The following is a 72,089-nucleotide window of genomic DNA, read 5'->3' as shown; positions in this document are numbered from 1 at the left end:
TTGAAAAGTTCCAGTAAAACAAATGAAGATTATTTTAACAACACACAAATATAAATTGTATATGTATATTTGAAATAATGTTACGAACCAGAAACTTTTCTCATATTATATAACTTGTATATCTATTTAGTTATCTATTATCTATAAATAAATGCAAATTAGAACACAGATCAATTGTAAAGAAAACTAATTTCTATTCCACGATAATCTAAAATAATTAGTTTAGTCTTGGGATGCCTGGGTGGCTGTCGGTTGAGCGTCCAACTTCAGCTCAGGTCATGATTTCACAGTTTGTGAGTTCGAGCCCTGTGTCCAGCTCTGTGCTGACAGCTCAGCCTGGAGCCTGCTTTGGATTCTGTGTCTCCTCCTCTCTCTGCCCCTCCCATGCTCATGCTCTGTTTCTCTCTCTCAATAATAAATAAAAACTTTTAAAAAAATCTTTAAAATAATTAGGCTTTTCCTTCTAATTATTTGTATTAATTTAAAATCTATAGTGTATAACACAAACAAGCTGCCTGGAAATTTAGTGATAAAAATTCTAGTAATGAAAGTTATGCAATTTTTACTGATGATTTTTTTTTTATTTTGTCAACACTTTTTCCCGGTGAAAATTCATTGATTTCTCTCAAACTCTAGAAATAGAACATGATAGAAATCTCTGACAGATATGAACAGTTTTCTCTCTTTAATAGTCCTATAATTCATTTATCTCATTAGATTTAGCATGTTTTTTTTATTTTCTGTGAATTCTTCCTTTATTATATAGACAGTGTTTGTTGTTTTGCAGAAACTTAGTGATCACAAATGCTGGCCATGTAAAAATATTCAAAGCAAGACTATGTTTGTTAATATCTGAAATGACTTATGTGAGCTAAACAATGCACAACTTCTCTGGGTTCCTATTATGAAGTATGCCCTTATGCCAGCACTTATTCATCCCCCACCAATTTTTACTGCTTTGAAAACTCATTAGTTAGTAGTAAACTTTTACTCATTTTAAAGCACCCATCTGCCATTAACTATGTGCATTATCCAGCCTCTCCACATAAATGATAAAAGCCAGGGTCCAGTTTAATGACAGTGTTGTATGGCTGGTGGTTGAAAAGTCAATCGTCATTATAGATTTTTCTGCTGAGCATCATTATTTCTATAATTTTGAAATTCAGATGAATTAAGAGTAAAGCTTTATACCTCTATAAACTTTCTGGACCAAAAAAAAGGCAATATACATGGATGTTTTTATTTTAAAATGTTTTAATTCATCTTTTTACTCTCAGATGAAGCAAATGACAAAATCTATATGTTTGTCCTTCAGCATCATTGACCCTAGCGCACATATCTACAAGGGAAGTTTTATGCTTATTTTAGTTGTGTATGCAGCTGAGATCAATGAGAAAAAGTTAAGTGACGGAGCAAGTTAAACTTCAAAGCAATTATGCAACTGAAGACCTCAGCTTTTTTGGCCATTAAATTTTTATGCAAACTCTTAATAAGTATATAACATAACACAGAAGTTTAGCTGCTAAGCATATTAAAACCTAAAGACCATAATTTTCAGGATCAGATATGTCTACCACTCATGAGGATAACTTAATTTTCTCTAAATAAAACAAATGAGAAACTTTTTTTAAATGTATTTGTTATATTTTAAATTATTAATATACCTGAAAAATTTTAAAATAAAATCCTTAATATTCTTATAAACAAGTCAACTAGACAATCTTTCTTAGAAGTGAGCAATGTATAGGATGGAAGGAATTCTCATATGGCTGGTTCAAAGAGAGCATAAGCACTAAATCCCAAATCTGGATTCTCTATCAAAACCAACTGGTAAAAAAAAAAAAAATTCTAGGTCTAAAGAAATATTTCTAGTACATAGTACACATCTTCTACTCCTGACATGAACCTAATACATTGTCCTTTGGTCCATAAATGTTGTATTTTATTTATCTTTGTGATCACAATTTTATTTTCATTCTAAAATCCCTTCAAAAATCAATAAATTCGGTGAAAATCTTTAGTGTAATTATTAGAAGCAAAGAATATAAATCAGTCAGGTTAGTATTGAAATGTTCTCTCCTATTTACTAGTTGTCTGAAATGTGGGAAGTAATTTAACATCTTTGTGACTCAGTGTCCTCAAAAGGAAAATGAGGATACTAATTTAGTTAACAGGGTTATCGTGAGGTACATCAGAAAGATTGTAGCTTTCAATTGCTATTATTGAGTCTAGAAATTCAATAAATATTTTATTAACAGTTGCAGTAATGATTATTTTTAAGAAGGAAATGTATTTGAAAATTATATTGATAAACTAGGGAAATATGGGCAAAGTATTCTTTTTTTTTAATTTTTTTTTCAACGTTTATTTATTTTTGGGACAAAGAGAGACAGAGCATGAACAGGGGAGGGGCAGAGAGAGAGGGAGACACAGAATCGGAAACAGGCTCCAGGCTCTGAGCCATCAGCCCAGAGCCTGACGTGGGGCTCGAACTCCCGGGCCGCGAGATCGTGACCTGGCTGAAGTCGGACGCTTAACCGACTGCGCCACCCAGGCGCCCCAAGGCAAAGTATTCTTTATGAGAGTAGGAGATCAATTTACTCTGCTTCTAAAATGTTGGAGGAAAGAAAAGATATCATCAAAGAAAATGATGAGAAAAGAAAAGAAAGTGTATGAGATACAGGACTACACGGAGGAAGAGCCAGTGGAATTTTCTCTTTATTGTATGCTCAAAACACTTAAGAACCAGGGATGAATGGTGCTGAATTATAAGCGATTTCATTACCATAGTGTAAATTTCCCTATTTAGGAGATCATGCCAACCAAATATTTGCTAAAGACTACTATACTCATTAATGCTTTGTATCACTTGGATCACTATTTTGCTTTGTGAAAAATGGAAAAGAGCCAAAATTCTCCTGATGTCCAAAAATGGACTGCTGTTGCAGAGGAAGGATCAAGGAGGCAGTCAGTTCCCAGGTACTGGAAGATCCTAGAAACCACTTTGGATTTCCATGGAATACGATACTGGAAATTATAATTAATCATATTTATATATAAAGTGGTAGAACAATCTCCAGGTGATATTGATTTCAAGCATATAGCCATAATCATTATATCTTAAAGCAGTGTATTGTTTTCAAGGAGTTTTTTGCCCGTGATCTCGCTTGCTCTTCACCAAGCTCCATGAGGCAGACAGGGCAGGCATTCTTTTCTCATCTGGAATGGCAGGAAACAGTCTGAGAAGATTAAATGACATGTTCAATATGAAATTGTGATATAAAAAGAAACGTATATTTGGTCTTTGTCTTTGGTTGCTGACACAGAGTTCCTAAAACCCTAGTAATTTCCTGAGTGATAAGGCTGAGAAAAGCATCTTTTGTTATTTATGAATCCCTTTCCACCATACCTGAGTTTATGTTAATAATGTGACTCTGGAGTGGTCTCTAGATAGCTTCAGGATGGAGGCTGGTAATCAACCATGTGGAAACCATTTTGACAATAAATTATGTTTAATACAAAAAAAAATAAATAAAACAGCGAGGAAAAGGGAAAAGACCAAAAAAAAAAACCACAACAAACCCACAAAAAACAAAATAGTTGGTGTTAGGATATTTTTGTCTCATTGAAAGATAAAACTTGTACTATCTAGAAACTTCATACCTCAATTGTGAGTAAGAGATCTCAATTTATATATGTTATTAACATCTCAATCTTGAGTTCCTATTTCATGGGAATTCAACACTTTTTTTTGTCAATATGATGTTATTTCCCTTGTTCCCATTTATGACAGCATAATTTTTTAAACGTAGAACTGTAATAAAGAAGCTGGATAAAATAAAATAAAATAAATAAAAATAAAGTTATAGTGTGAGACTTTAATGCGTGATTGGAAATACATAATTTTAAAATGTGATGTAGTGGATAGAGTCTGTAGTGGATAGAGTCTATTTATTAATAGAAAATAGAAAAATATATTTTGTCTCATATATTTCTGAAGAGATTTATAAAAATTGATTATGCCACAACTGTAAGGAAACCTTACTAAAGAAGTAAATATCTTATAAAAAATAAAAAATAAAATAATAAAGGGTTGGAACTTTCAGTACTACTGTCTTGTCCTCCTGGGAGAGGAGAGGCACTGGAAATTGAGTTAATCACCTGCTGTCACTGATTTAATCAGCCACATCCACATAATGGGACCTTCATAAAAATCCAAAATGGCAGGGTCTGGAGAGCTTCTGGGTTGGTAAACACATACACATGTCAGGAGGGTGGTGAACCCTAAACTTCACAGGGACAGAAGCTCCCATACTCAGGATCCTTCCAGATCTAGCCCTAAATATCTCTTTCTTTGCATTCTTTATAATAAACTCCTGATAGTTAGTGAATGTTTCCCTCAGTTCTGTGAGCCCTTATAACAAATAATTAAGTCTGAGATGGGAGTCATGGAAACCCTTGATTTGTAGCCAAATCAGAAAGAAGTGTGAATAATTTGAGGACCCAATAAAGGACATCTGTTATGAAACCCAAGGAAAGGAAAGAATACATGTCTCAGGGGGGAAAAATTAGTATATTGTTTAAAAAATCATTTTTTTTTAATTTTTTTTTCAACATTTATTTATTTTTGGGACAGAGAGAGACAAAGCATGAATGGGGGAGGGGCAGAGAGAGAGGGAGACACAGAATCGGAAGCAGGCTCCAGGCTCTGAGCCATCAGCCCAGAGCCCGATGTGGGGCTCGAACTCCCGGACCGCGAGATCGTGACCTGGCTGAAGTCGGACACTTAACCGACTGCACCACCCAGGCGCCCCTAAAAAAATCATTTTTGAAGTTATGCTAAAAATAAATGAATTTCTTATTTATGTTAAATAGGAATGTCTTTAGAAAGAAATTGATCCTTCTTAAGGATCAAACAATCTATGGTTGATTTCAAATTTGTTGAAAGGAATCCAGCCTCAGCCTAGAATGAAAACCCCTCGTTCTCTACATATGTCAATGAGAACACACATATACTCAAAGTTCCTTTTCTCTCTTCCCTGCCATCCAGAGTGGAATCAATAGAGCCACTGATCATTACTCATTTCTGCTCACCGCAGAGAAAAACTGTCTACAGGATAAAATCACTGGGGCACCTGGGTAGCTCACCAGGTTAGTTGAGCATCCAACTCTTAATTTTGGCTCAGGTCATGATCCCAGGGTCTCAGGATCAAGGTCCGCCATGCTCAGCATGGAGCCTGCTTAGGACTCTCTCCCTCTCTCTCTCTCTCTCTCTCTCCCTCCCTCGGCCCCTCTTTCCTGCTCACACACTCTTTCTCTATCAGATAAATAAATAAATAAATTTATAAATTCATTAGTGAATTTTATGCCTCAGTCTTCTGAATAGATAAGACATTGGGGTAGACAAAGGATTTCTATGTTATGATTCTAAGCTTATGGATTGTATTTCTCCAAGAAGAGAAAAATGAAACCCCTTAAAGGGAGCATCTTGAGAGGTGAGTGGAGGAATGGGGGTCATTAGGAATCAAGGGAACCCTCACATTCTGAAGATTTATGCAAGGTGAAAGAAAGCTTTCCTATCTGTGAAATAGAATAGGAGGTAAACACCTTATTTTCCACTTGAGCCATGACAAAATGTCAAATTGTAAAAATAAACTCATATTAATTGTAGATTTTACCCAGGATCAAGTTCACTAATACTTTCTAATTTATAAGCAATCAAAAGACACAGAACTAAACAGGGAGAGGTCCTAGACAATTGAATGTGGCTCCCCATTTTTTTCCCCTTTCCATATTGGACTCACACTCTTTGGCTCAGAATGACAGATGAAGAAATTAAGTGTGTGAATTACATCATACTTCAGGGAGGATTTAGTTATGAAACATTGCCATTTTTATACCCAGGTAGTACTGCAGCTTACATGTTTTTCCAGGAAGCCACGCCTCATAAACCATAAATTCTAGAATTGTTTACCATAAGCAATCCTCAACCAAGGACATTCTGCTATAAACATTCCATAGACGAGTGCTTTATTTCTGACAAATAGCATTAGTCTGCTTAATAAGGTCAATTTTCAGCAAGTTTACAAGTAGATTAGATTGGATTACCTGCTTTCTTTTTTTCTTTTCAGGAGCATCTGTCCAATAATAGGGGTCGTAGATCACAAACCCATTGCTTAACTCTTTCCTCCTTATTACCTTTCCTCTTATCCTTCTCACACAATTTCAATACTTTATAATACAGATCTCTATCTAGTGTTGGGGCAATTACTTAAATAAATAATGTGCCTTCATACTTTTATATAAGATGGTCAAGGATATATTTACAAAATGAAGGGGGAAGTTTATTCCATGGCCATAGAGAAGAGTAATTCAGTTGGTCCTAAAGGCTTAGTTTTCTCCCCGCTATCCTGTAGTTTATTAAAGAGGTGATTCAACTGGCCTTATGTAGGTTAATGGAAGAACAGGCTGAGTAAGGAAGATTTCTTTCTTGCAAGGTCATTTCCTGTCCTGGGAAGCTCTATTATTACATAATTGCTTATATGTTTCTTAATCATCTTTTGCTATAAATATCTAAAGTTAAGGAGGTGAAGTTCCTTTGCTGGAACATTTTCCACAGTACATCCAGTTCAAATATTGTCAGGCTAAGCACATGTTTCTGTTGGATGATTAAAGTTTAGGGAATTACGTGTAGCTTGCTACTTATCTGTTGTAAATTTTTCCTCAATACACGTATATTATATTACATTGCATGATAATGACTTTATGGATTTTTATTTCTTTTTTTTGCACAGCAATCATCAGATGGGCATTGGCATACACCCTAAGGTAAAAAAAAAATGACTTGTGGATGAAAAACTGGTTACAAACATGATAACATCTGTCATTTTAATTTTCCCCCCCTTTGTGGAACAGAGACAGGAGATTGTAATCACCAAGATTTCATTAGTAATGGTATTCCTGTAACCTGAAGTTAACCCAATGATGCTTAGTCAAATAAAACTTTTACTGAAGTCATTCCCTCAAATGTTTTATGTGATGGATAGCCTCCCCCACTCATGCTGTGTCTCTGTCTCTCAAAAATAAATAAGTGTTAAAAAAATTCAAAAAGGGGTGCCTGGGTGGCTCAGTCAGTTAAGCGTCCAACTTCAGCTCAAGTCATGATCTCACGCTTTGCGAGTCCCACGTCAGGTTCTGTGCTGACAGCTCATAGCCTGGAGCCTGCCTCGGATTCTATGTCTCCCTCTCTCTCTGCCCCTCCCCCACTCGTGCTCTGTCCCTATCTTTCAAAAATAAATAAATGTTAAAAAAAAATTATGTGGTGGATACCAATCCAGGTACAAAAACATCCACTGTTCCAAGACTGAAAGGAATAGAAGTTCTCTTATTCCATTTACAAGTCTTATTTTTCCATTCACAAAACACTTCACAATAAATACATCACCGGAAATAAAGTATTTCAGGGGCACCTGGCTGGCTTATTTGGTGGAGCATGGGACTCCTGATCCCGGGGTTGTGGGTTTAAGTTCCATATTGGGTGTGGAGATTGCTTTAAAAAAATATTTCAAAAAAATAAAGCATTTCAGAATCATTTAGTCCATAACTTTTGAGGCTAGATTTCTTTGTTCTGAAATAAAATGTAGGGGCCCTTGGGTAGCTCAGTGTGTTAAGTGTCTGACTCTTGATATGGGGTCAGGACATGATCTCATGGTTGTGAGATCGAGCCCCATGTTGGGCTCCATGCTGAGTATGGAGCTGGTTTAAGATTTTCTCTCTCCTCTCTTTCTGCCTCTCACCCACTCACTCACACACACACTCTCTGTAAACAATATATATAAAATAGGGACACCTGAGTGGCTTAGTTGGTTAAGCATCCAACTTCGGCTCAGGTCATGATCTCACAGTTCATGAGTTCGAGCTCCACGTCAGGCTCTGCGCTGACAGCTCAGAGCCTGGAGCCCGCTTCAGATTCTGTGTCTCCCTCTGTCTGCCCCTCGGCCGCTTGCACCCTGTCTCTTGCATTGTCTCAAAAGTAAACAAACATTAAAAAAAAACTAAAAAACTATGTATATATATAAAATAAAGAGAAAAAAGAAAAGAAAAATATACATCTGCACTTAATTTTTAATTACTACAATGACATAGTTTCTCACATGTGATTCTTCAGTAAAATTTTATGGAATCAAAGTATGACATATCTCTCAAATACATTGGCTTAAAAACAATATAATGAAGGTAATTTAAATTCAAAATTTTAAACATGTGTAATGTTTACTTATGCACACATAAACTACACATTTAATAATATTTGAGGCTTTCTATGTATAGATAATGTAGAATAAACACGAAAGTTTACAAAGTGTCTCTGGGCTCCTCTGGCCTAAATTTAGCTAGTAGTAATTTGTTTAAAAATTGATGACTCCAAAATAATCTATCAGAATAAATATTTTGAAAAGAAAATAGGGAAAGCAGGGTGTTTGCAGTGACATTAAAGCCCTGGAGACCAGAAAGCAAATGCTTCAACAAAGGCCAGGGCTTTCCTCTGGGATAAGAGATTCCGAAGTCGCAAACAGGGACCGTAATTATATGTTGGGTCTTCCATACCCCCACTCTCATATTTACGTTAGGTCTTTTAAAGAGACACAAAAAAGGGGAAGGGTGAAGTTTTAGGTTTTAGCAATAACATTATTAGTAATAATAGTATAAGGCAAAATAAAATGTAATGACAACTTTCTTAAGGTCTACAGTGTCATGGGACTTATGTAATAGGATTCATTATTACTATTAAGTCTCTTTATAATCTGTCTTTTGCCCAACAATGTTGTGTAACAACTCTCAGAAAACCTCAATGGCATAGGATGATAAATGTTAATTTTGTTTATGAGTCAATGAGTTAGCTGGGCGGTGCTACTGATATGGTCCAGACTTAGTTTACCTTGGCTAAGCTTGTTCATTTGTCTGACAGCACCTTGCAGATCAATGGAGGATGTGTTAATCTAGGATGATCTTGGCATGGATTTCCCATCTGTACTCCATGTGGTCCATCCTCCAACACTTTAGCCCAAGGTTTTCATCATGTCACATACAAAGGTTGAATAGAGAGAATGAAAACGTGGAGCCTTTTGGAGGCCCCATCTCAGAAATGTTCAATCTTTTCTGTTCAACACATTGGTCAAAGTAATAGCTATTCCAGATTCCAAGTATGAGGTGTAGTGGAGGAAATAATCATTTTTCCCATTACTCTCCTAGGTCCTCTGTCTGGGGCCCTGTTAACAGGACTGACACACAGATTTGTTTAATATAAGTTTTATGTGACACAGGAGACCTCATAAGGAGATGAATACCTGATGAAATGGTCAAACTTGAGTAGTTTTATACTACGTTTGATGAAAAATAGAAAGTCACAGAAAAATGAGCAAAAGGGTAATAAACTGGAGGAAACTTAGCAAGCCCTGATCATACAGATTCTTCTCAAGGTCCCTCCATATTCAGAGGTAAGTATGTTTCTTTCCTGTTTGTATAGGGAGAGCACCTCTCATAAGAGGGTCTTCTGGCCTGCTTCAGGGGAGAAGGGTGAGATCAGAGAGCCCATTTGGCACCTGTCATTTCTCAAATACCTTTATTTTGAATAATTAACGTACTAAGGTGCCATTTTTTAGGGTAGTGTGTTCTGAACCCAATCAGAGGCAATTAGAAGTTGCAAGGTAAATGTTAGATGAAAGGAGGCCATTAACAAGAACTATCAATATAATCAATTCACCAAAGTAGATGGAAAGTACGAAAGTGCACATAAGCTTCATAGTATATAACCAGAGGATTGGGCCTCTAACTGTGATTATTCTCCATCTTGAGAAGTCCTGCTGTGTATCATATTCTGCTGAAGCCAACATTTAAAACTTTTTAAAGGCAAAATTTCTAGGACTCTTGGCACCTTAAAGGTGTTGTTACCTAAATGCACCGTCTGTAGTAAACGGCAAGAGGAAACCACAATTCTTCATCTTGGAAATACACCAGGCAGCTCTGATAAGCAGCAAGGCAAGGAAAGGCTGAAACAGATGTTAATGGGAGAGAGATGCACATTTCGCAATGAACTGAAGCACAGAAAATTCCTCCCACACCAGGTAAAGAAAGATAAGAGCTGCAGTTTAGAGAAGACAGCATCTTCCCAGGAGGAGTGAGTCATGTGTTTTTTGAACTAAAGCCAAAAATCATAAATAAGAGTGGGGTTCTGTAATAAATGTCAGTTGATTTTTATTTATTAACCACTGTTATTTATCCCAGTTAAAATTCCTGTGAAGGAGCTCATATTTCCTTTCTGCAGTTGATCTGAGAACGCATTAAAATGTGGGAGAGGGGGAGGATGAAAGGTATTTATCCAGTCCATCCCACAAAATCAATCCCCTTTTAAATCCATGTCAGCAAAACCATCGGATAAACCCATCACTTGACAGGTTGTTTTTATTAACATTACCTCAGTGAATAATAACAGTAAACATGTATGGAGCACGGAGAAAAAAATGGCCATGGAGAAAGCCTCCCCCACCAACGCATACGAATAGATAGCACTAGGTTTCAAAAAAATGTCTACCACCAAAATTAGTTGAAAGCTTAATGATTTTTAAAAATATATTGTAGTTTATTTGCTGTCAAAGTCCACATTGAATGCTAACTTCTTAAAGAAGTAGTTAAATTCGGAACAGTCCTGTTAAAATTTGGTTTTAGCAGATGTTTTAGCAGACATTTCTAACCCTCCTGTATCCCTTCCACCCCAGTATTTCCTTAGTGCACTTCATATTCTGATTCCACCTTTGATCCCAGATCACTTTTTGTCTATAGCTAGTGGTAATGATTCCAGATACCCTAATCTCTGCACGTTATGCCTCTCATAAAAAAAAAACAAAAAACTTTACTCCCATATATAAATGTCTCCTTAATATTCACTGAGATGGTAAGAATAGAAGAGATTTTAGCAGCCTGTTAAGTTCTTGGAGACAAAACTTTAAACTGCTATCCCCAACTAAGATAGAAGCCTAACTTCTTTTCTTTTTTCAATATTTTTTAAATTTTTTTTATGTTTATTTATTTTTGAGAGAGAGACAGAGCACAGACAAGGGAGGGGCAGAGAGAGAGGGAGACACAATCTGAAGCAGGCTCCAGGCTCTGAGCTGTCAGCACAGAGCCCGACACGGGGTTCGAACCCACAAACTGTGAGATCATGACGTGAGTCAAAATCAGATGCTTAACTGGCTGAGCCACCCAGTTGCCCCAAAGTCTAACTTGTTTTCTATAGGATTCTTAATTAATTGGTCTATTGTCCTTGGATATATTATATTTGTTTACTCTTGAAAACCTAGGCAGAGTTTCACAAACTCGTAGTCAATATCTCTACATTCAAGAAATCACCAAATTCCAGTTGATTCAACTCTGAAAGATGTCTCCAATTTAATAACTCTTAATCTCCAAGCCCACTGCCTCTGATCAGTCCTACTTAACTTTTCCCTTAGACTATTCATTGTTCTGCTACCTTGACAATCCGCCTTTAACACTGATCCCAGCCCACATTCCAATTTAATATCTAGACTTCTAAGTTATCTAAATTCGTTTTACCATTTTATAAAGAGCCCTTTCAGTGAACTCCTCACAGACCATAGGATAAAATGCAATACCCTTGGGTATGAGACCATACTGTGCCTTATTTGAATCTGTAGTTTCATTGCCTGCCTCTATGCCTGGAATTGAGAATGTACTCAAGACATGTTTGAGAAATGAAACAAATGGCCTGCAAATTAAAAGGGATTCCTTTCTTGAAGATGCTAAGAAGTATTGCCCTATTGTCTTGAATATTCTGTTATTTGCAGAGTCAACTTTATTTGAACTTGCAAACTAGCAGGTCATGAGAGCAGATGAAAGAAATTCATTCTCATTTTGCTACTCAAATGTGAAAAATCAATACAGGTGCCAAAATATATAGAAGAAATTTCTGATTTTTTTTTTAAATAGGAAATTAGGAAGAATTGCAGCTGTTGAACTGTCGAGAAGGCAATGATCACAAAGTCTAAGGGAAAGCAGCAAATGTTTTTATCTAGAGTATACATAAGATAGCAAAACACTTAGAAACTTACCCTAAGACAATCTTACAAGTTACAAAGGGAATAAAAATAGGCCCCATTGACAAAATATTTTTCTGGCATCTCTTCATGTAGCATCCTCCTGTCCCCTGCCTCTTCCCTAACTTCTGAAGATATTGCCATCAACACAATTCATGGAAATTAACATAAATATTAACTCCTATTCAATAACCAAAAACTGGTGAGTTTTTCTATGCTTAGGAGGACAAGACAAATAATATTTCCTGAGTTTTGTACATGAAATGGTTACTACTGTCAATCACAGAATGAGTTCAGTAAAGAAGACATTCTGTCTGATATTTTAGATCCTGGGAAATTTTCAATAAGACTTATGCAATCTTTTCTCTTGTTTGTTTTCAATAGATAGGATAATCAAGACTATAGGGATAAAAGATTATCCCTTGTTCTAACTCTTTCCACTGGATATTTCATGTACAAATGATTCATATTCCCATTAAAGTATCTGGTCTCTACATAGGCAGGGGAAGTGTCTTGTGCAGATTTTGTAGCTTGCAGAAGCTCACAAAGTGTTAAGTGATCAAGAGCTATGTACTAGCTGATTAATTCCTCATTAAAGAATGATTGAGAAAACATATTTAGCGATCTAGTCCAACTTCCACTAATTTGCCTTCATGTTCCTGAATGTAGCTACCAATGAAACATGGTCCAATATTCAGGAGTATGGACTCTTAATAAGTGTGAAGGTTAATTTTATGGGTCAATTTCATTGGGCCATTGGGTGCTCCAATTAAACATTATTCCTGGGTGTTTCCAAATGAGATTAAAATTGGCATTCGTAGATTCAGTAACATAGATTGCCCTCCTCAAGGTGGTTGGTCATCATGCAATCCATTGAGGTTCTAAGAAGAAAAAAAAGTGGAGAGAGGGAGGATTCACTCTTCCTGTCTACAGACTTGAGCTGGGACATCATCTTCTCCTTCTTTTGAATTGGAATCTATATTATCAGCTCCCTTGGTTCTCAAGCCTTTGTATTAGGACTGAAATTATACCACTGCTTCTCTTGAGTCTCTACCTTGCAGATGGCAGATCATGGGGATTCTCAACCTTTATAATGATGGAAACTGATTTCTCATAATAAATTTATGTATATATGTGCATATATAAACACACATATATGTATATATCCTATAATATATATACTATATATATAATATTTTTATATGTATATAGAGATATTGGAAATACTATATATATTATATATAATAGTTCAGTTTCTCTGGAGGTACTTACCTATACAAATTTCAATTATTCTGGAGGAAGAGACGCCCTTAATGCATGTGCTCACCCATTGCCTTGCTTGTTATTACAAGTATAAATATATGAACTACTAACCAAAAACAATTTTGAGCATGAGAGTTCACTTTGATAAATTCTGACGCCATATTTTATTCCCTTTACCTGCGTGAGGCTCTGTGCTAGGTGGTGGTTCCTGAATACAAAACCAGTAGACCACTACCTCTGCCGTCAAGAACTGTACAGTCTCTGAGATGAACAAGAGATGACTTCAAACTTCAGCGAGCTTCACATGAGTGGGGTGGGTCAGGGTAGCAGCTTTTTTATGATTCTTATTAAACTTATGCATAACTTTCTATCTGTCCTGAAATGGAGATGTTATTGGTGAGGACAATGAGATGACATTTATTATGTACCTCATCATATCCTCAGATGGTTTTGTTAAGCAGCTTATAAACTTGTTGTTTTTTAATCCTCTCAACTATGGTTCTGTAGGTTGGGTATTATTATTCCCATTTTCCTGATGAAGATTGCTTAAGGTCGCTTAAGTTGATAAATGGTCCACACTGGAAAATGTAGAGGTTCAAATTATTTTAGTTAATAGCAAATATGAATATTTGGGGAAAGGAAACAAAGCATATCATTTTTTATTGGTTAGAAGGAAATATTTTCAGGAACAGTTTGGGAGGAATTTGAATACTTTGCTATTTTGTTAACCTACCAGTTGGCAAAGTACTTAATACTTCTGCTAGCAAGAAATGCCCTTTTCCTAAACATCCACAATAGAATTTTCTTATCGCTCTTGCGCGTACTTCGAACATTTTGGAAATTAATATTATTTCCATTTAAAGTAGATATATTTGGTTAAAATAAATTTAAAAGCTAATGTCTCTGAAAAGATCCATGATTCCTTTTAAAAAGTGCAGGTTATGTCAAACAGTAGCTATAAAAATTTGTTGAAGCATTGCATTAAATAAACGTCATTTTTGAAAATAAATTAGGGGTAATAGTAAGCCTCGTCTCAAGAGCCAACAAACTAAATTTAAGAGAAGTAGTCAAGAGTTCATTAAAGTCTCTGGTAATGGAAAAAGTCACTCAGGGAAATTCATGTTTCTTGAGAACATGTACCATATAGCTGTGGTCTATTTTACATCTGTTACCAGAAGGAGAACACTAAATCGCTCTCATGCCAGAACTTAAAGGCTATGATTCCAGAACCATGAGTTACCACCAATAAACCTCAAAAAAAAATGTGAATTTGCTTTAATTGCACATGAAAAAAAAAATCAGAGTTAGAATAAGAAAATATGAAGATCACTTCAAAAAATTACCAAGGTATTTTATATCTTAATTTTTGCTCAAATCATGAGGACTATATGAAGTATGTGCTTTGCTCATTTAAAATAGAGTTCTGGGGCGCCTGGGTGGCTCAGTCGGTTGAGCGTCTGACTTCAGCCCAGGTCATGATCTCCCGGTCTGTGAGTTCCAGCCCTGCGTCGGGCTCTGGGCTGATGGTTCAGAGCCTGGAGCCTGCTTCCGATTCTGTGTCTCCCTCTCTCTCTGCCCCTCCCCCATTCATGCTCTGTCTCTCTCTCTTTCTCTGTCAAAAATAAACATTAAAAAAATAATAAATAAAATAAAATAGAGTTCTAATTCTATACAAAAATGAATTGACAGTTGAAAAAGTATTCCATATTCTCTGTTTTAGCTCAAGACTCTAATGGTGACTTGGGATAACTGGATCATTAGGCCACATATAACATTTGAACGTACACTTTGAGACAGTCTATCTTAAGGGAATAGGACAGTTCATGAAGCATGACTATTTCAGCTAATCTATATATAGATGGGGCTGACAGCAATAACTATACCACATCTGGTGCAGAATTTAAGCAGTCTCAGCTACCAAATGAAAAGAACTTTTTTTTTTTCAACGTTTTTTTAATTTATTTTTGGGACAGAGAGAGACAGAGCATGAACGGGGGAGGGGCAGAGAAAGAGGGAGACACAGAATCGGAAACAGGCTCCAGGCTCTGAGCCATCAGCCCAGAGCCCGACGCGGGGCTCGGACTCACAGACCACGAGATCATGACCTGGCTGAAGTCGGACGCTTAACCGACTGCGCCACCCAGGTGCCCCTGAAAAGAACTTTATATAAGAAGGTCAAGGTATGAACTTTACATAGGAGGTTAAGGAGGTCCACGGTTTAAGGATTCATTCTCTTAAAAAAAACAAAAAAACAAAACAAAACTAGGATCAGCGTCAAAAGAATTCAATGCAAATAAACAAAGAGAAGACTTAAATAACAACTAGGCAATCCAAAAAAAAAAATTAGCAGAAACCATTTTGTATGCCTAAAGCTGATGGAGGGCAGACAGGGAAAAATCAAAAAATAACATTGAGAGCATATCTATTGCTCATCTTGGCATCAGAGATAACAACTATTTTAATTTCTATTCTGTTTCTAATCTTTTCTGAGTATTGATGTTTAAAATATGGTTTAGCAATACAAACTCATTTCCTAACTAAAGCAGCACACACATGCATACACACACACATTTTGGTCATATTTACGTTTTAATAAAGCAAAAAGTTATCAGTTGGTGAAGTATATGATAGTCTAAAATTTCTTAGTAAATTATAAAGAATAATTTTAAAACAGGTTTTTGAAATCCATATTGGTATTTTTACAACCACCCAGTAAAAAAACTTTGCAAAGTCTAAGAATCAGGTCACTAAAAAATGAAAATCAACTTTGTTGCCTCCCAGCCTCTTCCACATAGTCTCTTAATCACTGGATTAATACAAGATCCAGAGAAGATTTTCTTTCAAATCTGTACTGACATTGTAAAGAAGGATATACAACGAAGAAGACTCTATAAGCATAGACAGACCCCTCTTCTCTGTTAAATTTTAAGATTTTTGTTTTTCCCAATCGAAAGAGAGTTCGGAGTTTATCCTGGACATCCTTAATAAAAGTACAGAATTTAAACTTTCAAAACTAGACTTCTAAGAATATCAATTTGATTCAATGTTTGCCATATCATGTCTATTTTCATGGGGTCTAAATTGATAAAGATATTTGATTCTCCCCCTCCTCACTCCTTTAGCTCTAGCAACCTTTAAGCATAATAGAAATAATGAATATGAGTTGCTTTGTAAAAATTTTACACATTTTTTTTATCTCATATAAAATAAAGCATCCTGTAGGATTTTTTTCTTTACTTTCTTTTCTTTTGCTCTGTTCTGTTCATTCATCTCTCTCAATGCTCCCAATACATCTCTGTCAATGATTCCCTATTCTGTCTCTTCTCCTGATTCTATCTCTAATCCAATAGAACTTTCTACAATGATGGAAATGTTCTTTATCTACACTATCCAAATAGTACACTAGACACATTGTGGCTATTGAGCCCTTTTGATGTGGCTAGTGCAACTGAGAAACCAAATTTTAAATTTATTTATTTTCCTTTTTAAAGTATACTTAATTATTTTGAGAGAGAGAGAAAACACAAGCAGGGAAGAGGCAGAGAGAAAGGGAGAGAGAGGATCCCAAGCAGGCTTTGTGGTGTCAGCACAGAGCCCGATGTGGGGCTCAAACTCAAGAACCCTGAGATCATGACCTGAGCCAAAATTGGGTCAAATGCTTAACCGACTGAGCTACCCAGGCGCCCCGAAATTTTAAATTTAAATAGCTACTTGTAACTAGTGGATATTGTATTGGACAGAACAGTTCTAGACTTTCATTCTGAAATGTCTGTTAGATATCTTATGAATATTAATCTCAATATTAAAAGACCAAATATAAATGTTTGTTCTCTGGCCAATGCACCAGTTTCCCCTTAACATCAAAATGTATGCACATATTGATTTCTGCTTTTCTATCTGTTTCTCTATTTCTGTTGCTTTCATTTTCATAGACACCACACAGGCACAAAAATGGCAAAACTGTTTTTTTTTTTTTAGATCTTATAACTTAGTCACTCGTCCCTCCTGGATATCACTCAAGTTTGACATCTAGACAACTTCAACAAGTCACTATTCCTGAGATACTAACTATATCAAATTATGATCACCCTCTCCAAATGATGTTTTCCTCTACCTTATACCTGGGGAATGCTTTTTGGTGTCTCCCCATTTCTCTGATCAATTCTTGATTCTTATCAGGACATCATCATCTCTAATTATACCATTAACATATTAAACATTCTTGCATGTTAATAGATATTTGTTGTTTTCCTTAGCCAAAATTCATTCTTCAAAGAATATAAATTTTAATGAATCTCTTGACCACTAGGAATTAGGAAGATGAAACATAATTTTCTTTTTTTTAATCATAGTTAGCAAAGACATTATTACTTAAACTATGCTTGATAAACAATATAAAGATTTTGTTTTGTTTTTTAAGATAATCTTTGGTTACCATACTCCCCTTTTCTAGCTGTCATTTAGTCATACTTGGAGTACCGATTGAACCTTTATGTTCTTCTGGCTTAGGGGTGGCCATGTGACTTACGCTAGGTTCATGTTATTGTTATTTCCTAGGATTTTAATCATAAAGAGATGGCCATTTAATTCCTATCCTTTCTGAGCATGTTCATCAGTTTTGTCTTAAATTCTACAGGGGCGCCTGGGTGGCGCAGTCGGTTAGGCGTCCGACTTCAGCCAGGTCACGATCTCGCGGTCCGTGAGTTCGAGCCCCGCGTCGGGCTCTGGGCTGATGGCTCGGAGCCTGGAGCCTGTTTCCAGTTCTGTGTCTCCCTCTCTCTCTGCCCCTCCCCCGTTCATGCTCTGTCTCTCTCTGTCCCAAAAATAAATAAAAACATTGAAAAAAAAATTTAAAAAAAAATTCTACAATCACAAAATGACTCTTTAAAGGGTTTTGTAAATTTTGGGCCCTAGTGGTCTTACTATTTAAAACACACATACATAGAAGATTAAATCAAAATAAAAATTAAAATTATACAATCAACACAAACCCTATGAGTAGGAGTCAAAACATACAACAGCTGAAAGGGTTACTATCCCGAGAACAGGCAAATGATTGAACATTCTAAAAAACAACTATAAACATATGGATTTGGAAAGGATCTGGAAGTAAAAATATATAGTTATTGAAATAAAAACAATAAATGGATTAGATATCAGAAAAGAAAATATGAGAGAGAATTTATGAATAAAATAACCAAGTAATTTTTGAAAACACAAAATGTAATAAAATGCCCAACAGCTTTGGTAGCTAGAATGAAACATTGTAGCAGGTATGTAACAGTATTTTCAAGGGGATAAAATAGAGAATTGGGATAAGATAATGGCTAAGAATTTTCAATATTTGGAAAAGGACTTAAGAATTATTCTGAGCCCCTACCAGAAAAATAAAACATATTTTACATGGGCACATTTTAATAAAATTGCAAAGCATTAAATACAAAGAACATAAATAAAAAACAGATTCCAAACAACGAAATGTCAATTAGATGAGTGGCAGATTTCCCATTCATTGTGAATGTCAGAAGACAATAAAATTGTATTGGGATAATGGTGAGAGTAAATAATTTTCAACCTAGAACTCTATTACCAGATACATTTCAACCAGCTAAATTCTCTGACCAGCTACAAACGAAGGGGATCAATGGAATGTTTAAACAAACACAATTAAAACTTACTCCTAGAAGATGAGGGATTAGGCTTCATCCGTTAGCCAGGTTTTAATTGATCGTTTTAGAATATCGTTTTGAATCCTATATTTACTTGACACTTTTATGTGACCACAGGTGTTTGACACTTTATTGAATATGGTTACAATTGAATTTTTATTCAGTGTGGTTATACTGTGTGGCTGTGTTCTGATCAGGGCTGCCTATTCTTAATAGAGTTCCTACCCTTTATCTGTGACTATTTTGTAACAAATTCTCACATCCTCTCCATCTCCAATTTGATCACTGTCATTTTAGTCTCCATCTCAGTAAAAGCAGTTCAACTTTTCCAGTTCAGACTGGTGTCATTCTCATGTCTACACCAGATGCCCTAATCTATCAGCACACCCTTCCTTCTCTCCTTTTAAATATATCCAGATCCAGCCTACTTTTCATTCCCTTCACATTGTTGCAACTGACCTGGGCTCCATAATCTTTCATCTAGACCTTTGCAATAGACAACGGTTGCTGTCCCTGATTTCATAATCTATCCCACACATGCCTGGGAGCAGGATCCTTTTAATCTGTGGCTTGAAGGTTATAATCAGTTTGGGAAGTATTCTCCCAGAGCCAATATTTTTTCAAATATTGTTTCTGCCCTATAATCCTTTGCCTCCCAAATGCAGGTGTTAGAAGTGCTCACCATGTCTGAAAGGTCTCTTATACTCTTTCCAATATTTTCTATCCTGTTAGTCCTTCAAACTTCCATCTGTACAGTTACTTTGTCCTACAATCCTAATCATTAGCCGTCTCTCACTGTACCTAATTTTCTGTTGAACCCTTCACTGGAAACTTAATTTTTAATTGTGGTGGTATTTTTCTTTTCTGTTGCAGAATTTTCATTTGAATTTTATTTTGTAAATAATAGAGGTTTCTTTTTTTTTTAATTCTGAAAATCTCTCTTTTATAATCTATTTTCTTGGACATAGCGGTCATGGTTATTTTAAAACCCATGTTCTATAACCCCAATAACTGGGTCATCTATAAGTCTCTGTCATCTGCTTTTTTCTTCACTTTGTTGCTAAATATGTTTCACAATTCTAGATTCATCACTGAGCATTGTGCATGAAGCTTTCCAACAATCTGGATGATGTTACCTTCCTTCAGGGAAATTTCACCTCTTCTCATAGGCACTTAAGAGTTCGGCAGCATCATAATAATGCAGGTAGAAACTGAGCTGACTTAAGGCTAGGCTTCAGTTTGGAAGCTATTTCTACATCTGGCTCATCCAACTCTGGGAGTTCCAACAGAGAGCCTATGTGTTCTTAATAGAACTCTTCTTTGAGGAGAGAGTCCAAAATTCTAAATTTTGTCACTTCAGCACCACAGCATAGTCTAGCACATGTTTTCTTCTGCTTTTCTCTTAGATTCTTGCCTCGTGCAATCTAACAATCTATCAAATAACATTAGTGAAAAATGACAGAAGGTTAATTATTCATATAGGGTTTACTTCTGTCTGAGATCTTGTTTATTTTATTTTATTTTTCAACTGACTTCTTTAGTTGCTCTTGGTGGAAAACTTTGTCCACTACAAGGATTTCCATCTTAACTAGAAGGTGAAGTCTCCCTTGTGTGATTTTTCTTAAGTTTACTTATTTATTTATTTATTTATTTATTTACTTTATTTTTTTTTTTTAATGTTTATTTTTGAGACAGAGAGAGACAGAGCATGAAAGGGGGAGGGTCAGAGAGAGGGAGACATAGAATCCCTCCAGGCTCTGAGCTGTCAGCACGGAGTCCCACGCGGGGCTCGAACTCATGTACTGTGAGATCATGACCTGAGCCGAAGTCGGATGCTTCACCGACTGAGCCACCCAGGCGCCCCACTTTACTTATTTATTTTGAGAGAAAGAGCACAAGCAGGGGAAGGACGGAGAGAAGGAGAGACAGAATCCTAAGCAGGCTGCATGACATCAGCACAGACTGGGATGCAGAGCTCAAACTCGCAAACCACGAGATCTTGACCAGAGGTGAGATCAAGACTCGGACACTTAACCGACTGAGCCACCCAGACAGTTAAAGCCAAGCTACTGAACATGCTCAATAAGTGAATAAGTAAATTTCCCCTGGGTAATTTTGGCTTCATCTATTCCTCCTTGATCACTGTGCTATACCACTTTAGCCTCCATGCAGTTCCTCAAATCATGCACAACTGCATTAAATGATATATTATATTCATTCTTAATTTCCTTACTTTACTCAGATTTCATGGTATCAGAGAAGTCTTCTCTGGTCACCTCAAATAAGATAGCAGTGCATCCCAGTCAGGGTTTATTCACAGGAGAAAATCACTAGGACACATATAAACTCACATATATACACATCTCTATAACAAAATGATTTTTATGGAGGTTTGGCCTTACACGACTGGTTGAAAAATTCACATGGGACTGTTGCTTCTGTATCTGGTGTTACGTTTTGAAGTTCAGCAAGGCAAGTGGTCAGGAAGAGAGGATGGGTGTGTCGTGTAAGAAACAAGGACCAATTAGAACACGTGGAGATGGGCTGGAAAACACAAGACGAACTGGAACCTAAGAAGATAAATTGTGACCTGCCTCCCTCTCTCCAGGTCTCCAGCTTCAAAGATGGCAGTGTTTACCTGGAGAAGCTGGCACCCTCCATCACTAATGAAACACAGACCTCAGCCAGGAGTCACTGAACCTAAAGAAGAAAATCTGCTGTGATCTGAAGTCACTGCAGGCCCGACAGCAGGTAGTGAGCACACCGCACAAGCTTCGGTAACTCCTTGCTGCCCTGACCTCTTGGGGGTAATAGGAAGCTGACTGCTGGCTCCTTCTGCCTTCCTAGTCTATGCCGAATGTTTCTTGTGGCACACACTGACAGCGAACAAAGAAATTCTGGGAACAGAGTTCCAGCTTAGCTAAATTGACATGATATAAACCCACCCTAGCCCCTCCTTGGTCAACCTGAATCTATAAACATCTCCTTTATCAATACTTAGCATTCAAATAAAGATGACAGCAAACTTTGGCAACTCTCCCTTGTATAACTGAAAATATGCCAACTGTCTTCCCCTAAAGAACACAAAGTCCTTTTATCTGTTTGTGGGTGATATTACCACATCTTGTGACAGACAGTAGAGGAATGGAAAAGAGGAGGAGAAAAAAACTGGTTAATATGTACATAAATATATCCAGGTCAGAATAAGTAAAACTCATACCTATTTCAACCCTTCCTTGTACAACTAATCCCATGGTCATAGCTGATATTTATAACTGCTTTACCCAGGTACCTTAGCTTGCCATGGTTGCTTGCCTCAAGAGGAGTGAGCCAAATCTTCCTTCTTCAAGTGTTGAAGTGTATGGACCACCATCAGACCAGCTTGTACTGGGTTATTGTAGTTTTCCTTTGACTTTAACCATGGACATGGGAGTACTGGGAAACACCCCAAGGGATCTTTTGCATTACGGACATATTCCTTCTTATCATTATGTTGGTAAGAAACAAACCCTCCCTTTGGCTCTAAAGGTCAATTGTCATCTCCGGTACAGTAATCCACTTTTTTGCTTTTTATATAAAGTTTATTTATTTTGGAAGAGAGAGAGAAAGAATAAGCAGGGGAGGGGAAGAGGGAGAGAGAGAATCCCAAGATGGCTCTGCGCTGACAGCATGGAGTCCTACGCAGGCTCAAACTCAGGAACTGTGAGATTATGACCTGAGCTGAAATCAAGAGTCTGATGCTCAACTGACTGAGCCAACCAAGCGCACCGCCTCCCCTCCCCCCCGCTTTTTTGCTTCTTTATTCACTAGCATGAAGAGTCCAAAGTGGTCCAGTCTCTAAGTCTTCTAAAAGGTATTCCAACTTCTGCTTCTAGCCAACATGAAGTAATAAGGGCCAGATAAAAACCTTCCTCCTGAAAAGAATTAAAAAAAAAAAGAAAAAAGAAAAAGAGGGAAAAATCATTTTCAACCCATTTTACATCAGTCAATGAAGGATAATGATCTCCAATCTGTTTCTACTATGTCAAATCATCTCAAAAATTTAGGTTTATTCATATTTAAATGGAAATCCAAAACTAATAACCCCAAGCTAAGTAAAAGTGACACTTGGATTATCTACAGCTGTGAAGAATGGGCCGCTTTATCTCAGCCCCTCCCCTCCCCCCCCCCAGTGTCTATTACAGTGAGGGTCATTGTACAATTGCCATTACCATTCACTCTGTCAATAAATATTTTTCATTTGCAAAACCTGTGCTGAGAGTGATGCAAAAAGAGAAAAGAAGCTTTATTTCCTAATGGGGTAAACTCAAAGTGGGTCTTTATTCCTGCAAAAGCTGTGAAATGCCACACCAATCACCTCCGAAACCACACTGTGAAACTACTAGTCCCCAGATTGTTTTATTCTCTTTTAGAAACCTGTGAAGAAAAAGTGGTATGACGGAGTTAAACCTTGAATTGGTCTTTTGCAGCATGCAAAAAAATGAAAGCACTCAAAATTCTCTGTGTTTCATCTTTGGGAACAAACTACTGGAATAAAATCCATCAATGACAGTTATTGATTATTTTCTGTGTTCAAAGCTATTATACTTTTTTCTAGAGCTTTTTATATTATGAATACACAAAGGGATTTGAGTAGATTTTCCATACTCAAAACATTTATGAGCTTGCTGGACATTCTCTTTCCTTTTCTCCTTGTTTTTCCCATAAGTGTAGCAGAGAGGCTGTTTCCATGACTTTCCAAGTACTATAAAGTCATTCAACATTCAGCAATAAATATTTTATTGAAAATCTATTATGAGTCAGATATTGTTCTGGACTTAAGGGACAACAGTGACCTCAAGTGTGAAAAATTTCTGCCTTTATGGAACTTATGTTATCATAGAAAGAAAATTGTTTGCTTAAAAATAGCAAAGAAGACTAGAAACACAAATTTGCCAAACAGATGATTAAAGGGGTGACTTATGGATATCTAATAAGAAAAGGAATATTAACAAAAACTTTGATTTGAAGTTTGACAAGCCAAAGCCATTGGGGTCCACCCCTTTCTTCTCTATTGCACGTTTTCTCTTCTGCACAGAATAGCTGTGAAAGCCTTTGTGTAAGATCATTTGCATGATAGCTTTCTTGTTTTCCTTTCTGACCCTCCAAGTTGACTCAGAATATTATTTGCACTATTTCTCTGTTAGAAATCAGTCTCTCCGATTTGTACAATGCAGGCACACAATTATTTAAATAATTTAATATCAATTTTATAAAACCATAGTGAACACAAGCTTATAATAAGCCTTATGACAAGCTTAGATGATAGTCTTGACTGTGATTCCCATAATGTGATAGATTAAAAAAAAAAAGCTGCAACAAAAGCAGCAACAAAATAAATAAACAATGACAACAAGATCTTTATATTTTTAAACAGTTTATGTCTTATCTTATAAGCCATCCAAATATGCTACCCTGTCTGGCCTATCAACATGCTTATTTAAATGACTTAAGAATTTTGCTCTCATAAAAGGATTTACACTCGATTTGTTTAAAAAGTTCTTATCTTCAAGTTCCTGGGTGGCTCAGTCAGTTAAGTGACCGATTCTTGATTTCAGCTCAGGTCAGGATCTCACTGGTGGAGAGATCAAGTCCCGTGTCAGGCTCTGTGCTGACAGTATGGAGACTGCTTGGGATTCTGTCTCTCCCTCTCTCTCTGCCCCTCCCCAGCTGGTGCTCTCTCTCTTTCTCTCTCTCTCAAAATAAGTAAATAAACATAAAAAAAGAAAATAAGTTCATTTCTTGTATTTGAAACTGGATTCCATGATTCCATGATTCCATGTAAATTTCCATGTTACATAATACATCACATTTTTCATCTACATAACATAACAGTACATAAGAGCAAAAATTTATCAGTGTTTATTAGACAAGAGGTTAACTTTTGGGGAACAGTAATATCTCTCTTTCACCTGGATCTGTACAAGAAAAAAACACTTAAAACTTTGTTTGGAAAATGAGCTACTTGGGTGACAAAATGCATAAATTGCTTACAGGAAGCAAATCATAGCCTTGATAAAATGAGAAAGTGGTTTATTATAAACGACAATGAGACTAAATCTTGTTCTGAGAAAGCAGTAACCCATCCACCAAGAGGACTGTCTGTCAAGAGCCTCATAACTTTTACCCAAACATTTCTTTCTTTGTCTACCTATTCTGATAATTCTATTTCTGAACACTCCCATAAATAATTCTACAAAAGCAGAAATATTTGAATTGATCTGTTAGAGTCTTCTTTTTGCCTTACAGAAATATTATAACAATACTCTGAAGGGTACTTATAATTAAATTGTCCAAAGAAGCTTTTTAAAAAAATTATATAGCATCTAATACAATCAACACTGAGAGGACTAATATTAACATCCTTTGGCTCTCATTGAATTCATTTTTTTAGACATTAACTGAAGACAGCTCATTTCTCTTTGAAAAGAGCAATCAACAAAACTTTTTAAACAAATAATGGAAGAAAATGTTATTTTTCATAATTAAAAAGAATTATAGTTAACTTCTGCCACTTGTTAATTATTACTCATGAAATTATTTCATTCATCTCTCTGAAAATTAGACAACTAGTTAGAAATGGAGCATTACTGCAATGGCACTTACTGATTCAAAGTGAGATTTACTGAATAACAAAAAGGAGGGAGACATTTTTTAAATAGAAAGCACAGTTTACCACCCTTGGGGACTTTTCTTCCACATTATTCCTAATTCACCTGTGAAACCTTGTTCTTTTACCACCCTTAAATCATACGTCTTTGAGTGGGTGGTTCAGTCGTTTGAGCATCCGACTTCGGATCAGGTCATGATCTCACAGTCTGTGGGTTCGAGCCCCGCATCGGGCTCTGTGCTGACAGCTGAGAGCCTGGAGCCTGCTTCAGATTCTGTGTCCTACACCCACCCCCTCCACCCCACCCCTGCTTATTCTCTTTCAAAAATGAATAAACATAAAAAAAATAAGAAAAATCATACTTCTTTGAGATCTCAATATCTTAAGGAAACCAAAACCTCTGAAGGTATTCAAGCCCCCTAAAAGCAAACTCAGATGTGTGATCCTAATGTGGGTTCTTTGATCCTTAACGAAAATTTGTCCCTGTAGTAAACACCTCTGTAACCCATATATATATATTTGTTAAAGTTCTCCTCCTACCTAGTCAGTAATGTATATTTTTCCAATAGTGAATTTCTTGTCATTAGTACATAGAAACTCAGAAACTCTGGTTAGGAGTGTTTAGTCCGGATCACTCGGAGAAGGAGAGAAAGTTAGTTTACACAGGGAAAGATCAGAATGAAGAAGAAACTGAGAAAAACATAGATGAGGTACATCCACTGTTGGAGAGAAAAAAAAAACAATAACCTAGGTTACTGATGCATTTCTGTTTTCTCTCTCCAGTTCCTTCAAGAACTTTATTGTACATTCTCCTTGTAGTAATAATAATAAAAAAAGCTCCTTACTGCTACAACTAATAAGAGAATAACTAGCCTTATTGAGGGTTTGTCATGAAACAGGCAGTGTTCTCTGCACTTCATATATACTAACTGATTTAGTCCTCATATGAAATTGGTGAAGTGGTTACTTTTATCTTAGTTTACACATGAGGTGAATGAATCATAGAGATTCAAGAAAATTGCCTAATGTTACATTGGTAGAGCTAGGATTTAAAACCAACAAGTCTAGTTTCAAGGGCTTGTGCTGTGTTCTTCTGCATTCAGTTTTTAATTGTTTCCTTCTGTGGGTTTCTATTACTTAAAACCAAGAGACTTCTACTTCTGGATAAAATACAGATTTATCATACCCAGATTTTACCAATCTACCTGAAAACACACACACACACACACACACACACACACACATACACAAATAACCAGTCGAGATGGATAGAACAACTATATTCAGGATCCTGGACATTAAACTATAAAGACATCTTATTCTCATAGGAAACAAATGAAGTAAGTTCAACAATTACTTGATATATTTCTCCGTGAAAGTTTCCAGGCTATGGTGCTGGAAAAGGGAAAACCAAGGAGAGACTAGTTGATGCCTTTAGTGGAAGACACAGAATTGATAGTTCAAGGACACAGGGGCAACTACAGTCAGCAGGGAAGAATATTTATAAGTTGAGAGCTGAACAGAAAAAGAACTCTGAACACCTGAAGTGTTTTTGCAGTATTACACAGAGCACTGTTCAGCACGTGTGGGAGGCCATGTAAAGAACCACCCAAATGGATAAAAAGGGCAGTACCTAGAGCTCCGATGGTACAAGAATAGTGCCTGCTATCCAGTTACACTCGAAAGCTCCATACTTCATGTAAAACTGGGTAGTACATCCAGAAGGACCTTTTGTCAGTCAAAGGGGTGAATGACTCCTAGACTAATTGCTGCTCTTATTCAACATAAAACAAAACAAAACAAAACAAAACAAAACAAAACAAAACAAACACATTGAAAGAAGACCCAAAAGACTTGAATTATTTACAAATAACTTAAACAAGTCCAAGAAGAAAAAGCTCAAGAAAATGTATATGATTACAAAAATACTCAGCATTCAGGCAAAATTGCACTCAACAAGGCAAAACTAGCAATGTCTTGCATCTAATAAGAAATTACCAAGCATGGAAAGAAGCAGGAAAATATGACTCATAATGAGAATATATAATACTGATATGAAAAATGCACTGGCTAAGATAAAAGAAAGATAAGATATTGTAAAACTTAAGTTAGTTAAGTTGACAGCATAGCAATAGAAACTACCAAAAATGAAATACAGGAAAAAAAGAATACTTAATGAATAGAGCATCAGTAAGCTGTGGGACAACTTCAAGTAGCCTAATCTACAGGAAAATTGAGTCTCCAAAGGAGAGAAGGAAAATTATAAAAATATTTATTGAAATAATACCTCCAAATTTTATAAATTTGATAAAATGATAAATGCATAGATTCAAGAGAGTCAACAGGCTCCAAATACAAGAAACATGAAATGAACACCAATGGAAATATAGCAAGGCACATTGTAACCAAATTATTCAAAGCTAATAAGAAAGAAAAAAATCTTAAGGACAGCCAGGAAAAAAAGAAGTTACATAAGGGAAACAAAGATGACAAAGATTTCTTATGATAAACAATGCAGGCCAGAAGAGAGGAAAATATCCTTAAAGTATTAAATGCAAACAAAAGGAGCCAAACTATAATTCTACATCCGGAAAAAAATATTTGTAAAAATAAAGGTGAAATAAAGACTTTTTCAGACCTACAAGAATTGAAAGAATTCATCTTCAGGAAAGTACACTACAAGAAATCTGAAAATAAATACTGCAGAAGAAATATGGTACCAGATAGAAATCTGGAACTACACAGACAATGAAGAGCACTTGAAATGTTAAGTATGTGAGTAAACATATATATAATTTTTTTCATTCTAAAAAGCTCTTTAGAAGATTAGTGATTAAGGAATGGATAATTGCAATGGAATCCAAGAATCTATAGAATCTATACACAAAAGTAATATCATAATAACTGGAAGGAGAAAAATGAAAGTATACTATTAGAAATTAGTATAATTAGAAATTTGTAGATGTTGGGGCACCTGGGTGGCTCAGGCTGAATGAGCGTCTGACTTCCACTCAGGTCATGATCTCACGGTTCGTAGGTTTGAGCCCTGCATCAGGCTCTATGATGGCAGCTCAGAGCCTGTAACCTGCTTCGGATTCTGTGTCTCCCTCTCTCTCTGTCCCTCCCCTGCTTGTGCTCTGTTTCTCTCTCAATAATAAATTGTCTCTGTCTCTCAATAATAAACGTTAAAAAAATAAAAAAAGAAATTTGTAGATGTTAATGGAAGTGATATGGTTTACAAGGAAAATAGATTGCTTATAAGTTAAAAGTGTATACTTTAAACCTTTAAATAACCACTAAAGTATCAACAACAAAAAACTATAGCTAATAAGCCAACAAAGGAGATAAAATGGAATCATAAAAATATAATCTAAAATATAATCAATAAAATATAATCTAAAATAATAAAAATGTAATAGAAAAAGAGAAAAATGAACAAATAAGATAAATAGGAAACAAATACTCAAGTGGTAAATTGAAGCTGACAATATCAAAATATCAATAATCTCATAAAAGTATGTGAATGAAACATGCCAATTAACAGGCAGAGATTGTCAGAATGAATGAAAAATGGCGAGACTCAATATGCTGCCTTTAAAAATTCATGTGGAAAATAAAGACAGAAATAGACTAAAAGGGAAAGGATGGAAAAAGATAAATCTTGATAACACTGATTTTTTAAAAAGCAGAAGTGGTTACATTAATATACGTCAAAGTAGATTTCAGAGCAAAGAATATACCTGGGCTTAAAAAGGTTGTTTCATATTAATAAAGCAGGAATTAATCAAAGTATTACAAATCTAGCCATTTTTGTATCTAACATTCTTATAACAATTTTTTGCATGCAAACACACACACACACACAATTCAAGAGAAATAAAGGCCATGGACACCACTATCAACCAAAGCGACCTAATTTACATGTATAGAATATTCCACCCAACAAGAACACTATGACACGATTTTCAAGTGCACACGGAGCAGCCAGAATAATCAGGGGGGAAAAAGAGAGGAGAGGAGAGGGGAGTGAGGTTGGGATGGGAAGGGAGAGATGAAGGAAGGAATGGAGGAAGGAAAAAAGAGAGGGAAAGAGAGGGAAGGGAGGAAGGAAGGAAGGAAAGGAGGAAGGAAGGAAAGAAGGAGGTCTATTTCTCAAATTTGAATTTCACATTTGAAATATCTTGCTGACATTTTAAGTTGTATAATCTCATATCTAATTTCAACATTAATAAATCTCTCCCTACACATAAACGTATACCTACACATACCTGTTCTACTCTAATCTTCAAGCCTGGTCTTCACTCCTCCCCTGCCCCTGTGGATTCTGATTCTCCTACTCACCCATCCTCCATTTTTCCTAGCCTCAAAATCAGTCAGATTCCTTTCTTCTTTCTGTTTCATAATAATTTACTCAAATTCTGTTCGTTTATAGTTTTCATTGCTTTCAATTCTTCTCTTGTATCTTTCCATAATGTCATTGTCTAACTCAGATCCTTATCATCGCTAATTCTTGCACATGGAGACAATGGTTTCTCTGCTTCCATCCATGCCTTCCAATCTGCTTTGTTCCATTCTTTCTCTCAGCCTCCTATTTGAAAACCTGTCATATCTGCTCATTTCCATCAGAATTCTTAGCTGGATTTCCAGATCCTCTACAATTTATCCTAATTTACTTTTCCAAACCTGCCTCTCATTACTTACCACCATAATCCCTCTATTTCAGCCAGACTGCTTTTCTCATTATTCAATATCCCTTCATAGATCTTACCTCTAAGCCGAAGCTCACACCATTTCCCCTACTTTATTCTACTTTAGTCATGTAATTTCATTCACTTCTCAGTTTCAATCACAGCAGCATAGACAATTTAAGAAGTAGCATTAAAATGAAATTCAAGTCTTTGGTCACTTTCATATCACGATCAAGTAGTCTTTCCCAGGTGATGATTGTAAGTAAAAAAATATTCTTATTGTTTAGGATTTTTTGTTTGGTCCCTAAGAAGATTTTATTAGAGTCAAAATGGTTTCTGCTTTTTATGGTTAATAAAATCCACATAGATGCTACCTGGTTAACAGATTCAGAGATAATATAATTTTATAGGCAGATCCAGAATTCAACTGGTATTCAATTTTTATACCAGATGTTATGTGCTACTTATCTGAATAAGGTATAGAGTGGCTGATAATAACTAAAGAGGGACTAAGGAGAATTAAATGATGGAGTTTAAAATTTTAAATGAAGTATATTCTGTAGATAATATTTAATCAACTATTTCAGTATGAGAAACAGGTTGCCTATTTGGGAATATTAAAATTCAAGTTTCTTTTATTCATTTAGCTGGTTAAAAAATATCTGCTCATTCACAATTACAAATAATCTTTCACATATATCTCACTTTGTTAAATGGCATACATTTCTACTGATGCTTCAGTACATTGGAGGACTTAACTGTGTTATGTGATTTATTAGAAAACAGTGAATACTCACTTTAAAAACAGGACCAATTCACTTATAAGCAAAGTAATCCCTTTCCTGAAATTTTTAACAATTCCAAGGTCTGCTCTTGCCAAGAGAGCAATGAGAAATGTAGGAATTCTAGGCAGATTCCTTAAATCTTCTATTTATTATACAAGCTTAGAATTAACATTAGTCTTATGATTGCTTCAATATATATTGAAAGAAGACAAAGAGAAAATGAAGATCTTTTAGTAACAAGGTATATATAGTAATTAGTATTATTTTTCAAACTATTTCCTGCGTGGGACAGATTTACAGTTCCTTACGCCATTAATTTCAGCTTGATTGTGTGACTTGAGATGTACCCCTCCTTTATGGGAAGGTTTAGTTTCTGTCTTGTTGAATTTAAGAGAGGCCATATGACTGACGTTGGCCAATAAAATATTGCTAAATAATAAGTAATGTGTGCCCCTTTTAAGAAAGCTTTAAGGAGTTTCTGGTTCACCATCTTGCTTCTGGCATGAGACTCCTAGATGGGAGTAGTTTCATCAACATCGAGCTGGAATGCAGGCAATATGGAAAAGAACTGAAGCAGACCCACAACAGATACGCAGCAGAAAGTTAAAAAACGTGTTTTGTAAAATACTAAGATTTGGTGGTTGTTTATTTAGCACAACATAACCTAACCTATTCTGGCTGGACCCTGACTAATACAATGAATCTTGTTCCTTGGACACTTTTTTTTTTTTTTTTAATTAGAATGTGGTATGTTGTCAATGGGAGTTGTATCAATTTACATTTTGTACAGGTGCAAAAGTTAAATGATTCCACAATTCCAATTTTATTCCAATAATATTTGATAAAAGCTTTATTTATTTATTTATTCATTTATTTATTACCAACAGGTAATACATATATATATATATAGTCTATATATATATACACACATTATATACACATATATAGTATATATATATATATATATATATTTATTTACTTTTCCAACAGGTAATACATATATATGTGTGTGTGTGTATATATATATACACACACACACATATATATGTATATATATATACACACATATATATGTATATATATATATGTGTGTGTATATATTTACATATATATATATATATATATATAATGGTGTCCAGTGAAAAGTCTCCTTCCCTTCCTGATTGCTTCTCTGTCTATCCCTCCCCTCTGACCATGGAAATCACTGTTATAAACTCTTATGGATCTTTTCAGTTTCCTTATATTCAAAGAAACATAGATACAGATCCTGATTCTCTGTTTACACAAAAGGTGGTAAACTATGCACATGGTTCCACACATGATTTTTCACTTGCAGTATCTTGAAGACTTCCCCTGTCAGTGCACAGATAGCTTACTTATTGGTTTTTATCCATCCATTACATACCATCCATTATGGATGTATCATAATTCATTTAAACCCTTTCCTTTTCATGGTATTTTGGGTGTTTTTATTCTTTAGCCATTATAAACAATGCTGCGACACATAAACTTGTATTTATGTTATCTTGCATATGTAGACCCACATATGTAGTCTAAACTGCCAGAAACAGAATTGCCTGATCAGAAGTATGTGTGTTTGAAATTTTAATAAATACTGATACATTTCTGATTACAGAGATTGAGTAGTTTACACTCCCACTAGCATTGTATTGAAGTCTTGGATTCCTTCACTTCCTTGCCAAAAGTATGTCACCAAATATAGGATTATTTACAAATCTAGTAAGTGAATAATGGCAAATTAGCATAGCTTTAGTGTGCATCATTCTTATCAGAAGGGAAGTTGTTTATGACTCCCAACTATGTAGTAAATCCTCTTTGTTGGTGCCTGGGACACCTGCTTAGCAAGTCAGCCTGAATCAAGCTCTGTTCAAATTCAATTTCTCCTTTCCTTCATTGGTTGCTATTATTCTAAATTCCTCTCTCTGGTTCTAATTTCTTCCTTCCTCCCTTCCTCCCTCTTTCTCTTCCTCCCTTCCTTTTCTTTTCTTTTCTTTCTTTCTTTCTTTCTTTCTTTCTTTCTTTCTTTCATCTTTCTTTCTTTCTTTCTTTCTTCCATGTTTATTTATTTACTTTGAGAGAAAGAGAATATGAGGGTGGGTAGAGAGAGAATCCCAAGCAGGCTGAGCACAGAGCCTGACACCAGGCTGGATCTCATCAACTCAGGTGAGATCATGACCTGAGCCAAATCAAGAGCTGGACACTTAACGGACTCTGTCACCCAGGTGTCCCTGATTCTAATTTCTAATGTCTATTTCTATGTTTTTCCTCCTTTGGCTTAGTGCTTTGGTGACTAACTGGAATATAAATGTCCTTACAGGGGAGTACTTTACAACAAATCAGTCTTATACAAAATAAATAAATCTATTGATATCTTTTCTACTAAGATTCTAAATGTGAAAAGTCAGGAGTATCGGGCTTACATCTGGAGAGAAGGGGGAAAGGAGAGCATAGAGAAGATGCTTGATAGCACCAAAAGAAACCTCTGCCTGAGAAAAATTATTAATAGGACTGCCTCTATTTTCTTTTCATCTGACTTTGTGCCTAAAGAACTTGACTTGAAATCTCTGTGTGTGTATCTCCTCTTCCTTTCTAATGCACTCTTCGTTGTACTTCACCCCAAACTAGGAAAAAGAGACAATTGGCTGAGGAACTTGGCTGAATGTAGCCTTTCCTGGGCAGCAAATTTAGCCTAAGATCTGGAGAAAATGAAACTGCATTTGTAACCTATAGGTTTGCAACTGATTTTTTCCCCTTTATTTGTAAACTGTATCATGGTTATTATCATGCAATCAAGGTTCCTGGTGTCATATTTATTTATCAGTAATTCCTGGCTGTGAGCCTTACAGCATATTACAAACTGGTTCTTTCTCTTCTGCCAGAATAGTCGTTCCTCAAATTGAATTATGAACAAATGGAATTTTCTCTAAAAAACACATTGTTACATTTTCTGCATTGCTGTTCTGCAGTCAACATTTAAGTAACTGAAATCTCCCACGAGCAGCATTCTGACTTTTCCAGACCTTTTCTGATCTTTACAAATATTTCACAATTTGATTTCACTAATAATTTTTTCAGATCAATAGGAAACTAGAAGCACCTTGTCCTCGTTTTCAATGTTAAATTTTATCTAGATAGTAAAGATTATCTGTCAGTAAAGATGTTATGCATGTATCCATCTGGCAATTCATAGCTTTCATTACAGACCCCAGCAGAATGTCAAAATGTCTATGTCAGGGAATATAACACTCATTTTTAAGATGTACAAAAATTTTAATGTCAATACTCATAAAGTAAAAATGTAAATTATCCTTAACTCATAAATGTGTGAGTTTTTGAAACCCCTAAGTGCCCTCAAAAGCATGAATTAGGTGCCTGTTGGGTACTTTAACAGAAGTATGGTACGTGAAGGAGGAAAGCAGTGATGTTGCATGCTTTAGTTGTATTTCTCCCCTTTCTTCCTGACTCCTAGCACACACTTTGAGAATCCAGTGTAAAGAAATATTTTCCTGGGCAAGTTATCCCACCCTCTTGCTCCCTTTCTAATTTTGAAATGGCCATGGTTGCTGTCAACATAGCCTTTCCTTCTAATGGAGTCATATATGTCTTTGATGCAGTTTGCATATTCACCCTCAAGAAAAGAGCTATTTTCTTATCACCACTTGGGATGGCAGAGGGAGAGAATGAGAATTCCCTCCCAGCCTAGGATTCCTTCATATCTACACAGCATGATGTTTGATTCCTTCATACGCTCTTATCGTATGTTTGTATAATAGATACTTATGTACCCGACTTAATACCCTTAGGTGTAAGCTTTTGAAGAAAAGGTTTGGTTATATCCTCCAGAGTTTGGTAGCTGTTACTTTATAATATATAAGCAATGAACAAATCTGTGTTTACTTTTATTAAATAGTTAACACTTGTCTAGGTTTGATCGATTCCACCTTGTTTCACTTGTGTAGACCATTGGTTTGTGAGCAACCATTGGTAATGAGCAACATATTGATGCATTTATAAATTTATATATATATTTACATTTTACTCATTATTTAAGAATTATTCAGTATCAGATTTTTATATTTATTTGTAACTTAGTATTAGCTTTTAAGATAGATATTCTGTTTTATAACATAGATAACACTTATTTTAGTAGAACATGCAAATTTATAAATAAATAAATACACATGTATTTGAGGTGTGTACACAGAATCATAAAATATTCGGAAACTATTGTCCTAGAATACAATACATGATGAAGATGAGAGGTTAAACTTCTAAGGAGAGTAATTTTGTGGGAAAAGCACATAATGTTTGGATTGTTAAATCTACTTCCTTCTTTTTTTCTGGAAAAATGCAAGGCAAAAAGTTTGAGTGCAAATTTCCAAATAAAAAGGCATACTATTGCCTTCAAATTGCAAGTAATTTCATTGTATATCCGTAACACCACCCTTCTCTCTTCCCATTAAGGAATTACAAAAAAAAGAAGAGATGACATCTAACGTACAGGCAGGAATCCTAACAAGAAAGTCTACTCAATTCTACTTAAGTATAACTCTGAAGCAAAAGGAACCCAGTAGGAACAAAGTCAGATTGTGTAAAAATCTGGATTTGTATTCTGGGTAGTCATTTTGTGGCTCTGAGAAAATCATTGAGTCTCCCAGCTTCTCTTCCCTAACCTGAAAATGAAGAACAGAAATATATCCTGTAGACAAGGCAAAGTTATTTGGTGATTAAATGGAAGTGAAAATGTAAGACCGTAAGGAAAATAATTTTTTTTAATAAAACTTTGTCATAGTATTTGGAATTAACATAAGAAACAACCCAGAATAAAGAGGGTTATTGAATGAACCAGACACAACAGAACAAGGTATTTTCTACAGTCTTCAGATGAGGTGCTAGGTTTACTTATTTGAAAACCTCTTCTATTTTAAACTATTTTTTTTAAGAATAATACTAATCTAAATAAAATTTAAAATATTCTATAATAAAATATTCTTCCTTTTAAATTATATTTAATTGGAAATATGTCTTCATACTCTGTAGAATGATAAGATGTTGCAGCTGCTGTTTATTTTCTAGTTGAATTAGAGAGAGACAAATCATAGTAAAAAGATTTCAAAATTTATACATAGGGCCAGGGTCTAAAATTAAAGAATGGAAGAAGTTATACATTGGCAAATCTATTTTGTAAGAATATTTATACCATTTTATATTTGTAATAAACATTACTTGAGCAATTTTAAGTTCACAGCAAAATTGAGCAGAAAGTTACAGAGATTTCCCACATACTCCCTACCCACACACGTGCATAGCCTCCCTCACTATTAACATCCTACACCAGAGTAGAACGTTTGATATAATCAATGAGCCCACATTGACTCATCATAGTTACTCAAAGAACACAGTTTATGCTAGGGTTTACTCTTGCTATTGTGCACTCTATGTATTTTGACAAAAATATAATGGTGTATATCCACCTTTTTAGTATCATGTAGAATAGTTTCACTTCCTTAAAAATCTCCTATTTTCTGACTATCCATCACTCCTCCCCTTAAATCCCTGGCAACCATTGGTCATTTACTGAATGTCTTTGAGTTGGAATTATATACCATAAAGTCTTCTCAAATAGCCTTCTTTCACTTAGTAACATGCATTGCTAAGATTAAGTAATATGCATCACTAGGATTTAAGTTTCTTCCATGTCTTGAATAGACATTTTTCCAAAGAAGACATAGAGATGACTAACAGACACATGAAAAGATGCTCAGTATCACTCATCATCAGGGAAATACAAATCAAAACTACAATGTGGTATCACCTCACACCAGACAGAATCGCTAAAAGGAAAACACAGGAAACAACAGGTGCTGATGAGAATGTGGAGAAAGGGGAACCCTATTATATTGTTGGTGGGAATACAAATGGAAAAAAAATTTCTTCAAAAAGTTAAAAATATAATTACCCTACAATCCAGCATTTGCACTATTAGGTATTTATACAAAAGATACAAAAAAAAACTAATTCGACGGGATACATGTACCATGATTTTTAAAGCAGCATTATCAACAATAGCCAAATTATGAAGAGTCCAAATGTCCATTGACTGATGAATGGATAAAGAAGAAGTGGTATGTATATATATATATATATATGTATATATATATATATATACACAATGGAATATTACTCAGCCATAAATATGAATGAAATCATGGATGGAGCCAGAGAGTATTATTTTAAGTGAAATAAGTCAGAGAACGTCAAATACCATATGATCACTCATGTGGAATTTAAGAAACAAAACAAATGAACATGGAGGAAAAAAGAGGCAAACCAAGAAGCAGACTCTTAACTGTAGAGAACATATTGAGGAGTGGGGGGATGGGTTAAATGAGTGATGGGTACTAAGGAGGACACTTGTGATGAGCACTGAGTGTTATATGATAATTTATTCTATACTTCTACACTTATAACTAATATTACATTGTATGTTAACTAACTAATTTAAATAAAAATTTGGAGAAAAAAAAACTTCCTCCATGTCTTAATACCTCATTTCTTTTTCATACCGAATAATATTCCATAGTCTGGTAGTACCACATTTTATCTATTCACCTACTAAAGGATATCTTGGTTGCTTCAAGTTTTGGTAATGATGAATAAAGCTGCAGTAAACATCTGTTTGTAGTTTGTTATGTGGACATAAGCTTTCAACTCCTTTGGTTTTAAATACCAAGGGATGAGATTGTGGGATCATATGGTAAGAATATGTTTACTTTTATAAAAAGGAACCAAACTGTCTTACAAAGTATCTGTACCATTTTGTATTCCAACCAGCAATGAATTTGAGTTCCTGCTTTTTCACATCCTTGCCAGTATGGAGAGGTCATTGTTTTCAGTTCAGGCCATTCTAATAGGTATCTCACTGCCATTTAAATTTGCATTTCTCGATGATATACAATATTGAGCACCTTTTTACATCCTTATTTGCTATCTGTGTATCTTATTTAGTGAACTGTCTCTTCCAATCTATGGTCTATTTTTTAATTGGAAAGTTTGTTTGTTTGTTTGTTTTTATTATTGTGTTTTTGGTGTTCTTTCTATATTTTGGATAATAGTGTTTAATCAAATATGTCTTTTGCAAATGTTTTTTCCCAGTCTGTGATTTGTCTTTTCATTCTATTGACAATGTCTTTTGCAGAGCATAAGTTTCTAATTTTAGTGAAGTCCATCTTATTAATTATCTTTTTCATGAATCATGACTTTGATGTTTTATCTAAAAAGTTATTTCTAGGGGCACTTGGGTGCCTTAGTCAGTTGAGTGTCCAACTCTGTTTCAGCTCAGGTCATGATCCCAGGGTGGTAGGATAAGGCCCATGTTGGGCTCTGCACTGAGTGTGAAGTCTGCTTAAGATTCTCTCTCTCTCCCTCTGCCTCTCTCCCCCACTTATGCTCTCTCTCTCTAGCTCTCTAAAATAGAAAATAAGATAAGATAAGATAAAATAAAATAAAATAAAACAAAATAAAATAAAATAAAATAAAATAAAATAAAATAAAATAAATAAAAAGTCATGGCCAAACCCAAGGTCCTCTAGACTTTCAATATTATCTTTTAGGAGTTTTAAACTTCTGTGTTTTGTTTCAATTAGGTCTATTTACACTTCATTTTGAGTTAAGTCTTGTGAGAGTTATAAAAACTGTGTCTAGATTCTTTTTTTTTTAAATGGATTCAATTATTCTTTGCAGCACCATTTGCTAAAAAACTGTCTTTTCTTCTTTGTATTTCCTTTGCTCCTTTGTCTAAGGTCAGTTGACTGTATTTTCATGGGTGTTTTAGATCATTTAATTTATTATAAGCACACAGATCATTTAAAAGTTTTCTTTGGATTTCTTATCTGATTCTCTTAACTATAAAGGAGAACATTTAGGCCTAGAGATTTTCTAGAACCCATTTAAAATGGTCAAGACAAGAATCAATGGTTTTTGACTTCAAGTCCAGTGATTTTTTTCCACTCCTGTCCATTTTTTAATCAGAATTCTGTGGTTATAAAATTTATCTTTATTTTGCTGATGTAATACTATTGTTCATATTTTAGAAATTAGTTTTCAATTCATATTAACATTCATATTAATCATATAAGGTTACATTACTTTGACTAGTGACCAAATACTTCAAGAGTTTCAATCAGGCTGTTGTGAGGGACTTCAAAGTTTCTAAAGTGATTAATTCCATAAGGTGTCTGATAAAGGAATGGGGGAAGGGGACACAAGTCTCATTGAAAAATGCTAGCCCCAGTCTGCTTTGAACTTTGTAGTTGCTGTCTTTCTGGCTTCTGCTTGTCTCTGCTTGAGGTATGTGGATTTCAACTCTATCTAATCTTATATTTGGACAACAGCAACTGTTTTTCTGCTCTCCCTTTAACTTTAGATTACTAATCATCCTCAAAGAAACCAAGGTCTTCGGTCGCATAAGAGGTGATTTAGAAGGAAATAATTAAAAGAAAGTCATAATTATACATTTCAAAAACCGTATCCCTCTTATACTGATCATTCTCCCAAGTTAAGTACTTAACTTGGCTTCATCTCAACCTCTTCTACCTATGAAATGTAAACATCCCAGTTTCTGGCAGTGTGTTTATATTTAAAGAGAGTCTTATTCATACAGGCATTTTTTTTTTCACTCTCCCTGATAAATTGTTTTTTAATTATAAAGTTCAGTATATTTACATTCAGTAAAATCATTGATATAGTTAGTCTACCACATTACTCTTTGTTGTTGTTTGTTTTGTACTAGTGCTTCCCTGTTCATATGATTTCCCTTTCTTGTTAAGAACAGTGCATGGCACATCATTGGTCTTCAGTTCTTGTCCATTCCCATTTGTAAACAATCACTAATTCCTTCAAATATAGCTCATTAACCCTTTAAAATTTAGACTACTTCTATCAACAGTATTACCATCTCCTTTGTTCAGAGGATTCTCTGTTAATGCCTGGTTAAATAGCTGACATGTGATTTCCTTCTCCTGATTTTGCCTAAATTTACCACATTACCAGCAGAATGCTCTTTCTAAAATGCCAGTTTGAATATGTCATGTTCCTATATGATCATCCAATGGCTAATCTTTGCTATACCGGTTTTGGGGGGGAAATTAATTATTTCAATAGAGCTACAAAGCTCATTTTCCTTCTATAACCTTGCTACATCTTCTGTGTAACAAATATTCTGAACTGCGTGATGTTCTTCAAACCCATCATGTCATTTCTCTGAAGTTTGAGAATGCTTTCATTTTCCTTGTAAAACAAAAATCAACCAAACAAACTTCATGTAAACTTTCCCAAATCAGCCTCCAAAAGAGAAGTAATCACTCATTTATTTGTTCCAAACCCTTTCATTCCAAATATATCTATCTTAACATGCCATGTTGAATCATAATGGCTTGTCTGTTCCTTTTCTAAACAGTGGAATCTTTCAGGGCTTGAAAATGAATTTTACATGTGTAATTCTTAGAACATAATAAGCATTCTGTAAATGTTAGTTGTTGTTTTTTCCTGTCTATAACAAAAGAGCAGTACTTAACAGATATGAGGTGATGAAGTTTTGGGGTGATTGTGGAGTTTTGGGGGCCAGAGCCGACATCCAAGAAAGAATTCTTGAAGATGTCTTTGGTGCAAAAAGGTGATTTTATTAAAGCACAGGGACAGGACTCAAGGGCAAAAAGAGCTGCACTGAGGTTGTGTAGAATGGGGTTATATGCCCTGGACTTGGGAGGCAAAGTCAAAAGGGAAGTTTCCAATGAGGTTTTCATATGCTAAAGACTCACAGATTACTGGAGACCTAGCTATTGTCATGCTAAAATTGTTTTCCCTTCAGAAAAGCTTTAATTTTAATGTTAATATCTTAACATTAAGACAGTAGGGAGTTCTTGGATTTTAGGCTATTGATGAGATTGCTTTCTTCTGATAAACTGGTGGAGACTCTCATCAGTTTAACCGTTTGCTTTTTGCCCTTTCTTATTTTGGGGTAGCCAAGAGTGCCCAAGGAATATCATACCTGTCCCATCTGGGGGAGTTGTGTTAGCTTATGCTTTGTCCTTCAGCCTACCTCATGCTCCTTCATCAAAAGGGGCTCATTAATATGTTGAACAAATGTTTCTATGCATGCATGAATCAGTAAAGGGTAAATAACCTAAAATATGAAAATATGCACTAAGAAGGAAAACTATACCAGATGGTAACAAATATTTCACTTCATCTTTTAGAATCTCAGAGGTAATATCAATGTGAGTACGTACTCATGAGGATATTTCTTATTTTTCAGTTTATATTGAAAATGTCTTTGTTTTAACCAGTATCTGGAGTTGGAAGGCACACAGAGCTCATCACAGATTTTGGAAAAACCGTGATAGTTATATTGACACAACACTGAAGACTTGTTGAGAAGAGTCAGTTAAATATGAATTAGTGTAAAAGAGGAAAAAGAATTTTTTCTGTACCTTTCTAGGTACTCGTATGAGGCCCTTATAACAAAAGAGAGATTAACAACAGAAAAATAGTAGTTTCTTTACATGAGAGATGCCCAAGGAAAAATGAGTGAGTCAAGGGTTTGGTTAAGACTTGAGTTTGTATGGTGTCTTAGCATAGGGACAATACATTTTTGGAGAAGTGGCAAAACAAAGGAAAAAACCCTACGTCTCTAGGGGCAGTAAATTATGGGAAGGCAAGTATAAGGGAAACTAATGGTAGATAGAGACTAATTAGTAAAATTTGTTAGGTAGATTTTGTTTCAGAATAATGGGATTTCAAGTCTCCTCTGGTGATTAACTTTGTTCTTCCTGGTGGAGAATGGAGGAAAGACATCTTTGAAAATGTGTGTCTTGCTTTTAGGTAAATGAGAGGAAGGTGAGGAGTTTTTCTTGTATCTGTTATTATGTCTAGTTAGTATCGTTTTGGATGACATATTCTGCCACTCTTTAAACAAAAATACACTTCACTCAACTGAATGTAGTAAAATTAAGAAATATTTTGGGGGGCGCCTGAGTGGCTCAGTCAGTTGAGCATCAGACTCTTGATTTCAGCTCAGGTTATGATCTCATAGTCATGAGATGGAGCCCCGAGTTGGATTCTGTGCTGAGCATGGAGTCTGCTTGGGATTCTTTCTCCCTTTCTCTCTGTTCCTCTCTTGCCTGTGCTCTCTCTCTCTTTCTCTCAAAAATAAAATAAACATTTTTAAAAAAAAATAAATATTTTTTATTAACAAAACAAATAAACATAACTTCAAATTACTTTAGTGCATACATTCATACATACATGTAGTGTTTTTATGATACGGTTATTAGAATTTTTTGGCTGACTTACTGTTGAATTTTGCGAATCCATGTAGAGATAAAATTTCATTCTGTATTTTAGAATCCACTTGTTGAATGTGAGCACAATTTATAATTTATAAGCTAGAGTAGAAAACCTGTCTTTGAGAGAGCAAAATTTTTTACTCGATGTATTTGCCACTTTTTTTACTTTATGTAGCTCTATTTTATTCTATTGTGCCCATGGTTTATATGTCCGTGCTTATGATTTTTCAGTGTAGATAAATGAACACCAAGCTCAACCTCTCTTCCTCATCTTCATCTTTAATTATTAATTTATCTAAAATCGACTCAATCAGTTGTTTCCTATTTTTCCGGGCAAAATATTCATGAAAAAAAATCAAAGTTATAGGCACTTTCCCCCTGAAATTTCAAAAGAATAATACGCATATTTTTTAACCCAAAATTAAAAAGGAAGACATTATGAGGGAAAATGTTGGTGCTGAAGTAGAAATCCTAAGTTAATGGAAAAAAATGGAATGAGCTGAACTCAAGTTTCCCCTGAAAATGAGTTTAAATCCCACCTTTGATATCTGCCACTCAATAGCGGTGTTACATAGGGATAATTACAACACTCTTCTGAGCCTTAGTTTCCTTATTTTGAAAGTGAGGCTAATGGGTCACATATTTCATCATGGGAAAACCGAGACTATTAGCCTAGAACCTGCATGGGAGCAGAGATCATGCCTCTCTCACTTACTGGCGAGTGCCACATTCAGCACATAAATGGTGTTCAGTAAATATTTATTTAATAAATAATAAATGCATGGGGGTGCCTGGGTGGCTCAGTCAGTTAAGTGTCCGACTTTGGCTCAGGTCATGATCTCACAGTTCGTGGGTTCGAACCCCACGTCGGGCTCTGTGCTGACAGCTTGGAGCCTGGAGCCTGCTTCAGACTCTGTGTCTCCCTCTCTCTCTCTGCCCCTCCCCCACTAGAGCTCTGTGTCTCTCTCTCTCAAAAATAAACATTTTTAAAAAAAATTAATAAATAATAAATGCAGAGAGTCGTAGGCATGTAAAGTAATTGGCACATCTGTAGGCACTCAACAATAGCACACATTTCCCTCTTACTAATTTGTGTTGATCCATTCAAGTTTATGACTTTTGTAATTTTGTTATAAATATCGTATCATTTTGTTGAGGCTGGTGGTGTCTTGCTGAAGTTATTAACAATTTTGGACATTAAAAATTATCTTTATGGATAAACATATGTATTTTATACTTAAAATGTATTTTACAGTTGTGCATGGTCATTAGATCTTAAATAATACACAATTCAATAGGAAAAGTAAAATGCATTAACAATAGAAGAGGAGATTTTCATGGATTTTCTCTAAAATAACTGTGCCGTGGTTCAACATAAAGCCGCTTTTATTATCTTTCTATGTCTGCTGCCCATGGGAAGCCTCCAAGTCTCCAGGCAGATTATGGCTCTATGTAAACGAAGAAAAGAAAATTAAAAGTTTTAGACCTTTCCCACCCCATGAGCAGCTCTGTTTAAAGAAAAAGTAAATGCTTTCCTTACTTGTATGTCACAGAGAAACACGTTTAAATCACTAGAGCTGTGTAATGTGAGACGTGTTTAGAAATTCAGCAAAGCATAAGAAAAAGCCTTCAATGGTAAGTAGAGCATCTGATGGACACAGCTATCTTTCTAATTGCTTCATTTGCCTTAAAGTTAGCTCAGATCTCTCAAAAGGTCCAAAAAACAGATAAGAACTTGCCTTGACATCGCTCCTTAAAAATTAGTTGCACGGGCGCCTGCATGGCTCAGTCAGCTGAATGTCCGACTTGAGCTCAGGTCATGATCTCATGGTTTGTGAGTTTCCGCCCCGTGTCAGGCTCTGTGCTGACAGCTCAGAGCCTGGAGCCTGTTTCAGATGCTGTCTCTCTCTCTCTCTCTGCCCCAACAGGGCTTGTGCTCTGTCTCTCTGTCTCTAAAATAAATAAACATAAAAAGAAAATTAAAATAAATAAATAAGTAAATAAAATTGGTTGTAGATTCAGTTCCTTTGTTAAACATGGTTATTTGCCTTCATTTTTTCTTTCTCTTTTCAAAGGTGTAACTTATTTAAATTTGGAAGGAATGAACTTTACATTATAATGTTCCGAGATAGAAAAGATTAGAAACACTTATTGAAGCAATTTCCAATCATTTCTTAAGTAGACTCCACAACAGTAGCTATGTAGAATTTAGTGCATGTTTGCATACTTCTAGAGATGGTATGATAGGAAAATTTAGGATTCAGTAGGCAGAGAGGGAAAGGAGAAGACCTGAAGACCCTGGGTGGGGAAAACACATATTTTGGAGGAATGCTGGGAGGGTCTGACCATAGCAAATCCCCTCGGGCATGAGGTTCCTCTTAGGAATGTAACAGGCGCCACGGTACTTCCCCCTCAGGTTCCTCTCAGGAATTTGACAAAAGACCTGGCTAAAAATAAGTAGACCTTAAAACATATGACCTACAAGGAATGATATGGACATAAACCACCCCTCATACAATGGATTCAAGCCGATTAGGAATGGACAACCCAGCACCTAGAGTTATCAAGCCAATAATGGTAGGACCTGAGAAACAAAAAGGGGGAAGGGAAGGCAGGGCTGACCAGAACTTTATAAAACAAGGACCCTTGCCAATAGTCGCGGGCATTCACTTTCAAATTCCCCTTTCTGTAAAGTGAGCTTTCATACCACTCTTACTTTCTTATACTGTAATTAACTTTTGTCTGCTGCTCATTTTGTGCTCACCGCTTCATTCTGCAAAGCATCCAGACAATGAACCCTGGGTATGGAGGTAAAAAATCCTGCAACAATGGTAAATTCACTATTTGTCAAGGAAAACATAGCATCCCTGGATACTCAGGTTTAAAGAAAGATCACACCTCTAGTTTGGCTCCTTTTAAATGCTAATCGTTACTACATTTTCCCATATATAGCCATCCAGAACAAATCTAATATTTTTCTGTTACAGAGATACATTCATTTCATATTGCCAGGTAATGTCTTAATTTTTAGTCTACATTATTTTTCCACTTTTCCCCACTTGATCTCAAATTATATATAATAGAAATATTACATTCTAGGATTGTCTAAAGTGCACACATAAATTACAAAAACAGTATCTATATTAATGTCTCCAAATAATTAGCACATTTTTTTAAAGAAGATGATTTCCAATTTCCATAATTTGTGATAAATGGAAACAAATGCTTATTGACCATTTTTAAGCAATGTAGCCCCTCTATATGCCAGACACTCTCTTAAACACTTTACTAACACCAATTTATTTCATTCCCATAACAACCCACAAAGTAGACACTTTTCTGATTCTTTTCTTGTGGGAAAATAAAACCTGAACATTTAATAATAATTTCACCAAGATCACATAGCTGTAAATAATGAAGCTGAGATCTGGTAGGTGATCTGCCTCCAAAGCACTGTCTCTTAACCAAGCAATCTTAAAAGGTAGGCATTATCAGTCTCATTTTATAAGATGTGGAATCTGAGGTAGAGAGATTAAATGATTTCCTCCTAATTATATGTAAGTGGAGAGCTAGAATCCAAACCCTGTAAGAAGAATACATAGAAGAAAATTCAAAATGCAAATTGGGACGAATAAATATAAAATCAAAAGAAATGAAAACTCAGCCTTTGCTAAGATTCATTAAGTTGACTTGACCATTGAATCTGGTGATATGGGGAGTGTAGATAAGGGCATTAAGGAGTTATGCCTAAATCCACTGACTCAATAGATTTCACCCTCCAAATAACAAAATTTGAGCTTACTTAGTTTTTGTTTTTTGTTGTTTTTTTTGTTTGTTTGTTTAAATCTCTGAGAGTCAATGGGATTACTAAAACATGCAATTCCTATTGGTGGCTTTGCCTCCATTTACATCTGTTGCAACTGCTGCTTCCAACACCTCTCTTGTCTGTAGGCAGATGTTTCTTTTCTCATTTCTTTAATGTACCAGCCTACTAGGCCCCCATGCTCTTGTTCAGCTATGCACACAATAACAATAGTCCACCTGGATTTGGATTCACCTACAAGTATTGTTTTTTTTTCTGTGCTTCACTGCCTCACCAATTACAGCTAATCTCTAGATGCTTCTGCACCCGAGCTGTTTGAACTAGGAAAATGACTTTTCTATCCCTTGTACTTGTGTCCTTATAGAGGACAAATGTTGACTTTTCAGCCTCCATTCACATACAAGCTTTGATTTCCTTCTGGGAAACATCATTCCCCGCCCTTACAGGCCATCGGGGTTCACTTCTAACTCACAGGATGAGAACATGACTGACACTGAAGCTAGTATGACAGAAATGTTTGCTTCTGTGATGGAAGTATGACTCAATCAGGACAATGAAATACAAATTCTTTTGGCAGCATGCTATGAGCTGTTGATTTTTCAATGGGACCTAGGATTTCAGAACCAAATAAACACTATCATTGTGTTGCACATGGGGCTTAGGAATAAAGACAAGAAATTACAAAACAGAAACAAGAATTGGACAGAAATCTTGGCTGATGATAATTTTGGAGCCTTGAACTGAGTCATCTTTGAAGCCTACACACCACCAGATAGTTCTGGTTTGGGTATTATGTAATAATGACAAAAAAAGTTCTGAATATCTTAATCTGTAATTCTTAGAAAGCCAATTTTGAGCCAAATGCTCATTTGCCACTGTCTCATTATGTGTGAAGTTCAGGAAAACAAGAGTAAGGAGCAAAAGAAATGACAGGAAAAGAGGGAGATCCAACCTGAGGTCCCTGGGAGTGACCGATTCTAATAACTTGGCATCTTAGAAGTTAAAATACACATAACTATACTTCAGAACAGTTCATTGTGATGGAGGATATGGAGACAGAAGATAGTAATCATATCTATCAACTCTTATTTTCTATTAGTCAAAGCGTCAGCCCATGGAGAAGGATTCTCTCCATATTTCTGGGTTGAGAAATATGAAGTCCAAGCAGGGTCCCAAGGTATCCCAAGGCTTACACTCTAAAAACTCTCCTCTTAACCAAACCTGAGTTTGAGTTTCCCCTTCACATTTTTTCAAAGAGGTGTCATTCTTGGGCTTTGACCTTAGGAGCAAAAATCTTGCTAAATAAGTTTAGGGAGAATTCCCTACTCTTACTATCTGATTACCTTCTATACCTGATCACATTTTTTTTCTCTCCACATTCCAAAATGATATCTCATCACCCTGACCCACTTTTAGCAAGAATCCTGTCCAATTAATTTAGCCAGAACTGCCCCTTTGACCACTGATGTTTCCTCTAGTAAGTTTGCATCCATTGATTCCCCTACTATGTTCCTTGGCTATAAATTCTCACTTGTCCATGCTGTTGTCAGAATTAAGCCCAGCTCAAAATTGAGGAATCATTTTAAGTCCAACATTCAGCCTCTTTTCCACTGCACAAATAAGTTTAAATAGACAAAAATTCAAATATAAAAATAAATATTTACACCAATGAGAATAAATCACAGCAATAAAAGAACAAATACATTGCACGAGTCAAGAAATTGACGGGAGACAAAATGTAAGGACTAATGATTAAAAAGTTGAAAAGTAAAATAAAGAAGAATAGCATTTATTAACAGTGAAACATAAAACAACGTATAGCTGATTCTCATTATTTATGATAATTAGGTTCTATAGCATCACTATGAACACTGAATTAGTGAACGAACAACTGTTCCTACGGGAAAAATAGAGTTGGAATTTTGGATTCTGTACTCGCATTTTTGTCAACTGATCAATACATAAGTTTGTTTTATGTGTACTTCTATTTAAAGATACCTTATTTAACGTATATTGCTGATTCATCAGACTCACAGCCAGTAACAGTGTAACTCTTACCAAAATTAAGTTTATGTAACACTCATATTTTCTCTGGAAGTTTTGCCATAGACTTTTTGCACTTCTAGACAGCACTTCAGCACTGTGCTTGGGAGGCATTAGAAACAGCAACATCACCAACAAAAAACAGCACAAAAATGTGGAAATCATGGCATCACATAGATCCTGAAAAGAGTACTTGTTTTCACTCTGAGAAAAAGCATTGCCTTGTTCTACCTTAGCTGGGAACATGAGCATCAAGCAACTAAAATTCTCATGACTCTATGCATGCTCACAAAGGATCCCAAAGCACCATGTAGGTTGAATTTGGGGTTACAGATAATCGTTAGTGAGCTGGCAAATTTGCAAATATGGAATCTGTAAATAATGAAGGTCTACTGAAATAGAGTATAGCAGCATAAATTAAGGAACTTGAGAGGTGCCTGGGGGGCTCAGTCGATTAATTGTCTGACTTCGGCTCAGGTCATGATCTCCTGGTTCGTGAGTGTGAGCCCTGAATCAGGCTCTCTGCTGTCAGCACAGGGCCTACATTGGATTCTCTGTCTCCCTCTCTCTCTGCCCCTTCCCTGTACTCTCTCTCTCTCTCTCAAAAACAAATATTTAAAAAAATAATAAATTAAGGAATTTGAAAATCAAAACTCCAGTGAATTCAAAGAAACCAAGGAATGAGGCATAAGTGAATGCTGCGCTGAGGGCACTCTTGCCTTGAAACAAAGAACATATAAGCAGAGAGAAAGGGTCTTGGCTTCATTCATTCTTTTCTTTTATCTTCTGTTTCAGGAGATTGAATTGTTAAGTGTAAGGAAAGGGGTGAGGTCCGGAGAAGGGTGGTGGCCTAATACATACACCACAGTAGCTCATGTAAACAGGCTTATCTGAGGTTTTATGTAAAGATACGTGAATTGTTATCCTGAAAAAAATCAACCTTGTATGTATATACACTTTTAACGTGATTTTGTACTTGGAGATGTTCAACACTACTTGAGATTTCCATGTATATTATATTCATCCTCAATTCACCTATTCAGGTAGTGGAGACTCACTCCTCTGGGAAGAGTTATTTCTTCTCTTTGAGATACATGCTTTCTAAAATTGGTAAGAGATAAATATTTGACTAGAGTCTAAAAATATTTGAAATCATCTGATGTGCAAATTATCCAGAGGACTATGCAGAAGTTAAGAGGTGTGACACATTCTCCACCTTAATTATTTCTTTTCAGAGTAGTTTTTTTCACATTCAGGATTTTGAAGTAATCACCCCACTATTTCTGAAGCATTCTTACTAATTGAATAAAGAACTATTGTTATTTTTTTAGGATACAGTAATGCCCTACTTTGCCTAGTTTTTACTGTTTTTCTTAATGATAACAAAGCTCTTTGAAATTATTTTAAGGAATACTTATGGCATGCTTTCTCTAACCTCAGCATAGCTATTTAATACAAGCTGCTAGTGGGTAATTTAAATTTTTTTTCCTGATTTACAGGAGCCACAAAGAGCACACTTACAAATATGGGAAGTGTTACATACAGTGCTTGACATACTGCACGGATCAATATGTGGGTTGTGATTAATAACTCAAGTTTAGTAAGAAGAGCAGTTAATTTTTATTTTTAATGAAGACAGTCAATTATTTTTGGAAACTCTTGTTTTATGCACAGCAAGTTGATAAGTCAGAAAGGGTAAAGTTAAATCCAGGTAAAAGATTTCAGAGGTTCATTCTGTTCAAATTCATACTGTGAGGAGAAAAATTAATCAAGAGGAAGTTTTTAACAAACCAGAATTTTGAATTCATTTCCATAAAAAAAAAAAGAACTCGCTGAGAAATGCAGTTAAAACCATCTAATGTGTTACTATGGTGTCCGTTCAGTGAGAAGTCTAAAGATAGAGAAAAATGCATGCATGCATGAATGAAATAGAATGAAGCAATGAAAAAAATGCATTGAAATTGAAAATCACTTTAGAGATAGTATTTTTTTCAACCTGTCAAATTAGGCAAACTGAAGACAGTTTTCATACTTTAATAGGAAATTAGTTTGTGTGTCTCTTATACATTTTTCCAGTTTCTTTCACCATATTTCCTAGCACTTCCTGTGCACATGACAGTGACATCACACTCCTCCCACCATCATCTTTCAGAATTAAAGTGACTTTGTTATCATATTAGAATATAATATGTTAAAATATAATAATATCTTAATAACTTACATTGCTTCAAGACAAAATGTCTTAAGAATTAGACTTGAAAATAATTCTTTGTCCTTAAGTGCTGTGGTTGGTACATTTTAATAACATATATTTGGAATTTAGGTAGTTTGCACAGGATTTAATTTTTTTTAATTGTGTTTATTTATTTTGAGAGAGAGAGAGTGCAAACAGGAGAGGGGCAGAGAGAGAAGAAGGAACAGAATCTGAAGATCTGAAGCAGGCTCCGGTTCTGAGCTGTCAGCACAGAGCCCTATGCAGGGCTTGAACTCACAAACCCTGAGATCGTGACCTGAGCCGAAGTCGGATGGTCAACTGACTGAATCACCCAGGTGTAAGATCTTAAAAGTGTAAGATCTTAAAAGACTTGTCTTTGCGGATGCTTGGGTGGCTCATTCAATTAAGCAACCAATTCTTGGATTCTGCTCAGGTCAAGAATTCATGGTTGGGTTTGTGAGTTTGAGCCCCACATTGGGCTCTATGCTAACAGCCTGGAGACTGCTTGGGATTCTCTCTCTCCTTGTCCCTCTGTTCCTCCCCTGCACAGTCCCTCTCTCTCTCTCTCTCTCAAAATAAATAAATAAACTTAAAAAAAAAAGTCTTGTCTTGGGAAAGCTTCTGTTTCTAAAGGCAATCATGCAAGAGGGCTCAATAATTAGGATTTTGTTTGAGAATCACTCAAATAATAATCATAAGTCGCATTTTGGTTTTTTTAAATATTATAAGATTATATATGCATACATTTTGAGGAAAACAATTTTGAAGTTATTTGATTCAGGTTCATTATCCTATTTGCATAAATAAATACTTACATAGATAAGTCCTTTATGATACTCTTATGTAAATAAATTCATACTCAGAACATGAGCATCTCCAACATGGCAACATCCTCAGCTACTAAAGATATATTTTAATGTTCCATGCTCCCTAAGACAGAGAGGTACATTTATGTGTTTTAGATAGCTTTTCAGTGAGCCTTCACTTTTCAGAGTGATGCCTACATAATAACCAGTTAACAAGAAACATCAAGAAAATAGAGTCTGAATTCCTGAGTAGTCTCAATGTTTACTTATACTTAGATTAAAATAAATGTTAAATGCTAACTTCCATTTATCTGAAATTCTACATATTTTCTTAAAGTATATCATCAGATTGTAAGTAAAAACAGACATTGGTATAGGTATCTGTCTTTTTCTGAAAATGTAAGACCCACATTTTTCAGAATGAGGTAGGAATTTAGCACCCAGTTCCCTAGATCCAACCCAAATTATCCCCTTCTTTTGCTGAAGACTGGTACCTGCTGACATCCCAGTCCTTCTCCATCCTTAATTTGTTTTTGTTTTTGTTTTTTTTTTTTTAATGTTTATCCATTTTAGAGACAGAGAGACAAGAGCACAAGCAGGGAAGGGGCACAGAGAGTCAGAGACAGAATCTGAAGCAGGCTGCAAGCTCTAAGCTGTCAGCACAGACCGATGTGGGGCTCAAATCCATGAACCATGAGATCATGACCTGAACCAAAGTCAATCACTCAACCGACTGAGCCACCCAGGTGCTCCAGTCTTTCTCCATCCTTGAGTGCATACTCCTGCACGTGTTATCACCGACACTCTCCCTTCACTGCCCTACTATTAAGATCAACCCCCCTGGTAATTTGAACATTGAAGTCCATTGAAGATCCATTCCCTATAACCCACAGTTTCTTAATATCCTCAATTAATCATCTAATTACCTTTACTGTTATCCTCTGTAACTATACATCAAAGTCTCATTTTGAAATGTACCATTTTTGGCCACCATTTTTATCCTTTATCTCCCTTGGCTACTATTCCATTCTGACAAGTGTAAACACAATGACTTTTACAGTAAACATTACAATTTCATATCTTCACTTCCCTCTGAATTCATCCTAACCTCTCTGGTCCCATACTACATTCATTCCTTTGCAAACACCTACAACTCCTTCCTTCTCTCTCCTTCTTCTTTCTTACCTGAGAAAATTCCAAGATTAAATCCAGGATCTCACTTCTGTGTAGCCAAAAGTTGCTGTAGAAAAGTATATAGAAGTTTTGACTGGAATCACTTGCAGTTATGATTGTAAATACCAAATAATCTATACTACCAGAAAATATTACTGCCTTTTTCCTTAAAATTTCATCTTCCCAGAATCTATGACTATTATTTACACAATCTCATCTTCTCTCTCTTTTTTTAAAAGATTTTAGAATCTCCTTTTTTGGGGAAGATTGTTTTTAAGTTTATTTATTTATTTTGAGAGAGAGAGAGAGCATGCGAGGGAGGGGCAGAAAGAGAGAGGGAGACAGAGAATCCTAAGCAGACTCCACACTGTCAGCACAGAGCCTGACTCTGGGATCCATCTCACAAACTGTGAGATCATGACCTGAGCCGATGCTTAACTGACTGAGCCACCGATCCCCCTAAAATCTCCTATTCTTAACTCTTAATCACTTCCTGCTCCCCTGAATCTCTGGTAATGGACTTTTCTATTTTTCATAGGAAAATATAAGTATCGGATGACTTCTTCTCATTAATTCCAACAAGTCACTGATACCTGTACCACATATTTTATCTTCCCTCTTATTATAATGGAAGAGGTGTTTCTACCTTCCTTTCTTTTGTTGTTGTTGTTTTTCTGGATGTCATTCCTTCTTGCAAAAGCCAACAGTCAGTTGTCTGACTTTATCTTCCCTAAATCCTCTTCAACATTTGACACAGACGACAATTCCTTCATTTAAATACTTTCTTCCCTTAAATTCTAGGATATCACTTTGCCATAGAGTTCCTTCTTTTCCTGTTCTGCCATGGGGTTCCTTCTTACACATGGCTTTTAGTGTTGGCTTTTTGTCCTTAATCAGCCTCTTGATATTATAGCAACCAAGGCACTATATTCAGTCTCTACCTTTTTTTTAGCTGAATTTTCGTTTATTTTCTGCATTTTAAATTACTTCATCCAGTTTTATAGCTTCAAATATGATTCTCCATCCTGGCCTCTCCCCTGAGCCTTGAGCTCCTGAAACATATATGCTATAGTTACATATGTATAATTGTATATGCATAAATATACTTGAAAACTCTGTTTTAATACTTGATAAGTATCTCTAACTAAACATGATGGAAGCTGAAGTCTCCATCTCTTCTCGTTGAAACTACTGTCTGCCTAAAGTCTTCTAAGACTCAGTAAATGATACCATCATTTATCCAGTTGATTCATCTTTCATTTTTCTAGTTTTCTCACAAATATTTTTGTATTTTCTTAGTCTCTTAGCAAGTCATACTATTTATGTCTTCAAAATACAACCAATTCTCAAAATCTCAGCTACTAATTTTATAGTTCAAATCACCACACTCTCTGACATCTAACATAAAAATAGTCTATCACTTAATCTCCCTGCTACCATTATTGTCTCTTCAAGTGTGAGCCAGCATGATTGTTCTAAAATAGAAATCAGAGCTTGATACAGCTCCACTGAACACCCTCATAAACATTCTCATTATTCTTAAAATAAATCCAACTCCCTAACAATGGCTGGAACTTCATCTCGAACAGCTTCGCTAACTTCATTTTCCTCCTGTCTTGACATCAGTCATTATACTTCAGCAAATTTAACTTTTTTTTTTTTCCTTAATCATGAAAAACATGTTGCTATCTCCGGATCTACGAATTTGCTTCTCCTGTTTCTCAAGCTCTTTCCACAAGGCTGCCTATATTTTCCAGTCCAGGTCTCAGTTCAAATGACACCACCTCTTAGATCTTTTCCTTGTCCACCAACTAGGAGAGTTACTGCAAACATCTTATTTCATGTTCTTCATGGCATTCATTAATACCTGTCTCTGTCCTATACATGTATTTGCTTGTATGTCCGTTAGCTAGCTGTCTCTCATTCTATACTATAAATGCCTTCGGTAAAAGTCTTACCCTTCTTCCTGCATTCTAGCAACTGAACAAAATCTAAAACATAAAAGGCAGTCTGGATGGGCAGGTACAGAGATTCTAGTTGAAGACTGTAACCATGAATCTGTATAGATGGGGAGTTTTCTCTGACAAGTTTAATCTGGGGGTAAGACAGGAAAGTATACTTGGATTTAACTACATTTGTTCAGAGCAAGCGCAGGGTCATAGATCACGGGTCACGGGTCTTGGAATCAAGGACAGCAAGTAAGAAAATTTAGGATATCCCAAAAGAATAATGGATATGGAAAGGTCATCAATAAGTAAGTAAGGATCTTCAGTAAGTAAGGAATTAAATATATATAGAAATAAAGGAGAAGTGTCAAAGGGTTGGAGTTGTAGTAGTCATAATGTAATAAGAAATCTAGAAGAAATGTGGTTCATGGTTAAAAAGTGGAATGATTGATTCCTTTCAAAGAGAGAAAAGTCACAGCTCTGGTGTGGCATAAGTAACTGCTTTCAGTTGCTTTTCATTCATTCATGGGTTGATCAATCAAATCTTTATTGAGTACTCTCAGTGTGTCCAGTTTTGCAGGTGCAAAGATGAATTGACTTGCATTGCCCCTGCCAGAAAGACACTCACATTCTAGTGTGAGATACAGAGGGATGCTCTTACAGGGAGAAATGTTTTCATTGATTTTAGTTTCTTTTAAAATATACATATACTTTAAAAATATGCTATCTGTGTAACCATTATACAACTTTAAGTCAAAATCATAAAACCATGATAATCCTTATTTAACCTTTAATTGATCACAGATTCCTGAATCAGGAGCCACAGTGTCATTAATTCACTTTGTTAGAAATAAAAATTTTCAAGTTTAGTTTAACAATTTTAAATACCCAAACCCTCAGTGTACCACTTTTAACTGTTTTTACTTCTTGTGCTTGATTCCTACTCCTACTTATGGGTAGCTTTCCAGACCCAAGGAAATCTGAGGAATACACATTAATTCCTTATTAGAGACAATTGTCGCTCTTTTTAAATCATTGAACAATTAGCATTCTCCATTCTTTGCCCTCATAACCCATTTTCTTCTGGTAATTCTTCTGATGCCAATGGTCCATCTATTTTTCTCACCTTATTCTGCTTAGGTGAGATTCATAACGTATCTTAACTATTTACCACAAACTTTGCTTCAAGTAGTTCTAGATGTAGCACAGCTCATATTATATAAAAGTGTTCATTTAGGGGCACCTGGGTGGCTCAGTCAGTTAGGCATCCGGCTTCGGCTCAGGTCATGATCTCACGGTCTGTGAGTTCAAGCCCTGCGTCGGGCTCTGTGCTGACAGCTCAGAGCCTGGAGCCTGTTTCAGATTCTGTGTCTCCCTCTCTCTCTGACCCTCCCCCGTTCACGCTCTGTCTCTCCCTGTCTCAAAAATAAATAAATGTTAAAAAAATTTAAAAAAAAGAATAAAAGTGTTCATTTAAATCTATGAATCTTGGTTCTAATTAAACCAACTACTAAGAAAGACATAAATATTTCTAGAATTAAAGCTTGATAAAGGTCTTTCGTATCAACCAGATGCACTTGCTCTGGTGCCACATATTCTAAACATAGGACTACATAGATTGCATCACATTTTGATAGGACTATAAGATTATCAACTAGAGATATTTTATTCTTAGTTTATCTCATAAAGTTTGGCCTGTCCAATATTTTACAGAGCAAATGGATTGTGTCATGATGCTGATGAATTTGGGTTACAACTGACTCTTCCATTTCTACTTGTTTTCAAAGATTTAAAACTTTAACTCTGAAAAATCAGAAAATATCACAAAATTTGTAGTACAAAAATCAAGAATAGTGATTTTGGTGTTACATAGATCTATTTTTTATCCCAAACCCCCCCTACTACTAATAATTGTGACTTTCAGTAGCAACAGTTCTAGGAAATGATTTTAATATGTTAGGTTGTTCTCATTTTACAGAGGAAGAGCCAACGCTTAGGGGCCTATGTAAAATGTTAAAAATAGTGACATCATTACATGATGAGTCATGATTCCAGCAAAGGTCTGTCTAATTCCAGTTTTAGGCTCTTGATACTCACGTTATTTTGCATGCACTTAGAGAAAGTTGCTTTTAAAGGGAGAAATAAGAGTCTCTCAGGTAAATAAATGAATATGTATTATACATAAAGTCTTAGAATTATACCTTGTCTGTCTCTTCTCCAATACTTCACTCTTGTGTACCTGGCCGTGAAAAGCCAGAACTGCACCAGTAGAAGAATGGGTAAAAAGAGATGAGGCCAAAGGCAGATGGGATTGAAAGATGTAATCTGATTGTGAATACCACCTACTCAAAAGTAAAAGGAGCACAGCCAATTGGTGTGGGCTCTAAAATGACTGTGATATCCACATGATCCAATCTGAAAGGGTGGTTCATGGCCATAGGTTTCTGGAGGAGGCATTATCTTTCCACGTATTAAAATCTTATAGAGAGTTCACTAATGTTTCATAATTTTCTTACTATGATATCCATTCATTTCTTACTAGATGTTTACTTTTGTAATTTTAAATGGAATTATTATTTTCACTATTCTTTTGCTTGTACCTAAGAAAGTTTCTTGTTGTTATTATTTGGTGTGTTTGTATTTGTCTTATTACTAGACACTTTAGTAAACTTCTAATAATTCTCAATAGCTTTTCCATTGAATTCCAGTGACTTTCTATGGCTCGAGTAATGCTGCCTGAAAATAATAATGATTACATGTCTTTTATTAATTTTACCTAAAATACAATAAATACGCAGGTCTATTTTAGCTGCTAAAGTCTTTTGCCAACTGTAACCCATTTAGCCATAGGTAGTGTAGGTCTTATGTTGACTTTGACCTCCACTGTCTTTTTTGTGTATATCTCTTATCCAATTATTTTTATTAATAGTTTTACCACTACGTTTATAAAAAATCATAATTTTATCCTACACACTTATTGTTTCATTTTCTTCAGTGTTAATTAGTTCTACATTTCCTAATTTGTATTTTATGTACCTAGTGCATTTTGTGTGCTCTTAAATACTTTTCTGAACTCAGGCAACTTTTTCTATTTAAGAATTGATTTTCAATCCATTCTCTCTTTTTATTGCTATCCTTTTTTATTCATCTTAGTGAAATCATCATACAACTTTCTACAATTTTCTCCTTATGGTTTTAGTAAAATTCACTAAAAGTGTTTTCTTTATCCATACCCTCATTCATACGTTATTATATCATCATGTATAAGATATTGTTGGTGACATAGAATCCACAGTGGTTTATTTTTTTTAAGTCAACATCATTTTATCTAGTACAGGATTTTGCCAATATTTGCAAAACAATGAAGAGTAGGAAGTAGGTAAATTATCTCTTGCCAAAAAAATAAATGACACTTTCAGTTGGTCAGGGACCATAGCTAATTGGATCACCACTGTATACCTACTTTCTACCAAAAGTGTTCAATGTGTTCTTGAATAGATGAATAATAATTTCATTTTTAGTTAACTGAAGAATCAATTGATATGCACAGCTTCTAGTGGAATTAATGGTATCCATCAGGCATTCATCTTTACTGATGTGAGGTTGACTTTCCCCCTTTACCAACTGCATAGCTCTATGGCCATGTGATGTTAATAAACAAAAATAATCACCCTGTCCTCAAAAATACACATACACTAACACACACACACACCAATCCCTACCATGTGGTCTTATTAAGGTTTTCACTGAATTCTTTAGGGCTTTACTTGTGAAGATTCCATTTCACCGTATTGCTTGTACCATAGGCAGGTTCACCAGTTTGATTTTTTGTGGGAATTGTCATCTGAAAATTTGGAGACCAGAGCAGAACCTAAATACTCAAAACCTTATATATTGATGGCCAGTTTTCTTGGACAGTTCGGGATGGCAGGAATCCAATAAGAGGAAGTGGTTAAGCTTGCCACATCTGAGTTCCAGTGAAATTCTTTCATTAAGGAAAATTCTTCCCAGATTTGAAGAATTTACTGACGAAACATGTTGATTTTTGGTGCTGTCACAAGTTATTATCTTTTTAATGTTTTCATGTTTCATTTTCCCCTCCTCCCTGTTTTTCCAGAACTTCAGAGGCTGCTAGCTATACATTTTATTTTGGAAGATATACACGTTTTGTGTAGGATTTTATGATTACTTCAAGATACCATCTTCTGGGATTAAATCTAGTTCTAATATACTGTTAAATATGTGTGATATTTTCTCAAGAACTGTGTAAAGACATGGGGAAAGAATTGTTTGTGGTCTCCAATAACAGTTTGCCTCTTCTATTTAGTCATATTCATATTTATCTTGGAAAATGGCTGTTCAGCCACAAACGTCCATTTCCCAGATTGCTTTTTTGTTACTATGGCCAAAAGATTAAGTTCTGGCCAGTGGGAGGTAGATAGAAATTGCCATGTAGCAGATTACAGGGGCCTTTCTTAAGAGCATAAGTTTTAAATTTGTATTCTTCAATTCTTTCATTCTGCTGCTTAGAACTTGGGTTCCTGGAATGTAAATGCCACCCTCCTGAACTAAGTTATTGGAGCACCAAGGAGAAAGAAGATCAAAGAAGCCTCGTTTCTTGACTCCTTCAAATACAAAGAGAACTCAGACTCATTTTCTGAAATTATAATTTAATATTTTATAAATTATTTTCCATTTTACTTACAAATATATCAGTAGTAGTTCCTTGTGTGGAAGATAATAAGAAATAAAAATAAATAAAATTCCCACCCATTACTAGATGAAAGAAAAAGTCACCATTACAAATAAAAATAACTGTTCCCTTGGAATCTTATGTAATAAGATTTATAAGGTGAAGATGTCCTTCAGAAGTCAATTCGGTAACAGTGTGGGTGGTAAATCATTTGATCCTTGAATAGAAGTTATTAACTTGAGCCCTGTTTAGTCAGAATTTGTGATAAATTTGAAAGGAACTCATCATTACCTAGGGAGCATAGCTTTACTTTAAAATTGACAATATAAACATTGTTAACAGATTTTGATGCACCGTTTTATATGTATACAATGATATTCTAATTTGTAATTTCCCTCATCGGCTAAAAGCAGGTCCCCAAACGCCTAATTTAGATAGTGCTTGTTTATGCTTGAGTTCCTATGTGGCCTGGTTAAGAAGAAAATTCAGTTTCTTATGAGCTCTTCCCCGATGAAAATATTTCAGTGGTGTAGAAAAGTTTTGTTAAACCAAATACATGAAAAGAAAGAATTATCAGAAATTTATCTACTTTTCAAGAAACAGCTCTTGCCATACATGAGGCCAAAATAACTATAACAGAGAGACTTCCAGTCCATCCTCAAGGTACTTGGACAAAAGCTGGAAGTCCCAGGGCTCCTCGGTGGCTCAGTAGACTGAGCATCGGACTCAGCTCAGGTCATGAGCTCACGGTTCATGGGTTCGAACCCTGAGTCAGCTCCGTGCTGACAGCTCAGAGCCTGGAGCCTGCTTTGGATTCTGTCTCTTGTCTCTCTCCACCCCACCTCCGCTTGTGCTCTGTCTCTCTCTCTCTCTCTCTCTCTCTCTCTCTCTCTCTCTCTCTCAGAAGTAAATAAACATTGCAAAAAAATTAAAAAATAAAAAGTTGGAAGTGCTGCCCAGGGGATGCTGCTACGGTTGTGTTGTAGCTTTAGTTTTTAACTCTAGTTATAACTGAATTGAGAAACAGAAGAATCCTATCATTTTCCATCTACGTTCTGAATACATTGTACCATGGACCCAATGACTCCACTTCTAAGAATATATCTTACAGATATTGTTGCCTATGATTAAAATGCACTTGAGAGTGTATTAGCTGACTCATTCATAATTCCAAAAGATAGGTAACAACCCAGGGTTCAGTGTTACGGGACTGATTAAGGAAAATATGAAATATCCACACAGTGAAATGCTCTGCAACTGTGGAAAGCATGAAGGAAAGAAAAACTAAGGAATTCTCCATGTGCTAATGTGAGTAGATTTCGAAGATATGCTGGGTCGTATGAAATTGGGGAGTCAAATGTAATAGTTCTTGGGCCATTTTTTGTGGTTCATATTACTTATTCCAAAACAAGCAAACTATACAGAAAATGCTTATGTTATGCTAACTTTTGTGAAAGAGATGAAATTTATGGTTTTGTGTGATTGTATTTCCTTGAAAAGAGAGACATTGGTAAAATTAGTTATAGGTAGTGAAGTAGGAGGGGATGGGGTGAGAATGAGGATTTTCAGTGTAAACTTTTATATATGATTTCATTTTTAGACAAGTGAATGCAGTATTTATTTTATTTTATTTTTTAAAGTTATTTATTCACTTTGAGACAGAGAGAGAGAGGCAGGGAGAAGAGAGAGAGAATCCCGAGCAGGCACCGTGCTGTCGGTGCGGAGCCCCATGAGGGGCTCGGACCCACGAACGGTGAGATCATCACCTAAGTCAAAGTCAAGAGTTAGATGCTTAAATGACTGAGCCACCCAGGCATCCTGCATGACATATTTTAAAAACCACTTTATTTTTGTACATGTTATGCATGATGAATTGTAAGTCAGCCCACTCTTTTTGTTTTTTTTTTTTTTAAAGAATTTATGCTATAAATCCTAAATAAAAATAAGATAAAACAAGAACTGAGATTCTGGTTGCTTCCAAAATATCTCTTGTCTAATCAAATATTTGTTAATATAGTTTTTAAAATTATACAATGCCAGAGCTTTAAATACCTTATCTAAAAGTGGCATTCTCTTAAAGTCATCTTGTGGTTCAAGGCTATGTATTTATAAGACTTAACTTTTAGTACTTATGCCTGAGAAATTAAAACGTTTTCCTATAGCATTCATATTATTTTTCACAGCCTCATGAGTCTCCCCAGTAAAACGTTCATTGCTTTCTTTTTCTTTACTACATATGTAGACATTACAAGGGAGTAAATGCTTATTAAGAATAAAATCTACCACATTTAATGAGCACCTGCTAAGACTGTGGGTCACTGTTTCTGATGAAACATTTACCAGCTACTTATTATAATTAGCATCATTAGGCCTTTTAAACTGCTGTTCCCATAAGAAGAAAAAAATTTCCTTAACCCACTTTGTGACTGTTTATAATGCCTGCTGATTTTCAGCTGTGAAGGCATCATTTATTATATTCATAGGTTTTTATGGAGAAAAAGGCTGGATGAGCTTTTCTACTAACACTCTTTCCCATTTGATTATATCATTCTACACCTAGTGCTTACAGAGAATTTGAATTCATTCAGCTGCAAATGCCTCCCTTTAGGTCCTAGACACATGTTTTGTGAGCCATCTAGGTGCCTAAATTTGTATACCCAGAGAGAAAATAAAAGGAAGAAATGGGACGGAGTGTTAAAACTATGAAAGGCAAAGCCTGCTCCTAAGTATTAAATAAATAAACAGTGGAATGTTTTACTCAGTAGTAACTGGCATGGTAGATGCTTAACTTCTATTAGAAACATTTAATACCCTTTAGAGGTCTACACAGTCTCTAGGAGGCACCTACTACCATTAGCCCGGTTATAAATAGAGGAAGTTGAGAGGTTCAACAACCTCACACAGCAGTACACGGCAAAACCAGGAGTGAACCCAGGCAGTTTGGGGTCAGCAGCTATGTTGTTAATCATTATGCTACAAGGAATTAGATTGGGAAGACCTTTTGGGCTACGACTGACAATTTTAATTTGAACCTGGGTGCAATGCTGAGCTAATGAAGAATTTTAATGGGGAGAGTGGCACTCATCTGTTCTTTCATACAACAAATAATTATTGAGCGCCTGCCAGGCACTGTTCTTGGCTCTTGGAATAATTAGATTTGTAGTTTAGAAATGGATTGCAGAGACTAAATAGGGCACAGGATATCAGTTAGGAAGCTGGTCCTATATCAGAGGAAGGAAAGCGTTCTGAACTAAAGCAAATGGTGTACAAATTTGAAGGACATTGCAGAGCTGAAGCAACAGAACTTAGTGCCTGATTTGATGTGGAATTAGACAGAATGAGAAAATCCCAGGATAATTTAAGAACTCTTCTCTCAAGTCCCTCCTCAAATAACATTTACTGCCTACCCTAACTGTATTATAGCAACATGAATTAGCAACGTGAGCAATTAGAAAGATAGACATAACTTTAAATGAGATAATATGGAGAAATCAGTTTCCGGGGGAAAGATGACAAGTTCAGATTTGAGCACAAGTTGTAGATGCATGTGGTATGTCAAAACAGGACATATACAGTAGGAAATGGCTCTGAGGCTCTAGAGACCAAAATAGACTCTAACAAAACCTTAGTTCAGATTTACTCTTCAAACTATAGCAAAATAGTTAATCAATGACCCAATGTTTCTTGCTCCCCCAAAACTGTTATTCTATATTATATCATCTAAGGATGAGATTATTTTTTATAGTAAAGCTACCCACATTTGAAGTTTACAATTTGATGTTTGACATAAATGAAGCCAAATATATATATATATATATATATATATGCATGCATATATGCAAATATGTATATGTATAGACATGTATATATTTACATGCATGCATATATGCAAATATGTATATGTGTAGACGTGTATATATTTATCTATAGAAATATATGTATATATAGCTTCATATATAATGTTATGTGTATCATGTATGTGGTTTTATATGTGTTAAACATCAAGTTGTATACTTCAGTGTGGACAGCATGTATATTGTGAAAACCATCACCACAATCAAGATAACGAACACGTTTATCTCACCCAAAAATTTCTTCCTAGTACTTTGTAATCCCCTCCCTGGTCCCTCTTACCTACAGGCAACAACTGAACTGCTTCCCATCAGCACGGATCAGTTTTATACACGTGGAATCACACAGTGCACACTCTCTTTTGTCTGGGGCTTCTTTCAATTGACATAAATATTTTGAGATTCAGTCAGGTTTTTGCATGTATCAATAGTTTCTTACTTTTTTTTTTTGCTGAGTCTTCCACTGTACTGATATATCAAACTTTGTTTACCCTCTCATCTGTTGATGAACATTTGGTTCTTTTCAGTTGGGGAGTAGTCACAAAGAAAGCGACCCTGAATATTAGTGTAAAAGTATTTGCATGGGCATGCGCTTACCATTCCCTTGGGAAATTCTTATAAGCAGTATGTCTGAATTACATGGCGGGGCTGCATTGTAGCTTTGTTAAGAAAATGTCAAATTTTCCAGGGGTTGTACCATTTTGTATTCCCAGCAGCAATGCATCAGTTTTCCGCTTCCTCCACATCCTTTCCAACACTTCGTATGGCCAGTTGTTTCAATGATAGCTATTCTAATAGTGTAGTGATCTAATAGTGTAGTGATCGTTCACTGCACTATCAATTTGCTTTTGCCTAATGACTAATGACATTGAGTATATTCTCACATGCTTATATGCCATCATATATCACTTATATAGCAAATTTTTAAAATCTTTTGCCCATTTTTAATTGTACTGATTTTATTAGCGAGTTTTATGAACATATAGACTATATTCAATATATAATATATATGTTATATATTATATATTTGCAATAATATATATTCTATAATATAATATATATATATGATATTTAATACACATTCTAGAGGTTCTAGTCCATGTCCTCAGACAAAAATGAAAAAAAATATACAGAAGGCATTCAGATTGGGAAGGAAGAAATGAAACTGCCTTTATTTGAAGAAGACCTGATCATCTATGTAGAACATGTGATGGAACCTACTAAAAAAACTCATAGAGCTAATAAATGAATTTAGCAGCATTGCAGAATACAAGATTGATATAAAAATGAAGTGTATTTTATATACTAGCAACAATCAGAAATGGAAAGTAAAAAAAAATACCATGTAAACTGACATCAAAATATATGAAATGTTTATATATAAATCTGTCAAATCTGTGCAAGACATATATGCTAAAAGCTACAAATTATTGCTGGAAGAAATTAAATAAATCTCACAAAAAGAGAGAAATATGTTTGTTCATGAGTCAAAAGACTCATTAGTGTTACAATATAAATTCTCCCCAAACTGATGTACAGATTCTCCACAATACCAATTAAAATTTTTACAGTTGTGTTGTTTCTGCTTTGCTTTTTTCATAAAAATCAACAAACTGATTCTAAAATTCAAAATGCTCAGGGTCTGGACTGCTGAAACAAAAGTATCATTCCCTTGAGAAAGATGAACAAATTTAGAAAGTGAATGCTACATGATTCCTGATTCCACGAATAGTGGCGTGGTTATTATAAAGCAGCAGTGATCAAAAGAATCCAGTGTTGGTGTAAAAGTAGTGAAACAGATCGAAGGAACGAAATACAGAGCCCAAATATAGACCTGCACATTTATGGACAACTAATTCCTAACAAAAGTACAAAGCAATTAATTCAGTGTAGAAAGTATCTTTTCGACAAATGGTGTTGAATTAATTGGATATTCATATACAAAACAAAGCATGGACCTCCATGCATCCTGCACACCATAAACAACAATAACACAAAAATGAATCACACATCTAAATATAAAATCTGAAACTATACAATTTCTAGAAGAAATAGAATGTTCTACCTTGGATTAGGCAAAGTTCTTAGATATAGCACCATCCATAAAACAACAATTTGGTAGACCAGGATTCATCAAAATTAGAAACTTTGCTCCTCTTCCAAAAAAAAAATTAAGAGAATGAAAAGACATATCACAGATTGGGACACATATTTGCACAACATATACCTGAAACTATTTTTTCTTTGCTTGTTTTTTTTTTGGGGTCTTGTTTATATTTTTAAGAACAGTGTGCCTAACAATTAGAATAGTGCTCTGCACATAATAGGTCCTCAAAAAGTATTTCTTGGATGAAGGAATGACTGAATGAACTAACAAATCAGCATAGAAGTAGAAACTGATTAAATTTAACAGTTTCCAAAGCATCTGAGGATAAGCATATGGAATTGCCCTTCAAATTTTATTGTAAAATGGAGTCATTTTGGAATCTTGTTAAAATCCAGATTTTGATTCAGTAATTTCTGGGTTCCGGTTTGAAGTTCTGCATTTCTAACGAGCTCCAGGTGATGGTAAAGCTGCTGGTCCTGGGACCACTCACTGAGAGGCAATGGCATAGAGTTTGATTCAACTCAAGACACAAGTATATACAGGTTAAGATCTAAGTGTGGGAATTAACATTGCTTATGAAAGAATCGATACTTTCCTTATTAAGTTATGCGCGAGGTCATCTGCAGAGAAATAGTGGCTTGGAAAACTAGAAAATATTCAGAAGAGGGAAAGACGAAATAAGATGAGAGGTGTTTTCAAAGGGGAAAGCAAGTAAAATAATATCAATTAATCTTTTCAGACATATATTAATAGAAAAACATAAGAATGTAGATTTTATACTACGGAAGGTTAATGTACAAACACAGGTATCTTCAGGATTGTTGTTTGTTTGTTTGTTTGTTTTCTGTTGTTTATCTTCCCCTTCCCCCATCATTACTTAAACCAGATACATGAAAAAGGTCTGAAGTGTAAATCAATTCGGTAGGCCAGCTTGTTAACAGCTCCAGGAAGATTTTGATAAGGGAAGAAGGTTGGAATTTAATTGTTCAAATGAAATTTGGGATTTGCTTTAGATTTCATTAATGGGCTATACCTACCTTCCATTTCTACAGGGAATGAAGGGTTGAGAGTAACAAGCACAGATTTGATGTTCAGGAAGGAAAAAAAAAACCTGTCACCAAAGAATACATTTTATGCACCATTAAATTTTATATAACTTGCAGCATATTTTATTGAGAAGGCAAAACATTTTAGGGACAAGACCCTTCCAGTCACATAAGCAACTCATTACCTTGCTGACTAGCTCTGCCAGGCAGCTCTTCCTTTTACTGAAATCAAAGTCTGTCTCCATTCAATTATTCTAACTCATTCTTGTACCTGGATGGAACATAAATTCCAATTCCTCTTCCACGTTTCAGATTTTCAAATATTTGAAGGCAGAAATCGTGCTGCCAACTCCTCTAAAACTGAGTATCTTCGGTACCTGTAACTGTTTCTCAATGACAGGCGTTACAAGCACTTTATCATATTGTTCACGCTGCTCTTAGTTTATCTCCACTCTCTGTGTCCTATTGAAAAGCGTGCCAACAGCAGTAAATATTACTCTTATCCATTAGGGCAAAGGACTTCCTTAACCCCAGCACTATGTATGTATCGATATAGTCCAAGTTCACAATTAGTTTTTACACTAAGTAGGCATCAAGTAAGCATCAGTTTAATTCAGAACTACATGCTTCTCATTTGCTTCGGTGAAAACGGGATCCACATATTCTCACACATTCTGTCTTTTAATTAGACCACATATTATATTGGGGTAAAAGTGACAATATATCACCAATTGTTACATAAGCTTGGTAAGACACATACTCTCTTTTAATTGCAGTTTTTCCATTATACGAACAAAGTGTGCCTGCTTCCAATTGCCGGTTCATAAAAAATCATGAAAGCCCTTTGTAAAAAAAAAAATCACAAAAAATAACGATGTTCACTATTTACTTCAAAGTTTAACAGATGTTATAGTAATTAAACTCACAAGTTTTTAGATTAGACGAATCTGGATTTGAAATGTAGCTGTACTGTTTATTCCCTCTATTTGATCTTAAGCAAGTTTTTTAATCTTTCTGACCTTCAGTTATGTTGCCTCTAAATGTATTATCAATATCTAACTTGTATCTGTTTGAGAATAACTGAGATAATTAGTGTAAAGTGTTTAGCATAAGGCATGGCATAGAGTAAGCAGCTATGAAGAGTCCCATGATATTTACTCCCCATAAAAGACCCAAACATCAAGGACAATTTTAATTATTTTACTGTATATCTTGATTGACTGAGAAAAGGAAAAAAAATATATGTGGCACATTTTCGAAAGATTCCAATTTCAAAAAACTTTTTAAGAATTGACCCAAAGGGGCACCTGGGTGTCTCAGTCAGGTAAGCGTCTGACTTAGGCTCAGGTCATGATCTCACAGTTCCTGAGTTTGAGCCCCATGTGGGGCTCTGTGCTGACAGCTCAGAGCCTGGAGCCTGTTTCAGATTCTGTCTCTCTCTCTCTCTCTCTCTCTCTCTCTCTCTCTCTCAAAAATAAATAAGCATTAAAGAAAATTTTTAAAAAAGAATTGACTCAAAACTAAGGTTTGGTTAAAACTTAAGTAGTTGGTTACAGATACAAATCTCAAATAATGTTCCAAAATCTGATACTAAAAATAATAATATAGGGGGCGCCTGGGTGGCGCAGTCGGTTGAGCGTCCGACTTCAGCCAGGTCACGATCTCGCGGTCCGTGAGTTCGAGCCCCGCGTCAGGCTCTGGGCTGATGGCTCGGAGCCTGGAGCCTGTTTCCGATTCTGTGTCTCCCTCTCTCTCTGCCCCTCCCCGGTTCATGCTCTGTCTCTCTCTGTCCCAAAAATAAATAAATGTTGAAAAAAAAATTTAAAAATAATAATATATATTTTTATAGAATACTTACCTTGTTCTTGGCGTTGTGCTAGGTAATATATGTACGTATCTTCATGTAAACCTTCATCAGAGCTGCAGGAAGTTATTTTATTTATTTCATAGAGAAAGAATCTGAAACTTAGAGAGACTTCCGCTCAGGTCATGATCTCATGGTTCATGAGTTCAAGCCCTGCATCAGGCTCTGACAGTTCGGAGTCTGGAGCCTGCTTCAGATTCTGTGTCCCCCTCTCTCTTGCGCCCCCCCCCCCCAACACTCTGTCTCTCTCTCTCTCAAAAATAAGTAAACATTAAAATAAATAAATAAATAAATAAATAAATAAATAAATAAAATGAAGGCCATTAAAACATGGCTTGTTTAAAAAAAAAAAAAATGAGTGTGTGGCTCCTGGGAAGCTTAGGCAGTTAAGTGGCCAACTCTTTCACTGTACTGAAAACACTGATGTAATACGCTTGGAGGTGAGGGAATAAAGGCCTCAGGACTCACACACACACACACACACACACACACAAATTAAAAACCCACGTAGTGAGAGCTAGAGGTTATACTATATTCTGATATGGAAATAGGTATTGAAAAGAATTAAGCATAACTCCGGTGACATCTGATGGCAACAAAACTAATTTTTTTTGTTTTATTTTTTATTTTATTTATTTATTTTTGCACAGTTTATTTAGGTAAGTGATCTCTTCACACAATGTGGGGCTCAAACTCACAACCCCAAGATCAAGAGTTGTGTGCTCTTCTGACTAAGCCAGCCAGGTGCCCCCAGACTAACATTCTTTAATGTTTCATAAGTTTCCTTTTTTGTTTTTAAATTAAATACAATAAATGGATATCATGCCACAAAAGTGTCCTTTTATATTCAGTTAGGTCATTTCTAAGAGGGTATTTAGCCAAACTTAAGGCTGGTTAATTTTTCAAACATCATATATGTAAAGTCTTTTGTTTATTTGTTTTGTTTTTAATATTTTTTTTAAGTAAAGTGATTGTTTTCACTCTTTCTTTAGGAATTCAGCAGCCAAAAAGAAAACAAGAAAGGAAATGAAAAGACCTGGCCCCAAGTCTATCCTGGTGTTCACAAAAGATGTCAGTATTACTTGGCAACTAAAATGTACAATTCTAGACAAAAGAAAATGAAAATTACAATAGTAATCCACTTTCAGTGAAGTATCACTCACTGTAACCAGACTTTCTCTTCCATGCCATCCAAAATTCTTCTAAAAGATGAGATTTTCGTTACCGATCATTTTTGTTTTAACATCCAACAAAGTTTAATTTAAAAAGTGTAGAAACTTCTATGCACTGATGGTATCTTTCCAAGGCTGGAAATCATGTTCTCTTTGCTTTTTTTATGTATGAAAATTAATCACTTCAAGAGCATTAAAAACCTCATTTGGCAGAAAGCCAGACTCTATTCCAGGCTCCTACTTTGCCATAATACTAAAGAGATATATCTGAGTGTTTGAGCTTTACAAAATTAATTTTCTGATTCCGTTGAACTATTTCTGAATTTTCTGTTGTTGTTGGGTTTCATCATGTGTTTCTGAAGTTTTAAGTTCCTTAAGTTCTCATGATTACTTGACTTTTTAATCATGCATTTGTTTATGGGACATGCATACTGTCAATACCATATTCAATTATTCTCTACTGAAATATTTGCAGTGCAGGTAGAGTTTAAAGAAACAGTTTTGATCAAAGAATTTCCCTTGAGGCGATGACACATTTTCTCTTACCAGTTAATCAGCTTGAAGCTTTGCAATAAATTAGACACAATAATCTGAATTCATCGAATCAAGAATGACACTAATTTCTGTGAGAAAACCAGCTGTAGTTATAAGCAAGATTTTCTTTTGGGGCTTATGCCTTGTGTAAAGTGCACAGAGAAGAGAAACAGGCAAGAAAGATTGGCCTTAACTGGAGCAAAAATATGATAATCATAATTAGCACAATTCTCTCTTGAAAAACATCAGATCATATTAGGAGTAATTGATATTAAGTCTCTTACTAATCTTCTGCCAGTGAATTCTGTTGCCAGTGAGTCTTAAATCAAGTTAAAAAAATTTCTGAGAGCAAAAATTTAGATGTCGTTATCTCAGTAAATAAAAGAGTCTTGATTTATCAATGATTTCCTATATGTTGATGTATAATTTGTGATTTTTAAAAATGATGTAAATTTGATAACATATACATTAATATGCTATTTCTTTTCAATTTCTCTCAATATATTTATTTTTATTTTTTTTTAACGTTTATTTATTTTTGAGACAGAGCGAGACAGAGCATGAAGCGGGGAGGGGCAGAGAGAGAAGGAGACACAGAATCGGAAGCAGGCTCCAGGCTCTGAGCCATCAGCCCAGAGCCCGACGCAGGGCTCGAACTCACTGACCGCAAGATCGTGACCTGAGCTGAAGTCCGACGCTTAACTGACTGCGCCACCCAGGCGCCCCTCTCTCAATATATTTATAGAGACAGAAGGGGGGAAATTTCAAGGTCATATTCTTACTTAATTAAAAATTAAATTTAAGAGCTTACTTCCCCATTAGGAACCTTCAAAACTATATTTTTTCCTAGGCCCATTGATTCTTTGGAATACATTTTTATTTCACAAAACTTCAAAGGAAATGTTATGCATTGCTTGAAAGTATGCTTCAGAAAATCATAGCCTGGTGTTTTAATATATCATAGTGTTAACTAACAGCAATACCTAATAATAATCCTGGTTGGAGAAACCTTTTAATAGAAATAAAGTTATTTTTGTATTAAGCCAGAGCCTATTTTTTTTTTTAAGTGAGTAGTTGAGTGGTTAGAAATAGAGATGGAACTTCCAGAGGTAGTACTAGCTTTGGAGGATACTCTGCTTTTTTGACTCCTCTGCCTTAGCCTAGAATCCATACACTTCAAATATCTATATCCATATCATCTATATCTATATCTACATCTATATTTATATCTATATCTGTATCTATCTATATCATCTATGTATTTTAATATCTGTACTTTTGAAGCCAACTTGACTGTCAATGACTCCTAGGATAAACTGTTCCTCACTCTTGTCTAAGAAAAAAGAATGCTTTTGCCACCAATTTCAAACTCAAGTCCTGGGCTGTAGTCTGATCAACTTAGTGTAGGGTTTCCATGACATTCTTCCCCTATTTCTGTAGCCTAAGAGAGAGATTATTCCATTTGCTGAGGCCAAACTGTCATGCCTACCTCAAAGGCAAATCAGCTTTCAGTGAAGCAAAGGGAGAGCTTGGAGAGTTTTTGCCACAACCAGTCAAAACTAGCAAATGTCCACTACCCCAAAGGAAGTATAAAACACTTTCTTTTCTTTCAAGAAACTCTCTATTTTGGATGGTTTTAAATAGTGCGGAATAAAATGTTAAGACACCAATACAGATCAGTGTATGGTTAAGCATCAATATTAGTATTAAATTGCTGAGGGATGCATGAATTCATAACAATTCGTCAAGTAAATTAAATTAGATAGCCTTGATCTTGCCATTTTCTCATTAAGAAAGCTTTATAGATAAAGGTAACTTTGTTCTTATGGGACATTTAGATTGGTGAGGAAGAGAAGGAACAAAATTGAAAGTGACAATTTAGCAGTAATAAAGATTGCATTGGAGGGGAAAGTATGAATTAATTCAATTTGAGTAGTGAGTTGATAATTTGAGCAGAGTAGGAGTTAAGAAGCAAAAGAAATTGAGATTCAATTTCAATGTTATTATAGTCCAAGGAATGTTTGTTTGTTTGTTTGTTTACATAGAGGAGAGGACAACAGGAAGCTGAGAAATTAGAGAATTATACCTAATGATCTATAAAGACAGATTTTCTTTGTTTACACTGAGGTGCAGCTCAGGACTAATATGATCCTCTAAGAAATGAGAATTTAAATATTTGGAGATTTTCTATTCTAAATAATAGAACTTTAGGATACCCTAAATTCTTCTTTGTTCTGACTGTTCTCCTTGATACGTTCTCCTCTGCTAATGTGTACATTATTGCAGTAT

Source organism: Prionailurus bengalensis, chromosome B1 (genome assembly GCF_016509475.1).
Source record: "Prionailurus bengalensis isolate Pbe53 chromosome B1, Fcat_Pben_1.1_paternal_pri, whole genome shotgun sequence".
Classification (NCBI taxonomy): domain Eukaryota; kingdom Metazoa; phylum Chordata; class Mammalia; order Carnivora; family Felidae; genus Prionailurus; species Prionailurus bengalensis.
This window is presented reverse-complemented; position numbering follows the sequence as displayed.